At 36.5% G+C, this 54,234-nt stretch overlaps 2 protein-coding genes across 3 annotated transcripts; both read left to right on the forward strand.

The window, feature by feature from the left end:
• The first annotated feature begins 24,285 nt into the window (after positions 1-24,285).
• Positions 24,286-38,673, forward strand: mapk13 (mitogen-activated protein kinase 13). The gene is made up of 12 exons (XM_081349045.1): positions 24,286-24,737; positions 25,899-26,028; positions 26,523-26,581; positions 26,893-26,998; positions 28,210-28,239; positions 30,310-30,357; positions 30,433-30,547; positions 34,395-34,466; positions 35,001-35,080; positions 35,334-35,412; positions 37,503-37,676; positions 37,772-38,673. The coding sequence occupies exons 1-12, from the start codon at positions 24,625-24,627 to the stop codon at positions 37,861-37,863; spliced, it is 1,098 nt and encodes a 365-aa protein (XP_081205171.1). The 5' UTR covers positions 24,286-24,624; the 3' UTR covers positions 37,864-38,673.
• A 1,227-nt stretch (positions 38,674-39,900) lies between these two features.
• Positions 39,901-53,569, forward strand: brpf3b (bromodomain and PHD finger containing, 3b). Of its 2 annotated transcripts, none has more exons than XM_081349046.1 (13): positions 39,901-40,228; positions 41,725-43,255; positions 43,413-43,569; positions 43,800-43,931; positions 45,031-45,159; positions 45,769-46,081; positions 46,347-46,622; positions 47,173-47,748; positions 48,370-48,448; positions 48,534-48,628; positions 48,710-48,798; positions 51,773-51,927; positions 52,079-53,569. In XM_081349046.1, exons 2-13 carry the CDS (start codon positions 41,760-41,762, stop codon positions 52,260-52,262), a joined length of 3,681 nt encoding a protein of 1,226 aa, XP_081205172.1. In that variant the 5' UTR covers positions 39,901-40,228; positions 41,725-41,759; the 3' UTR covers positions 52,263-53,569. The 2 variants fall into 2 exon arrangements, with proteins under 2 accessions (XP_081205172.1, XP_081205173.1); XM_081349047.1 differs by lacking the exon at positions 39,901-40,228 and adding an exon at positions 40,693-40,758.
• The last annotated feature ends 665 nt before the right edge of the window (positions 53,570-54,234 follow it).

The raw sequence follows: 54,234 nt of genomic DNA on the forward strand, positions 1-54,234 counted from the left end.
CAACAACTTTCTGGCTCACCAACTGCAGAACAAGCTCAAGGCAATGCAAGCAGTTCCCTATAGTCTCCTACAACATACAGGACTGTGAAGAAAGTGGTTAGTTAATGGGTCTGTCTGTCCAACATTATTTCACTTGTATAGGTATTCGAATGTAAAGACATACATTTGTGTACCATTTGAACATCCTGAAGGCAATGAATGCGTAAACCTTTGTACTTACTTCAGAAATGTACAAATCTGAATATTCAGATAAATTTCGATATAGTGGGGCATTCATTTATCAGTAAATGATGGAGAAACCTTTTTAGTTGTTGAATGCAAGACAGTCTGGATAAATACAAGCAAGTGATTACAAGTGATTTACTCTCTTTGTCTGGTTGAATTTAATTATCATCAAAGCTCAACAAACATGAAAAATCAGAGAAACGTTGTCACCGAAACACGTTACAGTGAAATGTTAGCGTGTTTCAGCTACATACTGATATTTGTGGGTGCCTGCAGTGTTTATACATAATAAAACCATTATGCTGTCAAATTAAGTAATTCTCAAACAATCAATCAATCACATTTATTTATATAGCACATTTAAAAACAACACATGTCGGCCAAGGTGCTTTACCAGGTCCTTACACATTCATACAATCTTGGATTATGAAACCAAATAAGACAAATACAAAATTACACAAAATTAAGTACAGTCGAATGCATGTGAGAAAAGTTGAGTCTTTAAATAAGATTAAAACACATCAAGAGTGGCCCAGGATCTAATATGGAGAGCTAAGCTGTTCCAGCATGTAATTTTCATGCTTTAACGTTTTCTATGGCAGGTCAATGAGTCTTTTAAAGAACACATGGTGTCACAATCACAAATGTCAAAAATTCTTTCCATCTATTAGAGAGAGTGAGTCTGAGTAATTCGCTATGAAATATCAAGGTTCTGCTTGGGTTGCTACATCTGCTAATGTGATTCATTTGCTTTATCTTCCCTGCTGTGAGGATCAAAATCATTTGCAGAACAACCAAATCTATCAGTCTTTAAAAAAAGCGCCATTGGTAGTTTTAATCCAGCATTTTATTGATTTGATTGTTTCCATTTTCATTTTCTCTTTCCTTCCTAGAGCTCTGAATAAAATCTAAAATACAAATCTGTTGTTCTTTGTAACTTCTTTAACAATTTCCCTAAAAAATATTTTTCATTGAAATTCAGTCTGCAAGAAAATAACAACCTGTGGCCTGGCCCAATTTATAGGAATCTAGAAACTGTGCCACATTTGGACAGGGTATAGTAAAATAAGGTATAATTTTCAGCAGGAGCACATCTTGGGTTTCTTTGAGGATTGACTGTCAAAGTGATTATCATAGCCTACAGCCATTGTCAAACTGATATTTGAAATCCTATATGAAATTGAAATATATATTTCAGTAACTTGACTTAAAAAGCTTTGTGAGAGAGATAGATGACTCATGTTGTCTCTGGGCAATTTTACATTATTAGAACATTTCCAGAGACGCTAACTGTTCGATATTTTTTTTACTGTAATTTACTGTTATTAATTGCATGATTACACATTTGTTATTAAGAACATGCTTTTGCGATATGTATTGTAAAGATACAATCTCTTGTGTCAGTGTAATATGCAGATACAACTATAAGTAGCATTGTTTGTTTTATCTCGACCAGCCTGGAACCGCAGCTCAACCAATGGCATGAGTTTGGAGGTGGGACTTTGTGTTCGTTCGTCCAATGTCAGATAGATGGGGAGTGTTCAGGTAACCTGTTTGAAAACAGGCTTTTTCTTTTTCTTTTTTTAATTCTTTTTGGTCTCACTAGTGGCGCAGAAATTACTCCACCAGATTAGTAGACACACGTGTGTATATATATATATATATATATATAGAGAGAGAGAGAGAGAGAGAGAGAGAGAGAGAGAGAGAGAGAGAGAGAGAGAGAGAGAGAGAGAGAGAGAGAGAGAGAGAGAGAGAGAGAGAGAGAGAGAGAGAGAGAGAGAGAGAGAGATAGATAGATAGATAGATAGATAGATAGATAGATAGATAGATAGATAGATAGATAGATAGATAGATAGATAGATAGCACCATTTCTTAGCTCTGTGTCACTGCAGAGAGTGGCCTGGGTAATTGGAGCAGAAGGTGAGATGGTGTTTGAACTGATGAGAGGGTGGATGAGAGAGACGGAGAGGGGCGTGTGGCAGTGAAAGACTAGAGTTGTGAGCTTTCTCTATAATTAAAGCCACAGGGAGCTGCTTCCCACCAGGGGAAGTGACAAAGCCAGAAACCATTCAGTTCTCACATCAGTACCTGTGATTGGTCATTTGATGATCTAAACCTCACCAAATTGGTCATGCACACTCGCACACACTCAGCGCAATAGATTATGGCTGAGTGTGGGACAACGTTTCATTTATATATATATGTGTGTGTGTGTGTGTGTGTGTGTTTGAAGGGTATTATAATTCATCATTTATTTTTTGGTCATTATAAGTTGTGTCATAAACCATAATTTATATACTGTATGGAGAAGTGTTGAGTGGAAAATAATGTGGTCCGAATCAGAATTCTCTTTGCTTGGGGTTTAACCATGCAGTGGTTCTCAATATTTGATAGCAAGAAGTTTAGTTCTTTTTTTCTTGTATTTTGTACGTATACATTGTGACTTCTATACTGTACTATTATAAACGAACAAAAAAGAAACTCAGGAAGTAGTTAATTATACATGCGTCATCATGTTTAATGAGCTTATATGACAAGGTTTGGTACACCATTAACTTGGAACAATACAGATGGTGCTAATGGAACGATAATGCCATGCTGCATCAAGGTATATTCTGTAATGAAATATATATACTTTTTTTTTTTTGGTGTAAAAAAGTTGGTGTATTGTTGTCTCAAAGTGATGGTTACTGCAATTTTTTTACTTTCGTTTCATTGGCTATCAGGACTGTTGTGATATCACTCCATCAACGGTTTTGTTCTTGGAGAAAAAAAGTCTTGTAAACAAGAACCACCCATATTTTGATACTCTTTTACTTGGTGTCGTTGCAATCAGTGGAAGAGCAGGTAGAATGCAATCATGCTCTTGGTTTGGGCGACACTGATTGTGTTCCATCGATTTTCAGAGGGTGTATCAGACTGTTTGATACTGATTACAAGATGTATCTTATTGTGAGATATGAATGGTTCACTGAATTCCCTAGACATGTTGTGAAAGAGATTTTGATAAGAGAGAAGGAGATCAAAGAAGACAAAAAAAACCCACTTGGTCCTAATAAAGTAATATCGTAAATAGCTGTTTGTTCCTTTGCCAGCCGTTCTGGCAAGAAAAGGACAAGGTCCTGAATTAATAGATGAACCACTGAGGTGGCAGTAATGAACTCTTAACTTAGGTTGTAAACGAGAGAAAATAGGGAGTTTTTTAAAGATCTACTTTTATTAGCCTTAGAGAATCAAATAGAGGTTTTAATCTAATACAGAGAGGCACGCTTGAGCACAAAGAGAAGGCAGACACTTCTTTCTCTTTATATTAATTGCACAAAGGATTCGCATGCGGCCCTTCTGTTTTATATTCTAAAGCTTGGGGCTTGTTTTCCTAATTTTTCTCCTGTGTGCATTAAAAAAATCAACCTTGAAACCAAATATGTTGGTTCGCAATTAAAGAGAAACAATGTGGTGATCTTCTTTCTATAATTTTCAACGAACATTCAAACTAATTGCTCTAGAGGTTTAAAAGCGTTGCTGCTCACAGTAAAGGGAGACTTTCCAAGAGCTCTTGTTAAGACTCGGAGAGAGGTTTGGTTTTGTGACGGCATATACGTTCATTGAAAATTTAGCCATGCATTCTTGGCTCAGACTCACATGCCTGAAACCTCCACAGATTTGGCACAAACTTTGAGAGACAGACATTAACAGTCTTTCTAATGCCGTGAGCCTGAGAAATTATTTGCACGCAAAGAAACCGCTCTATACATTACACCAGAAGTGAATCAACTTAAAGTCAAGAATCTGATCACCTCAGAGAGTTAAGACTATAGCCTGTGTTGGGGAATGTTACATTTAACATTTTTACATTTAAAAGTAGCATTTTCAGTTTTATGTAAATTAACATGTAAAACCCTATTCAACAATCAAAATAAAAGTAGCTAATTATGTTACGTCTCTTTACATGAAAAAATAATAATGTAAAAATGGGACAAAGTGACACTGCAAAAATGACTAAAGCAATATTCTAGCATAAATTTGTTGCTTTATCTTTTGAGTGACGTTTTATTAAATCACATCTTTACATTTTACAGAATATTTGTATTCTTTCAAATGTAAAGGGTATATTTAAGTAGTTTAATAAGCATAAAACTTGCAGCCAATCAGCATAAAACTGTTTTATAAGTTTAGAATACTTGGAATATAGCACACATCCGCTGTTATGGTATTTCTATGGTGCTTTTGAGTCATTTATAAGATATATCTCTTCCCCATTCAGTGTATTTTATGTAAAAGAGCGACCAAGTGCATTATTGAAATTTCTTCTTTTGTCTTCCACAGAAGAAGACAGTCAAATGGAGTTGAAACAGCATAAAAGTGAGTAAATAATGACAGAAATTTCATTTTGGGGTGAACTATTCGTTTAAAACTTTATATGCCTGCACCCCCCTGAGGAGTGGAAAAGATGGAGCCGTTCTCTCATTGAAATGCATTTAGTTCGGCTCAGTAACGCAGAGGCAGCAGGCGGAAGAGCAGAGGAATAATTTACGCTCTGAAACAGACAGGCGGGCTCACAGAGCCCAGATGAGTGGGGCGAATGTGAAGTCATTACATAGACTGCATCCCAACACACTTCACAAACAATACCAAGCCCAGGATTGCTGGACAGCCCAAAAACCAATCAAATATGTCACAGAGTTCCTATTACGCATCTTCAGATTCTCACATCTCAGATCCTTTCCTTTTAAGGATTATAATGTAAGCAGCAGCTACGCACACAACCATCATTAAAAGATGCAATTTATTATTTACAAAGTGACATAATGAAGCAGACTGCATTTTAGCTGAGGCAGGGCAGGTTTTAAAAAGGTTGCTTGGATATATAAATGCATGCGGTGTCATGCTGCTTTTACTTCATGCAAGCCTATTACCCATAATTACCGTATTTCTGCTGACACATTATTCCACCTGTAAATCCAATATGTTGCAATCACAATGTGGTTGCATTAAAAAAAAAATGAAGAGTTCAGATGCAAAAGCCTCTAAGTGCCATCTGAAATTTTCTTAGAATGATCATTTTTATCAAGCTTGTATATTTAAGTTCAGTAATTTCACTTAAATGACAATTCATAGGTAATTTTCATTGCCATTTAAGTGAAATTACTGAAATTACATATACAAGCTTGATAAAAATGATCATTCTAGAAGAAAATTTCAGATGGCACTCAGAGGCTTTTGCATCTGAACTCTTCAAATACACTATACATGTATGTCGACAGCACTGTTCACCAGGCAAAGGGAAAAGATTGTATTGAGTTTGCAGTTGATTGATTGTGATGCAATAAAAAGACAGTGTTACTAATTCTTTATACAGGCATGACTCAGCTGGTTGTTTTTTAATCAAAAACATAGTGTTGCACAATTCAATAATATATGACTCTTAAGTCTGTTCTTTTTAGTAAATCTAAATACAGCCTAACCCATTTAGTAGGCTACTGTTCCCTCAAAGGGTAACTCTCGCCAAAATGCAATCTAGGGTCTTTTTGTTAATCTACTTGAGGCAAACTTTCGTTTAAAAGCATAATTAGAATGGAAACGCCACTTTTAAGTTTGACCATATTTTCGTTATAGGTTAAAATGCCTTGTTAATGGGAGTGAATGGGGCACTTTTATGATAGCATCAAAAATCGCTATTTTTAAAACACTAAGAAGGTTCGACACAACATGAAACTTTGCTCGAAGTATCACCAGGGGCTCTACACACTATTTTTGACTGTCAAAATGCCGGCGGACACAGCTACAGAGAGTTGTTCAAAATCTTTCTTTTTAGTAAACTCTGTGTACACAAACAATGTTCTCAATGCTCAAGTTCATGTGTAGAGCCCCTGGTGATACTTTGAGCAAATGTTAATGTTGTATCGAGCCTCCTTATAGTGTTTTAAAAAAAGTGATTTTTGATGCTATCATAAAAGTGCCCCATTCACTCCCATTAACAAGGCATTTTAACCTATAACGAAAATACGGTCAAACTTAAAAGTGGCGTTTCCATTGTAATTTTGCTTTTAAACGAAAGTTTGCCTCGGGTAGATTAACAAAAAGAGCCTACGTTGCATTTTGGCGAGAGTTACCCTTTAAAGGTGCTCTAAGCAATGTCACACGTTTTTTAGGCCAAAACATTTTTTGTCACATACAGCAAACATCTCCTCACTATCCGCTAGCTGCCTGTCCCCTGAACACACTGTAAAAAAAACACGATCTCTGTAGACAGCCCAGGCTCCACAAATGGCAAGAAAAACAAACTGGCCCAGCCTGGACCACGAAACATAACAAACAGTGTTCCAGCCAATAACTGACAAGAATGATTTGGGGGTGGGGGTTGGGGTGTTAGTGCGTGTCCACATGAAGGGGGTGTGGGGAGTGGAGGAGAGAGAAGCATGAAGAGGGAAGTTAGCTAGAGGAGAGATGTTATACATTTAAATCATACTTTTACTGAAATGGGCTGTGTTTCCTAAAAGCTTTGTAAGCCTAAGTTGGTCCACCAATGGTCTCTACGATCAACTTTCAGGAAACGCAGCGCAGATTTGTTCAGAGAAGTTACTAAATCAACATCTGACTCACTTACTGAACTGCAAGTTATCATCATTTTTTAGTAATGTCTGTATCAAAATGAAGTTTCATGACTGATTGACCATTTCTGTCAGGACCATTATCGTCAAATATGATTGACAATTAGCATACAGTTTAGATTGGTGGTATGACTCTGTTCTGAGCAAGAACTCTATGAATGCTGTGATGGGCGTCGTATTCCTATAAGTAGACGTGGATCAGCTGAGAGTCAGCTGCGAGCTTGACTAACGTGACCTGCCAGAACTGATGCTACGCTTGATAAAAAAAACATATCATTTATTTATAATCCACATTTACAACAGAGTTTTTGTAATAAATGAAGTCAGTTTCCTACAGTATGCTTATGAAGTGAGGACAGAGACTCCCCCGCTGCTAAAACACACTTTAGTTAGATTTGGCTGTTCCAGTAATTCCAGTGAAAAAACAAATCTAAATGCTCTTCCACAATGACAATCTGAGAATTCTGTGCTTCCAACTTTGTTGCAACATTTGGGGAGGGTACACATAAGTTAAACATGCCTCTTTTGAATTGCAGAAGATTGGCTGTTGATTACTCAAAAAAAAAAAAACTTTCAGATCTAATTTGTATGAAAACAAAAACCAACCCATGGCAACTGCATAAAAGTAGCCCACTTTTGCTGGAAAACTGAAAAAAAAAAGAATTGTGGGGATAAATACTTGGAAGTTTTCCACTAAAACACCTAAAATGAATTATATGACCAGTCACTAATGAAAAAGCCATGTTTGCTGGAATAAAAAGTTCTGATCTGTGTAGAGAGAAAGGGTGTAATTCTATTAGACTGTATAGCTGAGCACTCCTTATTTATTGGTAAACACTCCCGGCCTCTAATTGACAGTTTAATGATGGACTGGCATTGCCTGCCTCACATTAAGCAAGTGTTAATTATTGCACACTTAAGCTGTCAGCACAAATGCCCTGAAGGTCTGTTCCTCACACAAAGCCATTTTATGACTTCAGAAGACTTATATAATGCAAGGGTAGGGAATACAGTTGGAATATGAAATATTATTTTGCTCCTTTAATGGTGTTTTTTAATATACATATATTTTTTAGAGGTTGACGGCTCCTGGTCACTGCAGCCTAGTCATTCTCTAAAAGCCATACGTGTTTGTAACGAATGATATGAGGGTGAGTAAATGATGTAAGATGAAGTAGATGATGAAACAACCTGTAGCTTTTAGTTTTTTTTCAACCATCTGCTCATTTATGGCCTGATTGTCTGAAGGACTGAACATACTGAACTGTGTGGCAGAACAAAAATTATAAAACAAGCCTATGACTGATTTAGATGTTCAGAATGTTCCACGTTTGGATCATATCATATCACTGATATTGAGCCAAATCTTTTACATCTGAGCAGCGATAAATGTAGCCAATATCTATGTCTTTGGTCTTTTGTGTTGTTTATTAAATGCATTGCAGGAACGTGTTCTCTAAGCAACGGAGGCAGTGTCTCTTCAAAAAGATTTGGATGAGAAAATAATCCACAGTACAGAAATAAAACAAAACAAAAATCATTAAATAGGAGATCAAATAATGTATAAATCACTATTTTTTAAAAGGCAACTGTATCCAGCAGGAATGAATATTCAGCAGCATCTCTTTTGTCTCCTTTGAGCTCACTATATTTCATTAAGATGGCAGCGGCATCAATGTGAGAGCTGAACCCTAATTAAAAAGTAAACAGTTCTCCTATCTGGAGCATTAAGTTCAGGTCACATTTCACCCCCAGGAATAAATAAGCATTTTGTATGAAGAAAATAATCTTGTAAAGTTGTTTATTGCATTGTTTTTCAGACAATTAGGTGCATTTGACCCCCAGTTCTCATTAGTGTAATGTGTCTGTTATAGTCTTTGTCATTATTTTTAATGAGGATTATAATATTATAATAGTCTTTTTTTTTTTTTTTGCTATGTTTTATAATTCAATATTTTTTATTAAAGGTAGTACAAATACTACAATGATATTAATACTTAATTAATACTTAAATTATATTATTAATATCATTTCATATAATGTTATATATACACTAAGATATATAATTATATAAAGAAAATTATATTAATAATATAATATGATTATATTAAGAAAATAGTGTACATTTATTAAATGTTTTATCATTTTCTTTCTGACATGAATCGTCGACACATTTTATTAATGAAGCACATTTACCCCTCAATCTACATTAAAAAAAAGTTAATAAAAAATATACATTTAAAAAAGTATTCATATATAAATTCAATGTAGTATTTGTGCTGCCTTTAATAAAAAATACTGAATTATAAAACTGATAGCAAAACAGACACATTACACTAATGAGAACTGAGGGTCAAATGTGTCTAATTGTCAGAAGAATAATGCAACAAACAAATTTACAAGATCATTTTCTTTATGCAAAATGCTTATTTATTCCCTAAGTGGTCCTGGGGTGAAATGTGACCCGAACATTGTTGTCCATTCTTAATATAATAATCAAAATATAATTTATCTATTTTTTTCTGCTGATTTTGGGGATAAATGTGACCACCTCTTGATGAGATTCACCCAATGATCTGAAAAGAAAGTGACATAAATCATAATAGCTGATCAACAGTGTGTAATAATGACTTGAAGATATACAAACTATTCTTGTAGCAATAGTAATTGTTTTTAAAACCATGTGAAATTTTTAATTACACCATTAAGCTGTTTCTCTTGCTACCTTATACAACAAAGAATATAAAAAAACATGTAAAAAACATGGGCTACACTTTATTAAATGATATGCTTCTTTACGTCAAACTGTGAGTTCGATGGTACATAAATGCTACTGTAACTGTTATTGGACATCAGTGTATTAACTGGCAGCTGCCATAATAAAGCAGTTTGGATTGAAGTGTTTGCTTGGAAATATATTTTATGAACCTATTCCACAGGACAAGGGAGCGATACATTTTGGCACAAGGACTCAATATCTGTGGTCTGAAGTCAAAGAAACGGTTTCCTCTGAGTCTGAAGTTCCATTTTCTGTGTAGCGCCAGTGCCAGGTGATACACATGGTTGGCCGAGATCACACATTGCGACCTCTACATCATTAGCATACACTAATTAGCGAGGAAAATAAACACGGCATCCTAATTATTCGGAGGAATGAGACACAAACAAAGGAAAGAACACTAATTACAGACCGTCGTTATCAAATCTGTCTATTGGTTAGGGTCAAAGATGCCGCTATTTACAGAGAGCACAGCTTTTCTTTGTAGGTTATGCAATGATATTTTCCTGTCAACGAGGCTGTTTATCTATCAAGCAAACGTGTCTCTAAATTAGGCCATGACAGCTAAAATTTAGTTCAACTGTCAGCTTCTATTACTGAGACTTGTCCTTTGTATGTGATGTAAACAAGAGACAACCAGAGACATTCACAAAGAAACTTTTGACAGGCAGTGCCATTGCTTTTATAGCTGACTGACTTCACCAGGGACCACACTATATAGGAACATGAATCCAGTGCAATTCCCAGAGGAATATGAACATTCATAAAGTCATATGAACATTCTCCATTTATTTATGGTCGTCTGCACTGCAGTCCCTGGCAACAAGCACACAAATCCCACACGTGATTCCCTGACAGGTCCCAAGGGTCCGACACACTGCGCTGTGCTATAAGGCCAGACACGATAGAAGCCGTGACAATCACTGAGAGGTTTTTTTTTTTCTCGATGTTGTGTTTTCTAATTACTACTGTTTTCCTCCAGACCCTGTGTTTAGGGTGGTGCGAAGTGTGTAGATCATTAGTTTCCTGCCAGCCGCCCGTCAACATGTCCTTCACGAACCACTGCGCCACTAAGAAGTCATTTACACCGGTTCTCCCCATATGGTTTCATCACTATTCCGGCAGTCTCCGCTGCCGCTCATAAAAACCCCAGGACTGTCAGCCTTTTTAAAAATGGCATTATCCAGCTTAATGATGCAGCACTTTAATAGCAGTGAAAAAAAGAAAGAAAAAAAGTAATAAAGAGGCTGTGACTAGAATGCCTTCAATTCCACATAATAAAAATACTGTTTGTCATTCATGGGCATGTGCAACGCAGATCAGCAGAAAATCTGGATGGGATGCTTTGCACATGTTAGTGCACTGATAGAGATATAAGTACAGGCCTGGGCAAAGGTGCGGTTTTATTAGATGACTACTGAGACTGATGGATGTGGAGGAGTCATGTGAGGAGGAGGAAACAATGCCAATCATACATCGCTATGATTGGCTGATTACTCTGTCAGTGCGATAATGCCAATCGTGTCCATAAACGCTCGTAAAATAAGGGCAAACGGGTCGCACTGAACGCACTTTAAGTCCACTAATCGGACACCAGTACTTGCCCATGCCCAAATGTACCTGAATTTCATGAAATTTAATAATGCATGAAACTCCCATCAGCTTTTTTGGAATTGCACTCTCACGCTGTTTGGTAAATCTGGCCCTTGGTGTAAAAGGGCCTTTACAGTTGCCAAAAATAAAACTTTTTTTGTTATTAAAAAACAAGCAAACCCAGCCCTGATGAGAAAAAGTATTGCAAAAGTAATGTAACGTATTACTCTTCAAAAAAAGTAACTATAACACAATTAGTTACTTTTTAAGGAGTAACGCAATATTGTAATGCATTACTTTTAAAAGCAAATTTCTCCAACACTGAATATAAAAAGGTGACTATTAGTAATAATGAGTAAAAGTCAAGAAGTCACAATTAAAAGACATGATATATTATTACTGCATTTTGATATATATATTTTTAATTTTACTTTTACTTTTTTATATTTTCTGTAAGACTGCTTTGGAACAATTTGTATTGTTAAAAGCGCTATCCACCTTCATTTTGTTTTAATGCAGAAGTATTTGTATTTCTAGAAGAAGTGTGTTTATGATTATGATCATAAATTAAAATAATATGAAAACAAGTACCAGTTTACAGCATCAAGCAGTATAACAGATAGAAAAGGCTAAAAGATCTGGAAACGTATGACACTGTTTAAAAATGGCAGCGGCAATGCACTCCTTTGTTAAAAATACAAAATAAGTTGTAATTAAAACTTGTTTTTATAAAGTTTGCGTTGATACAAGCACGCAAAGCTACAGTAGGCTGTTGATAGTTTAATGTAAATAATTAAATCCCGTTAACCGTTAAATAAATTGTGAAAGTACTTTGGATTAAAGAACTCAAATCCAGAGACTTTGCCTTCTTATTTCAGAAGCCTGTACTAACTCTCTAAGACAAGCAAGGTGAATTATTAGTATGTGCCGTTGATAGTTTTGGCTTTCAGATGTTTCAGACTGCTGTATTGAAGTATGACTCCCTTTGGATATAAGTGAGGCCAAACTGAAATTTGGCAACTTTATCATGCACAAGCCATATTTGCTATGCTTTGGCATGCCTATGATCCCAAAATAATGTGTCCTTAAAGTCCTTAGGTGAAACTAAAATTTTGGAACTTGTATAATTAATACAGAATAGTGATGGACTGGATCATTCTTAACAAGTTTTGAGTCATGCTGGCACACATAGAGGAATTAGTCTAATGATTCAGACTGTTCTGTACACTTTGTACCCCGAGGGAAATGCCATCGACTCAACATGTAGACAAAGTGCAAGAAACAATGGGGAAAAAATTGTCATCATCCTGCAGGCGTGCCCTGATTCTATAATAATCATTTTCTGTTTCGAGTCCGGGCCTGAGCTGTTCAGAACTAACCAACAGAGAGAGAACTAAAGAAAACTAGTCCCCTAAGGACATTTCAAATCAGGATGGTAGAATTACAACCCCAATACAGTTTTATTCATTCAACATGATGGTTGACACATAGAGGTGTTACATGGCAAAGTCTGAATTAACTCATTTTGATTTTGAGTGCTTAAAGGGGCTAAATGGAGAATTCAGAAACCTTTGTTATTAGCAACACAGGTGGCCATAAAGTACACTGCAGCCAACAACTCACTGCTCGCGCTCACGCTCATGCAGACGTGCACAAGTAGCGTACAGAAGACTGAACGTCATTCAATGCACCGATATTCTCTCGGCTAAGTTTTTTTTAGTTCTTTGCTTATACTGTTAACAAACATCCAGATGCCATCCACATTGCTGAGAGCGACGTTTAGATGAATATGTAAATATGTGCTGCGTACTTTCCTCTCAATAACAAAATATAGTACACACAACAAAAGTTACAGTGGTAAGAAAGCATCTGATCATAGCAATGTGGATATGTTTGCACAAGCTCTGCAATTCACCGGCATCATGTCGACAGATGAGGAAATAAAAAATTACACTGTTATGATATTATAAAATATTTGTTTTTCTCTATTCAAAGGAAATTACAAATGAATGTGCATATAATGTGTATATATGTGTATACACATATATATACACATTATATATACTGTATATATACATATATGTATATATATATATATATATGTATATATATATATATATATATATATATATCATCTGTGTAAAAATGGAAGAAAAAAGTCTTGATTTGAATAAAAATCATGTTAATATAAAGGAACAAAAAATGCCCACGGTTGGCTATAGTGTAAATGCAGGGACAATAGTGATATGGTAACATTTGTCACTATGTTTTTGAGCAAGATATTTCAAATTAGTTATTTAAAATAACCATGACAGCAAATGGTCAACAAGTTTTCAGTATTTAATCACTTTGGCATTTCCTTAGGGTGATTGTGCCTTTAAGTGACATTTATTCGTCTGAGATATATAAACCCATATCTTTACATTTCAATACTCATTTCTTTACTCTGGTCTACTCTGTATATGTCAAATGATGTCAGTATAGTTGTGCTGGTATTAAAGCAAAAACAAGCCCTTTTTTCTTAGAATTCTTAGTTCTTAGAATAGGTTCTATATAATGCTAGCAGTATTAGGAAATGCTTTTAAGAGTCTGCCTTGACAACGTAATATGTCACATTAAACATATTGCAGAAGCCAGTAACTCAAGAGTAATGTGCAAGAACCACATTATTGTAATTCTCTCTTCCTCCATTGTGTGTGTGTGTGTGTGTGTGTGTGTGTGTGTGTGTGTGTGTGTGTGTGTGTGTGTGTGTGTGTGTGTGTGTGTGTGTGTGTGTGTGTACATAATGCAGGCACTTTGTTATAGGTGTGACATTAAACAGGGTTGTGAGTGCTAATTTGCACCCCAAACGTGACAAACAGAAAAAAACTGTGAACTATAAAACACAAGCAAAGTCTTTGTTTTTCACTTCTTTTTTAACACATAGCAATCAGCGTTTCTCTCATTAAGGAAAACATCACCTTCCCTCCCACGTCACAGTTTTAAAGTTCCAACATTCACCGGTAATCTTTTATTCATATGAATATTCAAATTTCTGTTACTGCCAGTTGCTTTTAAAAAAAAACATGTTGCAAAAACAGCATATGCTTGTAATATGCTTGCCTAATGTCATATGCCTAAGTCAGGAGTCATATGAAACACCAAGTCCAAGTGAACCCTTTTATATATCTATGTATTTAATTTAAATATTATATTGTGACTTCTAGGTCAGCATACTGTTACATAGCAATTATTTCCATAAACTCATAAACATCTTTATATAGAAAAAATACAGAGGTATTGACTAAATACATTTTAGCATGCATCATTATATATTTATATATTATATATGTGTTTTATATACTGTACATAAAACATGCAGTGCCAGTTTATAGTTTATATGGAGTGATAAGCAGCACAATTGTTTCCAACATTTTAGCAACAGATTTCTGAAGGTTCATGTGAGTAATGATGCTAAAAATTCAGCTTTGCATCACAGAAATGAATGATATTTTAAAGTATATTAAAATAGAAAACCTTTATTTTAAGTTGTATTAATCTTTAATAATAATACTGTTTTTTTCTGTATTTTTTTATCAAATAAATGCAGGGTTGATGAGCATGAGAGACTTCTCTCAAAAACATTAAAAATGGTAATGTTTCCAGACTTTTGACCTGTATGTGTGTGTGTATATATATATATATAAGAACTGAGTGAGTCAGACGGGAAGTAGCTGAGAAGAAAGTAGAAGTAATCAATAGTGCTATTTAGAAGAATCACAGAACCATTAGGTTTTGTATTTGCACTGGCAGTTAAAAGCACTTTGAGCACAATCAGAAAGCATGGCTCGACATTAAACTTGTCCAGGTTGGTTACTTATTTGATTACTGATCATTTACTTGCATGAAAACTCGCTGAAAGTGACCTGTCCCGAAGCATTTTAGCAATACTGATTCAGTGAATTAATTTTTTAGCAAAATGGGATAAGGCACTGAGAATATCAAGTCTGCATCAAAGTCAACTTGAATTTTAGTGATACAACCCTACTTGTAGGTCAAATGTACCTTCTCCCAGGTCAGATATGAGGCATGAAGTCAAGGACCTGACGATTGGGATGGACGACAGGAAGGGTCTCTTTCCATCTCTGTCCCTGTCTCTCTCTTACAGGTGCTGGCCTCCTGGGCCCCAGTTTTAGGCATGGAACATCACTGTCACTTAAGGGTCCGTAGCCGGCTGGGGGATGACAGGCGTGAGTAACACATTTTTTTTTTTTACTGACTTTAATATATAGTGACATGCGGCGCCCACATTCACTCAATCAGAAACATAGACATCTGAATGCCCATCCGAAAATAAAAACGCACATATACATTCTATTAGGTACAGACAGATATTTGCAAACGTCTGATGGACACACGTATGTCATATCTGACTGGTCTTCTCACATCTGCATAATGTCAGAGTGTGTGTTTTATAGGCGTTTTATTAAATTATCCGATTAGAGGAGAAGAATGGCAATTAAAAATATATATATATATTACTATCCCAGCCAATAGAAATTCTGTCGTTATTTACTCACCCTCATGTTTTTCAAACACATATAACTTACTTTCTACTGCTTATCGTTTTTTCCCCATGCATGAAGTTCATTCAAATTTCAAGCTGCAAAATGGATGCAAACACAGGCAATTTTACTTCCCAAGTCTTCTCAAATAAGTGCCCGTGACCAGATCCTTGAGTGAGTCAAAGAGTTCGAACTTGAGATCTGAATCAGAGTGATTGCTGAATGAATCATTCAGACTGATTTCAAAAACTGGATCAGCTGATTTATTAAAAAGATTTATAGTTAACTATAAATTTGTTGGCTGATTCCCCTAAAAAATGTAAAAACCGCACTGCAAACTCTGCTCTTAAATTTTCAGAGCCACTTCAGGTCGAACACACCTTTTCACATATCCTCTCCTGTGGCCTCATGGGATCTGTCATATGCACACTTAAGAATCTCACTGTAGTAGATCTTCTGGGTACTTTTTGCCTACTCTTTTATGAGTATACTGTGAATTTGGATATACTTGTTTTGTCACATACTGTTTTTTGCCTACTGTATATATTTCGGATGCAGCCAAACTGTTTCGAACCTTGGTTTCAAAACGTTCGAATTCTGATGGTCCGCAGCTAGAGGCCATAGATCTGGTGAATTCGTGAATCTGTGTTTAACATATGGTTTTGACTGATATCGGGTCAGTTTTATAATGTAGGTACAGTTTTAATGAATTTGATAATAAACATGCCTGTTAAGGGGACAGTGAACTAAATAGCCATGTCCTAAAAACACATAAAATAAGTTAAAGAATTAAAAGATCACAAATTATACATACACTTCAAATGTAATTATATGTAGATTACATTTAATAGATTACACTTTCATGAAGAACCATTTGGTTTGTAAAAGGTGTCTATACGTATGCTTGGGTAGAGTTCTTGTTGCATTTACACCACTTTGACCAGCAGGTACCATCAGCGTGTTTGGTATCAGTGAATCATTTTGCAAAGCAATTGGTTATATTGCTTCAGCGTTTCGAAGAGCTTCAGGTTTTCCATCGCTAATCTGAGCATCTGCACTAGCCTGTCATTGGCTTAACCAATGGTGTGAGTTAATTTGACCAATGGAGAACTCAGGGAAACTTCTTTGAAACCATTAATTTGAAACCAGTCTGATACAAGTTTATAAGCTTGGCTGAGCAAAACAGATCATTTCATATATGATCTTGGATGAAATTCAGCCCTCTGCATTTATCAGTTTTGGCTCATTATAGCTCTGTTTGTTTTGTAGAGTGTTTCATATTCTTTGTCAGAGAAAGGGGTAAGTGCTGTAGTCGAATAATGGAGGACCAGAAATGTCTCATGTGTTTAATTTCCCAATGAATGCAAATTAATGAGCAAATAAACTCATGCATAAATAATTGAGATACATAAATGACCAGCGCAGCAGCCTCTGCGGCACAACAGTGTCTCATTAAGAGTTTATAACAATGATACAATGAGAAAGAGAGAGAGAGAGAGAGAGACCCTGGCAACGGTGTGGTAAAAAGGACTCGTCAGGCCCATCTCTTAATGTAATGGATGGTAATGACAGTGCTTACTGTTGCCCGAATGTACATTGACCGGTAACACAGAGCAGGGCCGCCGGCACTGTCAAGCATAATTAAAAATGTGTGTGTATGTTTGCAAAGAGAAAAGAAAGAGTGATTGTGTGGATGTGTGCACTGTCCATGTGTCTGTGGGGGAATAGAAAGAAAGCTTATTACCCATCTGCCATCCAATTTCAATCTCTTTAAAACAAATGAAACATTCACAAGACCAGGGACTTTTCATTATCTCTATCCTCGGCCCTAAAAGGAGCCTTTTTACTGCCACTGACTAAACACCAGCAGAGGAGGAAGTGGAGGTGAAATGAGAGGAAATGAAGAGCGAGAGGCAAGAGAAATCTGAACTTGGCAAATGGCATTTACATAGCCTTTACCATGCAGGTCACACCACCGAAGCAGAGCAAATCAGCTCGTAAATGAGGCGAATTAAACAAGAAACCTGTTGCTAAGCGGAACGGTTTGGATCACAGAACGTTCCACGTGATCTTTGAATCATGAAGATGCAGTAACTCGTTCTCATGTTTGAAACATCATTCCCAAGGTGCCTTGTCATCTTAAAAAGGACATGTTGAGATCATACAGCACTGAGCAGCGCAGTTAGTGAGCCATGACGTGCTGTTGCTCGATCTCTTGTGGATTGTTAGCATTAGCATGCTGTGGGCTCCTTACAAAATTCCTGTCCTGAGGTCACATCTAAATGGAAGAGATTTGAGAAGAGGAGTCTGGGTCACGGAGAAGGTCGTCGCCATTAATCATGCCACAGTCTTTTTACCGCCAGTCCCAGATAGCATCATTGATTGAGGCCAGTGATTAATTCCTCGGTAAAGCAGGTGGAACTTGTGAAATCACATCTTTAATTTGTTTCTAATCACTGCCTGGATGGTCACATGGCAACCAGGACTCATGAGAAAGGATGAATGTCTTCCTTGTGATAAGCTGTGTTCTGCTTCATAGGGTCCCTGAGCAGTGTTCAAGGTTTCCCACAAGCCAATCAGGAGATGTCTAGTTTCACTTGATTTGTGTGTTATTTAGGCTGCAACTGAAATCGCATACTTATACTGTGTAGTAGGCGAAAAACGACGAGACAAGAGTGGCATGTGCGAATTCACAGTCCTCATAAAAGAGAAGCCAAATGACCTACTTCTTCCGGTGGGATTCTGAAGTGTGCATGCGATGGACACCTTACTATCCCACGAGGCCACAGGAGAGGATTTGTGAACGGCAGTGAAGCGACACAACTGATGCTGGTAGGACACATGATGATGACAACATGGCGAATGCAGTACATCTTGTTTGCATTCATACCATATAGAACATACCTTTTTAGCTCTCGCAAAGTACTAATTTAAAATAAGTACCTATTCAAGAAGAAAATTCGATTTTGGATGCAGCCACTGTCTTTATGAGCCAGTCATTGACTCTGTTATGCAAACAATTTGTTCAACAGCACTGATTCATTCAGGAACAATACAAGCGAATTGCCTTTATGAGTGAGATATTAGCTGTGTCCCAATTCAGAGGCTGCATCCTTCGAAGGCCATGAAGGTCGGACTGAGCGCTGTTAAATGGGACGGTCTTGCCTACAGAGGGCTGTTCTTGTCGCCTATCAATTCTGACAGCTGCTGTTGATAAGTGTGTGACAGTAACGTTTGTACTCGACTTTTTTGAAAGTTATAATAAACTGTGTGAAAACAGTTTAAATATGTTCACCATGGTCCATTTCTGTATATAATAAAGAGTATAAACTATGTAATTGCATCTTAGTAAGATATAAGTCAACATTTGAACTGCTTTAAAGTTTTTATTTATATCATTAGATATTTGAGTAAGGTGAACACCTATTTACTTTAAAGTGTAATTTGGCAATTTCTCTCAAACAAAATCCTATTGTCACTGACAATGAAGGGTAGACAAGGCTGTGAAGGTCCACCTTTTTTAATCCTTCATTGCCCAGGAAACGAGGGACCCATTTGGAGGCCGCATTTGAAGTATTTGTTTTTCGCCTACTATATAGTAGGGAAGTATGCGATTTTGGATGCAGCCTCTGATTCATTCAGGACATTCACGTGCAAGTAATCAATTTCAAAATTTGCGAGCCTTCCGATTCATTAGCCGTATTTGGTTAACAACTAGAATAACAACATGCAGTAATTGGTGAAACAATTTGCACTACAAACCAGTTTTATTATGATTACTATGATAAATCAAAATAAAATGATAACAGACTACATCAAGCAGCATACCGGACTGTTTTTGACACCGGAAGCCTTGCATATTCAAGTTGCAATGTTTAATTTTATGTATGCGTCTTAACTGTTATGTAACCAGTTGTCATTTAGGGGTTTAGCCACATTTCATGTAGTAGCCTAATGAGCGCACTGACTGATGGGTACATTTCCCTCTTTCATATCCTGTTACTTTCAATACACTTGTTCCATATGCCGTTTGCTGTGTCTTTCAGACTGAGCATAAAAACTCCCTTGGATTTGGAATCTCACTAGACCGAATAGCATGAAGTCCACTTCGCAGGGCATTCTCAGGTGATTGAAACGCACTCCAACATAACCTCTACTTGTTTCCTGCATCTCTCAGCTTTTCCTTTGAATGAACTCTCTCTCACATCACATCTAAATACGCAAGACCTGAAAAAAGGATCAGAAATGCCAGTCAAGCGGTGTAATTTTTTAGACGCAGAACGAACTGTTGATCTGATTACAAGTGGGATTTTAACAAGTGAAAATAATGAATGATTTGTTTGTTTGTTCTAAGCCCTCTATATGACTGCAGTTCCCCATAGACAAGCGGCCAGTCATCTTCAATGTCCTTCTTTTACGACAGAACACGGAAAATGTCTAAATATGCACTAATATGAAATCTCATGCTATTTAAATTATTCATGAGTTGAGAGGCAAACTAACCTGACACACTTCTTCCATTCTCCGAACTCTCTTTGAGAGAAAGTGGAGTAAATTGGGTTGTTTGAAGAAAAGACAAAGATTTGATACAGTATAAAAATTTAATATATGGTGAATACACTGCAGTTTAATTTCAGAACATTAAATTGTCCCTTACTGGTTCGTGACACAAAAATGTGTTGCATATCTGTTCTGATAGGGCACAAATTAAATGCAATATAATACATAGTTAGGATTGCAGAATAAATAAAAAGGATTTTAAAAGGGAAGCAAAAACACTACTCATATCTTTTGTTGTAACAAAAGATAACCTAAGCCTAACCTCCAGACCTTTAAATCTCAACTTAAAACTCATATATTCACCATGCTCAGTAAATAATTATTTTCCTCTCTATTTCCCTGTCTTCCACTTTTAAATTTTTTATGTTACATGCTTACTTTATCAAAATTGATGTTTTCTTTGATTATATGACTTCTCATGTTAATTATTTGTAGTTATTGGTTGTCTCCATCTGCTTTCCTGCTTGTTTGATTGTTATAAAAGCAGATTGCTTGTCTCTTTGTCTGTCAACTGTTTGTATTATTTTTGTGAAGCGACCTTGGGTTCTTGAAAGGCGCTATAAAAAATAAACATATTATTATTATTATTATTATTGTGGATGTCAGAACACTGTAAACAAAGTTTCTGCCTTAAACATCCAAATTTATTGTACTTAAAAATTTAAGTCATTTCAACTTAAACGGTTTGTTCACCCAAAAATGAAAATTATCCCATACTCACCCTCAAGCCATAGGTGTATGACTTTCTTCTTTCAGTCAATTGGCAATTGGAGTTATATTAATAAAAATAATCCATACAGCTCCAGGGGGTTAATAAAGCGAAGCAAAGCATTTTTGCAAGAAAAATATCCATATTTACAACTTTATTAAATCACTGGCTTTAAATTTAAAGTCGCGCGGATGGACGTTACCGGAAGCTAGTTTGGCTGAAAGAAGAAAGTCATATACACCCATGGCTTGAGGGTGAGTAAATTATAGAATAATTTTCATTTGTGGGTGAACTATCCCTTTAAATTATTAAAATGACTTCAAAATGAGTTGAATCTTGTGTAACTTCTAAACAAGTTGCTTAACTTATTTTGATGAGTTAAAGCAAAGTAAAAACACATGTTGTCATAACTTATTGATCATATGATTTTTTACAGTGAAGGTATTCAATTCATTCTAGGTGTAATTCATTCTAATGTGAAGCTATGACAACATTAGCCAGTTGTTGTCTATATGTAAAATCTTCAAAACAGTCTGCAAGATTTAATTATTAAGGCTTTCCAAGAAACAAGATAGAAAATGCCTAAATGTATTCATTTGAAATGATTTGCAGATGTGTCAATCCAGGTTTAAATGTGTATTTTAGCTAGGGGTTTACATCACCACCCAGATCTTTTAATAAATAAAACCCCCCGTGTTATGAATACATATTAGAGTGACACTACTGACATTTAGATCCAGTGTGATTATTCAGAACGGGGATAAAGAGCCAAAGCCCCCCACCCCCTCACCCCCACAACCGTTAGTTCAGGAAGGAAGAGCCCACCACAACGCAGTCTGCTGCTAATGAGCCAATTATCTCTGCACTGCAACACAGGAAGTCGTGGCCGTAAAAGAGTGACTTCTTTTTTTATTCATCATTTTTACAAGAGCATGTCAGCCGGCTCTCTGACACTGAAAATGTTAGACGGGTATAAGGGCTTATTAGACAAGCCTAGTTTTTAATGCTTTTATATTACTTCTATACCAACGCATATTAATATTAATTTATTAAACTTCGTGACCTTATAAGTTTTCATGGGTTTCACAACCTAAAAGATGGGAAATGCGGTAAAGTTGGGTCATTATTCACTTATATATTTGTGATGATGGTGTTATGACTAATGTTACACTGCTGTGATGCTGCTCACACTATGACTGTCTGACAGTGCCATCTGGTGGATAGCAAATGTTTAAATAAATAAGCTTTCATTTATGGGCCAGTGGAGAGCCTGTAAGAATTTATTTTTGTCTTTCACAGTTATAGCCTTCCAATAATTGAGTGGTTCAGTGCCTGTAAAACTGGTCGAGAGATGTATATGCCCCAGAGGGAACATCCAAGAGATACTACTTCCAGATTCTCTACTGCATTTAATTTTGTGATGGCTCACTATAACCTTTACTGTACTATCAATCACATTGGTATAACTGTCCTGATACACCAAAAGGACATGTCAGTTTCCATTACAGCCAGGCCGAATATCTGCTGATGTCCCACTAGTGAATTTGAGCCTCACTGATTTCCTTTTGAATGAATAATATGCATTTCTTCTTAGAAAAAATATCAAAATATAATTTGAACCATTTCGCTTTTAACTATGTACACTTGTCACTTGTGTTTTTCCAGAGTGTTGTGTTCTAAATTGTGTACTTTAAAACATAACCAGGTCTAGTATCTCCCAGAGATACTAATCTGGGAGTAGTATCTCTTTTTGTGAAGTGTGAATATATTTTTTAGATATATTTATGGGCCTAGCACATATTTTTAACTGTTCATTTTTTTTTTCTTTTTTGCTGAATTTCTCAAATATGACTTTTTAGTTTCCCCTCAAATGCATTTATAAAACTGTAAAGGAAAGCATGCTTTGCTCTTTTTTTAAGAGCCTAAAAATCAAGTCAAGTCACCTTTATTTATATATAGTGCTTCTTACAAGATTTAGCTTTACAGTGACAACAGGAAAATAATGTTTTGGCTGTACAGCAGCTATAGAAGAAAATAGTGTCATTGTCCAGCTTAAAGATGCTGCATAAAAATACCATAATATGTTTGCAGATATTTAGGAAACATGCTGAGATCACATACTCATTTCTCTGAAAAGTACTTCTACAGCCAGTTATTTTACTTTGAAACGCGAGTTCCGTGTTGGAGTGTCTGTTTTTGTTTTTGTTTGTGTGATCTCGCCCACTGCCAGTTCACCCAATAGTATTTCGACACCAGGATGCGAGTTGGCAGGAAACACAGCGTATTGCAGCTATTGCAGCAAACCAACTGGGTCAGAGATGGCAGATTCTACCCAACCTAAAAAGCCTAAAAATCTCTATGAACGAGAGCATATTAAAATGCGGATAAATCAACTCATTAACTTACAGTCTGTAAGTCTCCTCGGCTTTCGTTGTCAATTTCGCTCGCTAGCCCATGATTTACTCACCCTAGGTTTATATGACATTCATATTAAAAACTTTATAAAGTAAAATAACTAGCTTCGGCCAAACGAACATACGGATTCCACTTACGACTAAACCGCAACTTAAGCAACTTGTAACGTCGGAAGTAGCGTAGTGCGTCATGGCGTAGCGTAAATGTCAGAAGTATGTCGCATTACTCGCAGGTGTAAGTGGAGTAATGCGACGTATTATCCTTATCTTCGTTTGGTCGGAAGTGAGTTATTTTACTTTATAAAGTGTTAAATATGGATATTTTTCTTACACAAACGCATCGCTTCAGAAGGCCTTTATTAACCCCCCAGAGCCGTGGGGATTACTTTTATCATGGATAGATGCACTTTTGGACTTCAAAACAGAAACGGCCATTCACTGCCATTATAAAGCTTGGAAGAGCAAGGATATATTTTTTTATATAACTCTGATTGTATTCGTCTAAAAGAAGAATGTCATATACACTTAGGATTACTTGAGGGTGAGTAAATCATGGGCTAATTTTCATTTTTGGGTGAACTATCCCTTTAAGTAAGTTCAGTGTTGATTCATTTCTGTTGTAAAAAAAAAAATCATATTTATTAATTTTTCTTTAACTCATACTTTTAATTCAGTTTTATGTTAATATTTTATTACAAAGAATCATTTCAGAGAACACGGGAGATTCTTCAAAAGAGTTATATGATTATATGATCAATCATCAATGTCAATCATACATTCAAAGTTAATTAGCTAACACGTGCTGCTAACCCTATGGTGTTAAGCAACTGAACAACTCAGATATGTGTTTACGTGAAGGTGAGCTGCAGCAATCAAAGCTGCAGTTGCTTGAATTCGAAAGTGGGCGTGTGCGGGGATCATGACGTCAACGTCAGACAGATCTCAGCGCGTTCGATTACAGCGAGCTTTTCAAAGTTTCGATGGATCGTGCTTCGTCGATCGTGGAACGTCGATTCCGCGGCCGCTCCGCACTACATAGAACCAGATAAACGGCCGTTTTATTTTGGCGTGAAACAGAATCGTTCCTACGCAGTGACCTTTTGGAGCTCGAATGCAGAATATCGCGTAGGAGTCGCTGCGTGCGCGGTGAACGTTTGATTTCTGCCTGTTTTCCTTCACAGCTAAATGGAGTCACGGGTGGAATTCAATCGAGAGGAGATCAACAGTACGGTATGGGAAGTTCCGGAAAAGTACATTTGCTTGAAGCAGATCGGAACTGGAGCTTATGGCAGCGTGTGGTGAGTAAGTTCCTGGTAGACAGGTAGTCGCACATGAACTGCATCTCAACAGGTTATCACATGCATGAAGACTGGCAAGCCGCATTAGCATTCGTTGCTTTCAACGAACTGCTATTTTGTTAGCATTCATAGTGACTATTATTAATTCTATTAGTCATTAGTACTTGCTACTAGTCACTATATCCTAATACTGACAAGTATTCCATGCGCAATCTTTAGTTAACCTACTCATTACTAAATAGTTAATTATAAGTTCTACTATAGTATCTAGTGAATGTTTACTAGCAAAAGCATAGGTTTGGGGTAACACAACAATGTCCCATTACTTAATGAAAGGATTAACTTCTAGTATCTTGTGAATAATAACTTGGGGAATTTAAAAAGATACTAATCCTGGTACTGTAATTTTGTGCAGAACTTCCTTCCTATAACCTGAGTTACACATACACATAAGTTATGTCGGGGCAGTCTGAAATCAAACATTGGCCTGATACAATAGCCAATTATAATTTTGTTATGAATGATAACTGATATGGTAGAACTTTATATTTTTAGACTGTTTAAGTGAAATCACAGGTTTCAAGTGGAAGCCAGGTGTCAAATGCACTGTGCAGTTGAAAAGATGAATTAAAGTGGATGTTTTGAAGTTTTCAAAACTCTTTTTTATTATATTTTTTACTCTAGTTGGAAATTTTCAATATCCGGTAATGGTCAAATGGGCTGACATTGTTACTGATGTCACCAATATATCATGCATTCCTAATTTTGCAGGCCTTTTGCTATGGACATTTATGTTCGTCTGTGCTACTGTATTGTGCATTTACTATGGCATTCACATTATTGCTAAAATTAGTCATGATATGATCTATCCCAGCAGCATTGACATTTCCTGTTGAGGGTTTGATGCCACAAAACCTTCACAACTGCTGTTAAGTCAAACTCTGGTGAAAGTGGGCGACTCTGAAACCCACATGCTCTGACAACTTAGTCTTTGCAGCAAAGCAGTGTGTGTGGATTGTATCAGAAAACGTGCTTGTGTAGTTTCTTATTTGAATATTGCACTTTTTGTATCGGTTCCTGAATCTGTTTCTGTTGCTTCTTGAAACGTTAACCTCAGTTCATAATGTTTGGGCATGATAGTGATTGTTCTCTCTATCTTAGCTCGGCCATCAACAATAAAACCAAAGAGAAGGTGGCCATCAAGAAGCTGCACCGACCCTTTCAGTCGGAGATCTTCGCAAAGAGAGCCTATCGTGAACTGAGGCTACTCAAGCATATGAAACATGAAAATGTAAGTGTCGTCTATGCCTGACATGCCTTGAGGTCAGATCTTGTTGCTTTCATTGTTAGTGCTAGATTTCAGCACAACCAGAAAGACGTTTCAATGGCTTGAGTGGCTTTTACAAGGCACAAAAAACTTGTATCACACCATACTCATTGTTTTCATTGAGAATGGTGCGAGTATCAAATGTTTAGCTTGGGGTGTGTGTGTGTGTGTGTGTGTGTGTGTGTGTGTGTGTGTGTGTGTGTGTGTGTGTGTGTGTGTGTGTGTGTGTGTGTGTGTGTGTGTGTGTGTGTGTGTGTGTGTGTACAGTACAGGATACTTGTGGCGCCTGGAGACAATGATGATTGATTGCAAGTGTCATAAACTGTGTATTATATTAATATCTAAAAGATACACAGAACACTGAAGCCCAGACAGCCTTATTCAGTCCATCTAACACCATTATAATATCTTGAAAAGATGGTGACTCACTTCTTGCCTTTTTTGCTGTCCAACCCAAGGTAATAGGCTTGCTAGACGTCTTCACTCCTGCCTCCAGAATGGACAACTTCCAAGACTTGTAAGTCTTTAATGAGGCCTGTGTATGTGAAATCCATATGTCCTGAGGCAGATTTAAAGAAATATTTCAGCCATAAATAAAAATTCTGTCTTTATTTACTCAACCTTTATCTCTTTTTTAATAAAACGACAGTTCATAGTTTAATTTCAGTCTGATGTAAAAGAGCTGCATGAAGATCCTTTTCTAATGGAGAGAATAACTGCTTATGGGTTTGAGACAACATGGCGGTCATTATATAATGACAGGATTTATTTTTTGGGTGAACTGTTCCTTAAATAAAAAGAGAAATAAGCAATTCCTTTCTGTTTTAGCTACCTGGTGATGCCGTACATGTACACAGATCTCTCTAAAGTCAAGGGCGTCCTTACAGAAGACCGGATCCAGTTCCTGGTCTATCAGATGCTGTGCGGACTAAAGGTTAAAACGAAATAACATCTCACATAGAGAGGCCAAATTTTCCTAACCAGGCATGATGCAACAAGTTTCCAATAGTTTCTCCTCGCATGGAAAATGAAAAAATGCTGTGTTAAGGTTTGGGGTCAGTAAGATTTTAACAGAAATCTATACTTTTATTCAGCAAGAATCCATTAAATTGATCAAAAGAGACAGTAAAGAGATTTGTAATGTTACAAAATGAGTTCTATTTCAAATAAATGATTTTCTTTTGAACTTTCTATTCATTAAAAAAAAGTATCATGTTTCCACAGATATTAAGCAAGCAGCACAACTGTTTTAGTGTTGACAATACTATGAAATGTTTATTAAGCACCAAATCATCATATTAGAATGATTTCTGATAGATCATGTGGCTGCCGATTCAACTTTTTCATCATGAATTACATTTTAAAATATATTGTAATAATATTTCACAATATTGCTGATTTTACTGTATTTTGATCAAATAAATTCAGCCTTGGTGAGAATAAGAGACTTCTAAAATCATTTAAAAAAAATCTTACCAACCCCAAACGTGTTTGTGGATTTACTGTGCATAATTTATCAGTGAACTTTACTTTAAAAAAGAAAAATAGCTCCCCCTCCAAAACAACCACAATCCTTTAAATTCCTGATGATTAAAACAGTTTTGCTTCTCTCATTTTCCTTTTTGCAAGAATCACATTATGGAAGTAAATTATGGAAGTGTTGCGAATGCAGTTTCCTGTTGACTAAACGTCTCACAATAGTAAAGTAACTGAATGTTTGAGAAGAAAGACCAAATACTTGGCACTTGTAAATCACATCAGGCATTCACTAGGTCAGAAAAGAAACGTATCCACCTGCAAACAAGCAGTAATACTGCAAAAAACCAGACATGCACTTAACATGCACCATAGTAAACGTCAGTTTTGATGCCTTTCAAAGTATACTTGATATGATAGTGTGTGTGAACAAAGTGTACATTGCATGCTTGGTTAGGAAAAAATGTTCTGCATGCGCTCAGTGAATTGTATGTATGTGTAAAAACAGAAGTATACTTTGGGTTTAGGATCATTGCCAGAGGGAATGTTAATACAGTCTTTCTGATCAATCCTCTTAGTGTAATCAAATACTAAAACATAACACTGAATTATTTCGTAATACTGATTTCTTTTTTTCTCTCTGTCCCTCTGTTTTTCTCCACTCCACAGTACATTCATGGTGCTGGCATCATTCACAGAGTAAGTGAGACTGGCAGTGAATAAACAGCATCTGCTCATAATTATCATTTCCACACATTGCTGAATTAAAGGCACATGGCATCTCTTGGGATCGTTGTAGCTCTTCGCTCCATGGGGGAGTTTTCATCTCCATGAATTAAATTTACTTGCAGCTAATTCGCTAATATGTATTGATCAGTGGACTACCAACAGCCATTATCTACACCTCCTCTAATCTGAGAAGATCCCTCTCATTTGAAGAGTAATAAATATAATTTATATTTGTTAATAACTATTTTACAACAGCTTCAGTCATGTCTCATCCAATTAGTTTTAATATAATGTATTGCTGTTTTGAGTCATGGTTTTAACTCTATGTAACGTGAAGCTGTGTTTTTGTTCATTGAATATGAATAATCTTTTTTCGGGGGGTCAAAATTCCAAATAAAGAAAAGTAAATTAATGTACAAAACTTTTTTTGTAAAACATTAAATTAACTGGATTCTTAAAATAGGCATATAACCCTACTGTTCAGACTTTTTTTTAATTTTGTTTTTGAAGACAACAAGGAATTTGGTTACAGAAATATATACAGTACAGTAAATACAGTAAAAAAATTAAAAACAGTAATATTGTGACCAGCGCTGGGTAGCAACTACTTATATGTAATCATATTCCTTGTAATTAGACTACATTACGTTTTAAAATACACATAATCAGACTACTGTTATATTTTTATTGATTACATGATTGCTTGATATTCACAAAATGGCAGTAATTTATTCATAATTTATTGATTCTCATTAATTCTTCTTTTATATCTTTTAAATTGTCCTTTTAAAAACAGCCTATTGCTCATGCAATTCCCCAATACTACAAGACTTTCTGAATATACATAAGTCAGAGGCCATACAGCATAACAAATAAAATATTTAATCTTTTTTGTGTTGTATTTAGATTGTTTTAAAATGTTACATTTTTATGAATTAATTAATTAAGATCTTTTCTTCAACTTACAAACCCCCTGCAGTTCCTTCGCAAACTCCAGTTTGGGAAACCCTGACATAATGTAATGTTTAATGCACTTCAATTTGTTGATGACAAATTTTCAACATAATCCTCTATAAAAGATTATCTTATTCAAATCTATGTAATAAACAAGTTACGACTAAACGTAATGTTGAAGTAATCTAACTGTATTCAAAAAGTAATCTGATTATATTACCTAAACATGCGAGTTCTGAAATGTACTACCCTGGAAATCCAGAGTTCTCGCGAGAGCACAAGATGAATTTGCTCAGCGAGTTTACTCTGGCGTCGAGTAATGATGCTCATTAAATATGCCCTTGTATCCGAGCTGCACCAATCACATCGGGTTATCTGATATAGGCGGGCCAGAGGCGAGCCAAACAGATGAAGACAGCGCTGTGACGTCGAAGTCATTAGTAAACATTGCAAGATGTCTATGGATGAACACCAGTTGTTTGAAACGGCTTTGGTCACTACAATGAACGGGTTAGACTTGGCTTTTTATCTAAAACAGGAACAGAAGACGGCGCTCGAATTGTTCCTTTGCAAGAAGGGCGTTTTTGCTGTTTTGCCGACCGGATACGGCAAGAGACTAATCTACCAGTTAGCTCTGCTGGTAGCTAAGCGAATGGGGCTTGTTGTGATTGGTCGTAGTGTTAACCAATTTTCAAATGCATGCTTGAAGCCGCCCCTCGAGCTGGCCGATTTTCGTTAGTCGATGCCAGACCATTAATCTTTCAAATTTAGGTCTGGATTTCCAGGCTAGAAATGTACTTTATTGTGTCTCTAATTCTATTCATATCAGTGAATTCAAGGCTTTTTGCTTTGGGTGAGCTTTCCTATTGTGCATTGTCCTACGAGTTAATCACGGTGGTTTCCTGTTAAGTGAGGCAATGCCTGTACATGCTTAGAACTGTTTGAAGCCGCCCAGCTCACTTTGAATGTGAAAAATACAGCTTGTGGTATTCAGATTAAAGATTTGTTAAGAAACTCACTATGATCCTTTGTGATTGTCTAAGAACAATGTCTTTGTAGGAAGATTAACACCTTTCTGCATTGCAGGACCTCAAACCAGGAAACCTGGCTGTGAACCAAGACTGTGAGCTGAAGGTCTGTGCCACCATTCTTTTACCATAAAAGAGAAAAGACATTTGATAGTAACACGTTCCTTTGCTCTGGCTGCAGATATTGGATTTTGGCCTGGCGCGTCATGCGGAAGCGGAGATGACAGGTTATGTCGTGACGCGGTGGTACCGGGCCCCTGAGGTCATTCTAAACTGGATGCACTACACTCAGACAGGCAAGATGTTTGTCATTCTTTAAGATGTATATTGCTACTCAAATTATTAACAAGAGTTACTCAGGTGTTTTAGATTAGGAAAAACATTTTTTCATAAAATATGAGGTAAATAATTAATTATTGATTCAGTCATCTGTTATAGTCCAGTTAGTTTCTTGAAAGCTGTCCAATAGCACCTCTATTGGTCTATATGAGCATTTATAGCATTCTCTCATTAGGATCTCCACAGGTATACAATAGTGGCCAGAAGTGATCTCCAGCCTAGGCAAATTGACATTTACATCCTTTATTCCAAGCATTTGTAAGCATATTGCATAGTTGTGCTGGGAGTCAGTGTTTGTTCTGTTGTTGTGATAACGCAATGAAACATGCCAAATTGTGTGGACAATTTTTGGCAAGGCTATCATACAAAGAAATTATGAACACATGCTTAAACGAGAGGTAACCATCCAAATGTTAATAAGTGATTATATTTGTAGTCAATATATGCTTTTCCTGTGAGCTTTTTGTTTTTCTATGCATTTTTCTCCCAAAATAAAATAAAACCTCTATCTTTAGTTTGCCTTTTTTGCCAAATAATTTTCAGATAAATACCTTAACCAAGTTTAGTGTTTTGTTATTTCCTTATGTTTCAAATATTTTAAAAATATCAAATATTTCCCCATATTTTAATGGTTTAATCAAACTTTTGGTCACTACTGTAGTTCTAACACAGAATTGTTTGGATAGACATGCGATATCAACATATGGACACCTTCCAGTTAAATGCATTAAGATTCATAGAATATTGAATTGATTGACTGGCTTTTTTCTTGTATTTACTTTTTACAAAAAAATTGATGAATTAGAATGCCATTAAATGTATTTAACATATGCAGGGATTAAAGTTCTCCGTCGCTACGACGGATTTCCGTTAATTGCAGCAAGTCTATGACGGATTTCCGTCATTGCGGGTTCCAGTCTGTCCTTAAAGTCTTAAATTCACTTTTCATAATTTTAAGGCCGTAAATAGGCTTTCATTTCTCAAATAGTGTAATAAATATCTTAATTTTAGTTTGAATAGGTCTTAAATTAAGGAAAGACGAGGTGTATTCACCCTGCTGAGGGGGATGTGATCAAAGCCTGGAGTGGAGCAAAAGCACGTTCCTCTCTCCACTCTAAGCACTCTGTAATCACTCCGCTCATGATCCACTCCGGATTTTCAATTACCGCTCACGGAAAGTGCATGTCAGGCTACAGCTGAGCGCTGAGGTAGAACTATATTTCAGTGACATACTTCTAATGCAGGTAGGGCTGGGCGATATCGATATAAAAAATATATCGATATATTTTTTAAATGCGATATGGAATTAGACCATATCACATCGATATAGTTCAAATTTGCGCTGTGATCCTTGCTCCCCGCGCCTCCGCTCCTCCTTTTCCACACTGCGTGCGTGTTTAGAGCATGTTATGTTATGAGAGGCGAATCATGACTACTTCAGAAAACCCAGCACAATAGGAACTACCAGGCAGGCAGTGACATAAGTGTACGCTGAAATAAAGTTTTTCACCTCAGAAAAACGGACTTTCTTGTCCTGTCAGTCGTTATCCTGTTCTCGTAGCGCACACTCAATTGCACGCGCAAATTCAGCGGCGCCCGCTGTATCGCCTCACTGATCAAGTGCAAAAGAAACTACGAGCATGCAACGCCGTTACGTTGTAAATTACATGAAATAAAAGTAATGCAGGTATGATTCTCATTCTATTCACCAGTTTCCATGTTTCATTAACAGTTATTGTTAATATTGTTTATTCACCATGGTAACTGTCGTTTCCATATAACCCCAAAATGCCACTATTTTTCTTTGTTATTTTTTATATTTTTAAATGACTGTAGTGGCTCATACCAACATTGTATTAACAAAAACTAGCTTGGGACTGCTATTTAATAGCTTTAGCCTAGGCCTAATGTTTACAGTGCTATGCATAAGTTTAGACACCCATACTAAAGTTGACTAAAAAGAGGAATAAAAAATCATCTTTTGGAAATTGAACTTAATGCCTTAATTTGAAAAAATTAGGAAAAAATCCAACCTTAAAGGACACCAATTTTCTTTGTGAATGAATAATGTATCGTAAATAAATAAATGTTCTTCCTTAAAATACAGGGTGCATAAGTTTGGACACCCCTATGTTAAATTCCCATAGAGGCAGGCAGATTTTTATTTTTAAAGGCCAGTTACTTCATGGATCCAGGATACTATGCATCCTGATAAAGTTCCCTTGGCCTCTGGGATTAAAATAGCTCCACATCATCACATAGCCTTCACCATACCTAGAGATTGGCATGGTTGTATTTCAGTTAGCCTAATAGCTGGTTTGATTTGCATTGAGAGATGATCTTATGGAAAGTATCTCTAGGTATGGTGAAGGCTATGTGATGATGTGGGGCTATTTTAATTCCAAAGGCCAAGGGAATTTTATCAGGATTCATAGTATCCTAAAAAATAAATAAAAAAATACTTAAAAATAAAAACTTAAAAATAAAAATCTGCCTGCCTCTATGGGAATTTAACATAGGGGTGTCCAAACTTATGCACCCTGTATTTTAAGGAAGAACATTTATTTACGATACATTATTCATTCACAAAGAAAATTGGTGTCCTTAAAGGTTGGATTTTTCCTAATTTTTTAAATTAAGGCATTAAAGGTATAGCGGAGGATCTTTTTACTTCCGGGTGGATACCCTATACTATTGGTCCTCCTAATTGTCAATCATTCTGGTGAATCAATCAAACTTTTCAAAAAGTGGAGAGGGCGGGACTTATCTAAAATTCGGAAAGATCCTCCGCTATACCTTTAAGTTCAATTTCCAAAACATGATTTTTTATTCCTCTTTTTAGTCAACTTTAGCATGGGTGTCTAAACTTATGCATAGCACTGTATTTATTAGTACTAGTCTTTACTATTAGTCATATTCTTACAATTTATGTTAAGTAAAGGGGAAAAGTAACTTACTTGTGTGTTAACAAATTTTGTGTAAACGTGTTATAATTTGCATATATATATATATATATATATATATATATATATATATATATATATATATATATATATATATATATATATATATATATATATATATATATATATATATATATATATATATATATGCAAATTATTAATTATATTAGTATGTTCCATGCCTGGTTTTCATAGATTAAAATATAGCTTTTAAAATACGCCTACTGGCAATATTAAAGCGGTTTAAAACGTCTCCCCTTAAAACGCTATTGGTCTCGACTATTTAAAAAGTTAAAGAAATATGACTTGGCCTAAAAAAAAAATTTCAGTCAGAAGAATTTTTTTCACTTTAATCCCTGCATATGGTAATGAATTGTAATTAATAAAAAGTCAAATGTTTCTGCATTTGCTGGCTGTGGGATTGTTGTTTAAGTACTAAACTCAGTCACCTGTGATATTACTGCAGTTATATGTGTTCTTATGTTAGGACTGACAGAACTCGATAAACAAGCTCCTCCTAACCGTTAGTTTAGAACTCCGTGTATATCTCTTTTTCACATGAATATTAATGGGATAACATTCATATTTACTGTGCTAAAATATGTATAGTTATGTTTGCTAAATAAGGATAACACTTAATGTAGATATCAGTCTTTAATTGCCAGTTAGTCTGAATGTGCTCTGATTGGTTTATTACTAAGATCAATACTATATTGCTGAGTTCAGTATTGCTGCGTGAATGTATAGTATGTCAAATGATTTGCATTCTTTTAAGGACTGGTGTTTGTAATCATTATCATAGTTCAATATTTGTGATTGTTTCCTTTTTCCTCCTTTCTAGTGGACATCTGGTCTGTTGGGTGCATCATGGGTGAAATGTTCAATGGAAAAACACTCTTTAAAGGAAAAGACTGTATCCTTCAGCATTCACTTTGCCAATTTTTTTACTAAATTACCATATTCTGAGGGCTAGATTAAAGATATTGTAAAGGAATAGTTCATCCATAAATTAAGTTCTGACATTATTTACTCATGTCCTTCCAAACCTATGTGTTGTTACATTTTTTTTTTTTATATATATATATATATATATATATATATATATATATATATATATATATATATATATATATATATATATATATATATATATATATATATATATATAAAACAATCATTGTGTAGCTCTTCAAATATTCTACTTTATAGAGTATTTTAAATATAACAGCATACAGGTTTGAAATCATTTTCATTTTTGGATGAACTATCCTTTTAACATTCTGTTTCTTAAATTTCACTGACAAACAGGCACTGTCGTTTAGTTAATTGTGATTGCATTTAGAAATGCTGTGCTCACCTATTCCCTTTTGTCTTGCTTGTCAAGAACAGAAATAACTTGGAGTTGGAAATGACATGCTGTGCATTGCCTTTAACTTTTGACATTCAGACATGGATCAGTTGACTCAGATAATGAAAGTAACAGGAACACCAGGTCCAGAATTTATTGAGAAACTGGAAAGCCCGGAGGTAAGACATTTTCAATGCAACCAAAGATAGTATATTTAATACGTGGTGTGTCTGGATCTTGATTAAATGTGTGACTGATCTCTGATGCAACTCGGAATGAATTGCTAATGCGATGCGAAATAAGATGGTCTTGAATATTTTGGAGGAAATTTTCAATTTGAATCATATTGTGTGACAGTTGCTGTAGCTACTGTGCTCAGCTGTCATCCCCGATCTTGATAAATGTCAATATCTCTTCACTGCTGTTAAATAGGCTAAGAGCTATATCAGATCCCTTCCCCACTACCCACGCAAAGATTTCTCTACATTGTTTCCCAGAGCCAGTAAAAAAGGTAAGTAATACCCCAATAAAATTACTCCTTTGTCATGTTGTCACATTTCATGCTTAGCAAGATACTTTATTCAGTGTAAAACTTATGATTTAGTTTGACTGCATAGTTACTACCTGTCAATGTGGTGCATCATTATTTCTGACAAAAATGACAGGATGCTGGAGCAATTGCAACAGGGCAATTTAAGCAAGTTTTTACATTTTTACACCAAACTTCAGGTACAATGTCACCAGAATATATGGCCACACATATTCTGCACTATTTCACAGCAGCGGAAACTTCAAGATAAGATTAGCAACTTGGAATTTAATAGGCATCCCAAACAAAATATGAAATGTCAGCCAAACAATTTAATGACATTATTCAATGTTACGTTTTCTGTAACAAGCTTTGTTAGCTCTGCAGATATTTATAGATTTTGTAACGCCGTACAATTAGTTAACATTAGTTAATAATGCATTGGGTATTATGAACTAATAATGACCATGTGTTTTAAAACTTGACTCTAATGTTATACTGGCATATTCTAGTACCTTAAACCAAGCTTAATTAGACCCGAGTAGCCCTAATAAAGGATAAAAAAAAAAGACAAAATAACTATAGAGTGCAACTGTCGAGTTTCAGAAGTAAAAACTCCATTCAGTTACTCCATAGGGAAATTGATTTTTATTGATAACTTATTAACCTGTAAAGGACAGACTTACTGTGAACTATGAGGTACTTAATCTACATTAATACATTACCCATAATACAGAAAATTCCACCAATCAGTGAGCCGAAACAATCACTATTTGCTAAAGCCATTAAAGGATTAGTTCACTTCAGAATTCATATTCCCTGATAATTTACTCACCCCCACATCATCCAAGATATTCATGTCTTTTTTTCTTCAGTCGAAAAGAAATTAAGGTTTTTGAGAAAAAAAAATCCAGGATTTTTCTCCATATAATTGACTTCAAGGTGGTACAATGGTTTGAAGGTCCAAATTGCAGTTTCAATGCAGCTTCGAAGGGCTCTACACGATCCTAGCCGAGGAATAAGGGTCTTATCTTTCAAAACAATGTAATTTCTATTAAAAATAAGCATTTATATACTTTTTAACCACAAATGCTCGTCTTGCACTAGCTCTGCGATGCGCCATGCATTACGTAATAACATTGAAAGGTCAATCGTGACGTAGGAGGAAGTACCGACCTAGTGTTTACAAAGTGAACGTGCAAAGACTAAGTCAGACGCCATTTATAAAAAAAAAGGTATAAATAAAAGGTAAAACAACGATGTCGGACGATTTGAAGTTGGAGGAGTAAATGAGAGAGTTTTTCGCCCTACCCTAACTTTTTGAACCGGAACATTTGTGACTTTTCAACGTGATTATGTAATGTGTGGCGCATTGCAGAGCAAGTGCAAGAGGAGTATTTGTGGATAAAAAGTGTATATATATATATTTTATATAATTTTATTTATTTATTTATTATTTTTTGAAAATGGCCGATCGTTTCGCTAGATAAGACCCTTATTCCTAGGCTGGGATTGTGTAGAGCCCTTTGAAAATGCATTGAAACTGCAATTTGGACCTTCAAGCCGTTGTACCCCATTGAAATCCACTATATGGAGAAAAATCGTGAATTTTTTTCCTCAAAAACCTTAATTTCTTTTCGACTGAAGAAAGAAAGACATGAACATCATTAAAATGTTTATTCTGAAGTTAACTAATCCTTTACATACTGAGTCTTGTACCTTTTGTATTTTTGTCTGATTTTCAAATACCTTTATGCTTCAAAGCAAAGCTTGTAATGTTATAATTCACCTCGTAGCTGTTTGGCTTGGTTCATGGCTTATAACGCTTTAACAAAGACTTTTTTGAAATCCCTATGGAAGAAATGAATAGGCAAAATACTTCCGGAACACCGAACGCCGTTGAAAAAGTGGACGGGCACTAATGCACTTTATTGTCAAACAATAGCTCAGCCTGCCCTGTACTAATACAATAATGCTCACATAATAATACATGTATCAGCTCTTGCTATTCTAACGCTGTCACTTTGTTTCTGACACATTGTGTCCCACATTGCCACTGTAACTAACCCCAGCGGTAGAGATGCTTGAGAAGATGCTGGTGCTAGATGCTGACGCTCGTTTCACTGCTGATGGTGCCTTGGCTCACAGTTATTTTGATGGCCTGAGGGACCCAGAGGACTGGCCAGAGCCCACGTCGTACGATGACAGCTACGACAATGCCACAATGCCCTTAGAAGAGTGGAAACGTGAGCAACAGATATTACACGGATTGTTATGGTCGCTGTATTTTATAGTGACATAAATTGTGGATGCAAATGTAACGTGACTATTTTTTTCACAGGTTTATCATTTAAAGAAGTGAGGAGCTTTGTTCCTTTCCCAAGAAGAGATTCAAAGAGAAGAAACACACTCACAATGTCCTCACAGTGTTAGTGGGTCTGACATTTATGCTGTACTGTATTGCAATTATGCGATTTAGTCTCCGCCTTGAAACAATTTAGAATGTTTATTCACTCCTTAAAAATATATATGAATAGCAGTATTTTGTACAATAAGCAACTCCTTTTGGACAGTGGGATCTGGGCTTCTGGTGAATGAGCTTTTTATTTTTAGTGACAACTGTGGTAATGTAAAGTTGTATGATAGCTTTGTGTGGGGAGAAAAACAAAACTAAAATCTTCATTCTGCTAAATGTTCTTCTTATTCTTTCCACAAAAAATAATTTTATTTTTTACTTTTAATTAAACTGTCTCCTATGTGCTATTAGGTTAAAATGCTCTATAAAAGGACAGCCATATACTAATAATAATTTCATGTATTTTTGTGTTACGGGGCTTATTATTAAAGTATTTCACAATCTGTACACCATTCAAATTTTGGGGTTAGTAAGATATTTTTTTTTTTTTTAAAGAAATTAATACTTTTATTCATCAATGATGCTAAATAACATTGATAATAATAATAATAATAATAAGAAGAAGAAATGATTCTTGAGCAGCAAATCATCATATTAGAATGATTTCTGAAGGATCATGTGACACTGAAAACGGAAGTAATGATGCTGAAAATTCAGTTTTGCATCACAGGAATAAATTGCATTTTAAAATATATTAAATTGTAATATTTCACAATATTACAGTTTTTTTGGTCAGATAAATGCAGCCTTGGTGAGCATGAGACTTATGTCAAACCTTTTTTAAAAATCTTACCAACTCTAAACTTTTGAATGATAGTGTATATATTAAAAAATAAAGAAAATGTTTTATATATATATATATATATATATATATATATATATATATATATAGATGCCGTGTCTGAAGATTTCAGACACTGTAACCACTGTTACTGACTTCAATTAAACACTTAAAGAAAACTAGTATTTTACCTACTTAAAGTCAACATGAAATGGCAATTACGACCCATTTACTTTGATAATCTGGTATATTTCTGATTGAAACGGGATATGCTGCTAGTAAATTGTTTTCTGGCATTGCCTGTTTTTCTAGCGAGATTTTTATCCAATGGGAATTAAGAATAGTGAAATAGTGGGTGTTAAAGTTACATTCCATAATGAAGACAGATGGTTAAAGGGGAGAGATTTAGAAATAAGAGTGACTGTTAAGTACAGTCATTGCATTTTATTGAAAGATTACAGAGACATTTTTATTTGGATTAACATTTAAAGACAAATTATTCACATTAAGACCAAGAATGTGTATTAAGACAGTACACAAGGGTGAGTTCTAATCTCATGTTGACTTTATGGCTTGTTTTTGCTATCTTCAAATCCTTTGAAAGGTGCGACAGGATGTTTAGCTTCTGGAAGTGATTGATTGGCCATGACAAATGGCACCATCAAGGTATTGAGTAGCACATTGGTGTTAGAGATAGAGATTTTGTTATAAAATGTGGGATCTGACAAAGACTTGTTGACTTATTTTTCTCTTTTTTTGTGTGTCGTAATTGTTTGTTGAATGTGACAATGCATGCATTAATCAACTGTACTTGAAATATACCTATGTCTTAAGCACAGTCTCTGGTCTTAAGTAGCCTCCTGATATATTTTTTCCCTTCTCCTGAAAATGTGATTTTCTCTCTCTCTCTCTCATGCAAACTGTGTTTGTAGTCGCCTGGGTTCTTGATCATATTTGTTGACATATACTCTTGTGTCGTTAATCTAATAATATATAGCTCCTCTTTGCTCACTGCCCTAATATCTGCATCTCTCCAACCAATCGAGCTGTATGCTTTACAGATGACAGGTCGTGATGAACTCTGACCATAGCATGAACTGTGTGGGAAGCACACTTGCACCTTAGCACACTCAAGTGTCACAAACTTCCAGCCCTTATTATGAGTTTAACAAACACTAAACGTTATGATTTAATAAATTAGTCGTATAGCTGACATAGTAGATGGCCTGCTTTTCCGAAGGGGCGTGTTCTTACTATCTCGACTGAAAGCTCCGCTCCGTTGTGCCTGTGTGTATCTGGCGAGCTACTAACTATCTACCCAGGCAGCGAGCGACGGTTGTAGTAGTCGAAGCTGAAAATAGCCAGCTAGTTTTGCTGCTCCCGTCTAATCCAACTCAGAGTCGATCAGAAGTTAAAATGCTGGAAATTAATCCAAATTCATGAGTGCGCAGAAGACATCTGCAGGAGGAAATTATGGAAGACTGAGAGACGGGGGACATTTTATCGGTGAATTTTTACCGGCTTTTCGGCCAAGCCCCCAGCTTAAACAGCCTTCGCAAAAAGCTTCTGCTTCTCTGCGGAAGTTGTGGTCGGAAAATACGGTAATTTGTCTTTTTTTATGGTGTATTTTGTGTGTGTTTCCAATTCAACTTGTGAAGTCAATGTCAACGGTCGCTTAGGTGAGCCGGCTGGTTGGTTACCGCACGCGGGGTTACTGTGCTGATTACCCGGGCTAGAACGGCTAACTAGCCCGCCAGCTTTAGCCACCTCGGCGTTTCGGTCGTCTCGGAGTTAATCATAAAGCATATTCGTATATAGGTCGTCTCAGAGTAACAGTTTTATGATTTGAAGTGGTAACGATGTTGTCATTGTTTATTTTTGTGTAAGGGGTTCTCGTGAAACTTAGCTGAATCTGAAGTTCTGTTTAGACTGTAAATATGGCTGACGTTTCGTTCTAGAATCAAGAACGCTCAACCTAACTCTTAGCTTGTGTTATACTTTTTCTCGCCGCTGATTGGCTAGATGGAGAGGGTGGACGGCTGTGATTGGTTGTCTAAGTATGTAGGGTTGATAAACTTCGCAGCCTCTGGTGGTCGTCTCACTTCAGTGACAAATTCCCCAAAACTCCACTGTAAGTTTTGTAATATCCCTCTTAAAGTGTTTGCGGCAGCTGTTATACGGGTGTATAACGGCGACGTGACCTTGTATTGCAATTTTAAAGCGGTTTTAGCGTTTACAGAAAGACTGCGAACTGCTAGAGGCCTTGAGATCAAAAGTCCCGCCCATTGGACAGCAAAAATAAAAACACACTAAATTGGCGACCAGCCTGAACTTAATCCTCGCAATGAGTTTGTGTAATCGAATGTCGTATGCTTAATTTAACTAGCAATAGATACATTTGCATACCTATATATTCATTTCATTTTGAAATGTATGGATTTATAAGTTTGAATAGCACGATAGTTGACAGAACTTTGTATAAAAGTATACAAAGTTCTGTACATGTTGTATAAAAAATACTGTTTTAAAGAATTGATTATTTTTTTTTTTTGCTATGCTGAATACTTGGTCACAATGAGTTTTTCGTTTAATTATGTAGTATTGTTATTTGCTGTATGTAACAAAATTATTACATAATATAATGCAAAAATGCATATTAGCATAATACAATTAGAAATGTTCTCTCACAATATATAATAAAACAAATGTGTACAAAACATGTTTGTACAGAATGTTTATGTTTTTAAATTGTGCAATTAATGTAATAAAATGTAAAAATAAAAAGATTTTATTATAAAACCACAAAAAGAGTCTACTCATCTATCAAAATTATATTTAACAATTACAGTTTTGTTTGAAGTCATGTAGAAAATGAGAAATCATTAGCGTGTTATGATGCGGGTTGTGACCACTTCCAGGAAATGAGAGCATGCCGTATTTACAGACTCACAACTCATTCGCCCAAGGGTGATTTTTTTTTTTTTTTACTGTTGACTCTTTGGCATGGCAAGACATGGAGTGAAAGTTGCACATTGGTATTGTCATGCTTTGTAAATAAGAAATCTTATGTTTGTTGTTTTTCTTTTTTTTTTTACAGGTCAAGGTACAAGGGGCTGTGTGGTGTGAGTGCCCATGAGAAAACCACGACGGAGGGGAGGCCTGTCCGGGGGCCAAACTGATGCCGCGGACACAGGTACGTCAGGCATGGGGGCATCACAGCCACGCTCACCCTCTCCCAACCGGCTGAAAGTTTCACCCACCAGAGAAACCCTAACGTACGCCCAGGCACAAAAAATTGTGGAAGTGGACCTGGATGGAAGACTGCATCGGATCAGCATCTTTGACCCCTTGATTGTGATCACCGAAGATGAGATGACTGCTCAAGACATTGCGGAGTGTAACAGCAACAAAGAAAACAGTGAGCAGACATCAGTGACCGCCATCGTCAGCTCTCCGCGCCGTACGGCGGCACACAGGGGTAAAAAGAAGGATGTGAAGCAGTTATCGTCGTCTTCATCACAAAACCACTGCTCCAACTCTCACGGACAATCTCAGACGCAGTCAAATGTGAACAGCCACCATAGTGCTTTACCCAAGCCTACTTTCAGAGAACAGGAGTCTTATGAACCGGTGGAGGCGCCTCCTCGCCCTTCGGCATATTACCGCTACATTGAGAAGTCCGTTGAAGAGCCGGACACAGATGCGGAGTATGACATGGACGAGGAAGACGTGGCCTGGCTGGAGCTGGTGAATGATAGACGAGCATCAGAAGCCCAGCCACAAGTATCACCCGACACTTTCGAACTCTTGATAGACCGTCTGGAAAAAGAGTCGTTCTTGGAGTCACGGAGCCAAGCGCCCTCGCAGAGCGTCATTGACGAAGACGCCTTCTGTTGCGTCTGTCTCGACGACGAGTGTCTCAACAGTAACGTCATCCTGTTCTGTGACATCTGCAACCTGGCTGTGCACCAGGAGTGTTACGGAGTTCCCTACATCCCAGAGGGCCAATGGCTCTGCCGCTGTTGCTTGCAGTCGCCCTCTCGGCCCGTGGACTGCGTGCTTTGCCCGAACCGGGGCGGGGCTTTTAAACAGACCAGTGACGGACGATGGGCACACGTGGTCTGCGCTATTTGGATCCCAGAGGTGTGTTTTGCCAACACGGTCTTCCTTGAGCCCATTGAGGGCGTGGACAACATTCCACCGGCTAGGTGGAAGCTAACGTGCTACCTGTGCAAGCAGAAAGGTTGTGGAGCATCCATCCAGTGCCACAAGGCCAACTGCTACACGGCCTTCCATGTGACCTGTGCGCAGAGGGCGGGACTCTTTATGAAAATAGAGCCAATCCGAGAGACTACTGTGAATGGGACTACGTTTTCGGTGAAAAAGACTGCGTTTTGTGAGGCGCACTCACCGGCCGCGAAGGACGGGTCGGATGATGAAGAAACCGGGGGGAGGGTTTTGGGGTGTAGGGCTAATAGGGGTCGCAGTGCCTATACGCAGACGCCACAGCTGAAGAAGCAGCGACGAAGCAATAAAATGGATTCTAAGCAGAAGAAAGGAAAGAAGGAAGACGTGTCCAAAAAAGTCGCAACACCACTGGTCACTGTCCCAGAAATACCGACTCACAGGTATGTGTTTGTGTATATATCATTTTATTTAGCAATACATACATAAATATATTTTTTATTTAGCTGACATTAAAAAAATATTATAAGTATGCATATTTTAAAAAACATTTTTAAAAATAAGCTTTACATATTTAACACTTGTTGGTGTTTTTCACAGATTGAACAAAATTTCTAAAGATGTCATCATACAGAGGAAGAATCAGTTCATGCAGAGACTTCACAATTATTGGTTACTTAAGCGTCAGTCCCGCAACGGAGTGCCTCTCATTCGTCGTTTACATTCGCATCTGCAGGGCCAGAGGACTGCAGAACAGGTCAGTGTTTAAGCACATTTAAATGTTGTGCATTTTTATTCTTGATTTTTAAAATGCCATAGTTTCTTTATTTATTTATATTAAAGCTCCATTATTACTTATATTAACTCTATTATTAATACCTCTGATTGATTGTGCAGCCCTAGTTGTATCCATAAGCCACATCTCTTAAACACAACTTCAATATTTAGTGTTTTTGCTTATCTTTGGATCTTATAAACTGCATATAGGCGGAGCCAGATGAAAAGCTGAATGCTGTGAGAGAAGAGCTGAAATACTGGCAGAAGCTTCGTCATGATTTGGAGAGAGCGCGACTTCTGATTGAGCTCATCCGCAAGAGAGAGAAACTAAAGAGAGAGCAGGTAACATACTGACATTTTCTGTATGATTATTAGATCGTATTCTTGCATTACAAAGTCTGTTTATCTTGAATAAATCATGACAACTAGATATGTAAACTGTTAATTTGAAGTCACTTAATATGAACCTGAGTCATGTTTTTATGGCCTGTGTAGTTATTTCTGCACTCATATTTACATTTTCCAGAACTGAAAATGCATTGCTGGAATTGCAGCACTGAGTCTATTTTTGCCCCATGAGGCAAGCCGAATTGATTGAAAACACACCATTCAACTCTCAGTGAATGATCATTTGCAAAATAGGCTTTTATGAAGCAACATAAAATGCTGAAGTCAATTATTGAATGAAAAAAGCTTCAAAGTGTTTAGCTTTGTGCATGTGGCACAAACACTTTCTTTTCAGTAAATCTTACAGAATCCAGACGATTAAGCAGTAAAAGGGTTACGGGTTAGTTCACTCATCCCAAAATTTACTCACCCTCATGCCATCCTTTAATATCGACAATTTGTTTAATGTAAATTACTGAATTTCATGAAAATTAGAATTCATGAGGTTCAATCTTGTACTAGGATTGGTTTTGTGAAATGATTCTCAGTTGCTCACTCCCAATAACCATTTCAGAATATATAATATGTTTTCAAAGAGAATACTCAATGTGGCAACACAGAATGTTTTGTGAAACCATCACCATTACGCTGCAGTGTAAAACGTCCCTAAGACTCAGGCTGTTGATTTAGCTTTGACTTGGCTGCTTTTTCAGCCCAGCAAAACCACATGTGACATCTTGTACAATAGATGATTAAGACATTTTTAAAGTGAATACATTTCAGCCACATCCTTTGCATTAATTGTTGGTTGGAAAAGGAAATAATCTACAAGCATTATTACAACTGAACACACATTGACAACTCCATGATTTGCTACTATAATATTATTATAATTTAGGGGAAGGGGGATGTACACTTTGGAAAGAACATTTTATTGGACAGACATGAAGTAATCTGACCGGTTACTGATTGTCTCTCTGACATGTTTCTATGTCACCATAACCATATAAAAATTAGCCAGGTGTCTCACTATAAGCATGTGTTGCTTCTGTAGGTGAAGATTCACCAGGCTGTGACTGAGCATCAGTTAACTCCGGTCCTGGTACTGCTGCGGTCCACTTTAGACCAGCTTCAGGAGAAAGATAATGCAAACATATTTGCACAGCCTGTCAACTTGAAAGAGGTCTGTCTATATTTATATACATTTATACCCACTACCATTCGATGTTTGGGGGTTTTAATGAGTGCTCACAGTTTACAGTATAAACTGCAATATTGTAAAATATTATTACAATTTAAAAAAGTTTTTTCTGTTTTAGTATATTTTAAAATTTGATTTATCCCTGTGATGCAAAGCTGAATTTTCAGCATTATTACTCCAGTCTTCGGTGTCACATGATCCTTCAGAAATCATTCTAAAATGCTGATTTGCTGCTCAATAAACATTTCTTAGTATTAACAATGTTGAAAACCATTGTGCTGCTGAATTTTATATTTGGAATCCGAGATAATAATAAAAATCTGGATTCTTTGAAGAATAGAAAGTATAAAAGAATAGCATTTATTTGAAATGGAAATGTTTTGTTTCATAAATGTTGTTATGAGTTAAATTGATGTAATATAACAGCTTCAAACTGATGGATCCATTCACATTTTTAAAATAACAATCTACTCTTATATTAAAATCTTGACATCTTAATTTTCTTCTCTCATACCATATTTCTCTCATACTCATATTTATGTTAACGGAAGCTTCAAGCCTTAAACAGAAACTGTGCTCTTGGCTTCTCAGGTCCCAGATTACCTGGAGTTTATCACGCACCCCATGGACTTCTCCACAATAAAATCCAAATTGGAAGCTCACAAATATCGCTCTGTCACTGACCTGGAGGCTGATTTCAACCTCATGATCTCCAACTGCCTGCTTTACAATGCTAAAGAGACTGTGTTTTACCAAGCTGCAATACGTTTGAGGGACCTAGGGGGCGCTATCCTGAGGCACGCTCAGAGACAAGCCCAGAGCACAGGCTTCGACCTGGACTCGGGCATGCACCTGGCAGAATCGCCACACAAAAATGACTACTACCGCTGCACTTTGGAAGATGGTGAGTACATCACAAGAAATCATATGAAATAAAGTTACTTGATGACAGTGGTAAAATGCATACATTTGGGTGTGATTTCTTGAAGCAACACCTTAGTTGCTGCATAGCATCGACATGGCACTTTTTCTTCTAGTTTTGTCAAAAAACATTTTCTGTAAATAATTTTTTCATAGTGACATTATTTAGCTTCTACCTTTAAAGCAAATAGCATGAAGTTTACCTTTTGTTACTAATGGTTTTGTTTTGTTTGTGTACGTGTGTGTAGTCGACACGCTGCTAGACCCTGATAATCGATTGCACATGACGACGGAAAATCAGTTGAGGGAGCTGCTAGATAAATTAGACGTGGTGACGTCCATGCGCTCGAGCGGCGCACGCACACGGCGTATCCGCCTGCTGCGGCGAGAAATCAACAACGTCCGCTATAGGCGGAACTCGCACATGCTCAATGGAGACCTCAAAGAGGAAGACGACGAGGAGGAGGATGAAGACAAAGAGATGGATGGTGAACATAACCTGTCTTCGTCGTCGTCAGATAAAGGTGAAACTTGACAAGGTTTGGAAGTTGAGAAATGGGTATTCAGAATTCGTTTTCTTTCTGGTTATGATTCCAGAATTCAGTTTTTTTTCTCTGTAACATTCAGTTTATAAAGTTCATGAAACTTAAAGTTTTCTGAATGCTCGTTATTGATCTTATTGTAAATAATTCATCCATGCACACATTTCATTTAAGCAAAACTGACCTTGTAATTTTTAATAGAAATGTCATAACTGGATATGCCGGTGAATTGACAGACTACTCTTTGGTGAAGTTTGTTCCATCATTTGGTCTGCTTATACCCCGCCCCTTTCTTTCAATCGACTGAAAATAATAATAATGATTATTACTACAAAATATGTTAAGCAAAATAATAAATATTACTATTGTACGAGTATTTAGGAAAAATGTTTTACAGTCCAGCTGTAAAATTGCAATACTTATGTCTTAATTTCTTCATTTTCAAACGTTTAACCATTGATCTTTTTCCCCCCTGCAATGCCAGTCTAATTCCAGATTTTCTTGACGTCTGGCTGTCCTTCTTTTTATCTAGATGACTGTAAATCAACCCCGCCACCCATGCTGGAGCCCACAGGCCTGGCTTTGTCCCCTCCACCAGGAGACACCCCCCGAGAACCACCGACTCTCCGACCCATGACATCTGACCCCAGGACCTTCCCATGCCAACCCAAGCGCCTGAAACTCAACAGCGAGAGCCAAGAAGCCGATTCAGATGCTGCACCTGTGAACAGCTGCACCAAATCCGAGGTCTGCCCGCCTGAGCACAAACTGATCAATGGCCTGTCCTCCACCGAGTCACTGGCCCGGCCCGCTACGGGCGGGGTCGGGCGGCGAACGTCCGTCCTCTTCAAAAAAGCAAAGAATGGAGCAAAGCTCCAGCGTGAGAGAGACAATCAGATGCAGAATGGAAACAGGGAGGAGGTCGCCAACACTGACCTAGACCCTGCACGCACACTAAATTGCACCACCACCATCAAGACTGAAACTTCAGCCCAGCCAAAACCTCCAACACCTCCGCCCATATCAACCCTCGCCAAACAGAAAGCAAGAAGTCGCAGTTGTAGTCCAGAGCGTGAGAGAACGCCGCCTCGACTCACTCTAGAGCCTGGTAAAGAAAACAACTGCTTTTCATGCGGTATTACAACTGATCTTATGACGTTTACTTGCATGGCTGTACGATTTGGGGGGAAATGTTATTGGTATTTTTCTGATAAAAAATTGCTTCTGTGATTTAAAATGGAATTGCAATTTCTTTAAGTTCTTTGTGTGTTCCGTGTACAATATTAATATTGTATGACTAGTACATTGTATGAATACATAAAACTCAGTCTCAATTACTTTTTCAAATGTTTAACCATCAAGCTTTCAAATGTGCAGCTTTATTTACTTGTGCCAGTTACAGTGGGGGATATAAGTTATTTTACATGGCTATCTTAGTGTAGGTTTTTATCTTATTGTCTATAAAATTGTCTTTTTTTCCTTAAAGTCCACTTAGTCAAGGTTTCTTGCACCTTTATGACTGTTATATGTAAATGACCTTCCACAATATGTAAATATGCTCATCCATAACCATGACAAACTCATTTTGTATCTCAGTTTCCGTAAATGATGTGGGATTATTTTTATTATTATTTTTGAAAGCATGGAAAATCCTGTTTTTCATGACAACTGAAATTGTGGCATGGGTATAATTAATTTTTATTAATGTAACCTTTCCTTTCCTTTTTAGCTCTCACAAATGGATTCAGAAAGCACAAAGATGGCGGCTCTGACTCAGAATGCAGCTCTTCTCCGACTATCAGAGAACTGTAAGAGGAAAAAAAGGACTAAAATCATATAGCTCAGTTAGCTCCATTTGTGCAGTTATCTCACATTTTTTTCTGTTGGTTTTAGTGTCTCACCCCCTAAAAAGAGCAGAGGGAAACCTGCTTTGTCCAAAGTACCATTCTTAGAAACTGTTAATGGAGACTCTGACTACACTGGGACTGGTAAGAAATGAATCCCAAGGAAATGTCAATATATTTGTTTTTGAGTGCACAAGTGGATATTACATTTCATTTTCTTTGTAGATGTACTGTCGAACGGGGACGCGCCTGAACCTGAACCTCTGGATTTGGTGTGGGCCAAAAGCAGAGGATATCCATCCTATCCTGCTCTGGTGAGAGAGGGCGCTCTACACTCACATTACATTCATACTGCATGTTGGTTCGTTATTTGGAGTCAAGCATATCTGTCAATATCTTTTAATCTGGGACCTATTATGCAAAATTAATTTTCACATTGTTTTTGAACATAATTATGTGTAACATAATAACCTTTCATGATGACAAAGAACTGCAATGTAACGTAAGCGTGACCGCAATAGAGATGATTGCCAAAAGCTAACAAAACTTCTGTTTGGTTTTGACTGAGTGTCCTATTTGGCAATAGTGTCTGCCCCCTTTTTCAGCGGCGCTGGTTCCTGAAGTATTTTTTTCATTCATTTTTCCCATAGGGATTTAAAAAAATGTCTTTGTTAAAGTGTTATAAGCCATGAACCAAGACAATCAGCTACAAGGTGAATCACAACATTACAAACTTTGATTTGAAGTAAAAAAGTATTTGAAAAGTACAAGAATGGCTTTAGTGAGGGAAACAACTACAATCCCATGTAGCATTGCAAACAGCATAATCAAATTAAAAATGGAGAAACATAAAACTAACTCTTTTACAAATGTAGATCATATATAAAAACTTAAATATTTGTGTGTGTGTATATATATATATATATATATATATATATATATATATATATATATATATATATATATATATATATATATATATATATTAACAACCTCCTAGATCACAGTAGGTCTGTCTTTAAAGGTTTATAAGTTATTGTTCAAAATCTATAAAATGAATGGAGTTTTTACTTCCTGAACCCACTGTTGCACACTCTTCTGGATAAGGGGGATGGGGAGCAGCAGCTCTTTTGCATTTAAAGATACATGCAAGAAAACATGTTTTTGCTTCCACTCAAAAAATGGCCATTTACAACATGGTATAATAAATGATCTGTGGGGTATTTTGAGCTGAAACTTCAGACACATTCTGGGGACACCAGAGACAGAATTTTATCAGTCTTTCACCATAAGGATTAGGGCTGCACGTTTTCAAGTTTTTCATTAACCGTTAATCGAGGCCCTTAGCGGTTAATACTCGGTTAACCATAGTGTGCGCGCCGCAACCCCGAGATAGGCAAAATTTGCGGGTGGGACATGTCCCCACCACTATTTTCTAAGGTCGATATTGTCCCCACCACTTTTGAAACATCTCGCGGCACGAATACCAATACAAATAAACAAAACATCTCCAGTTAACTAGCAGAGCATTCATTTCGGTCGTTTTTTTTTTAGGCGATCTAGCGCTGAAATGTTTTGTTTTTTAAATCAAGTGATCAAAGTGCTCGTTGCCGCTGCGATCGAGAAGGGTCTTGTAAAACGTGCTGAGGTATTATTAATTCGTGGCCACGAAACAATTCACCTGATACTGATAAATATTCACCAATTCACAAAAAAAAAAAAAAAGGAATAAAAAGCTGTACGAGAATAGTCGGCCTTCACTGAAGAGCTATCTTCACAGGTAAGAAAAACAGTTTAATAATTATTATTAATTCGTGGCCACGAAATAATTCACCTGAATATTCACCAATTCACAAAATATAGGTCTTTAGCATTCACTAATTAATAGTATCAAACTGTTTTTGGCCACGTTTGTAATTCGTTAAATCAAAATGAGGGAGGGAAATAGTTCAACGTTCCACGATTTATTAAAACGAGGGAACAAATAAGTCGTGGTAACAACTAATTATTTAGATCAGTGGACAGGGCGCATAAGAACAAACAGTGAGAGAGAGCCCCGGCCGCGCGCGCGCGCACTCTCACCGCCTTCAAACAACACGAGCGCTGTATGCTCTCTCTCCCTCGCGCATATCAACACAGTAAAAGGTCGGAAGACCGATTGTGTTTTATAGATTAGTAGTTTGTTCATATAAAGTGTTTGATTAGCAAGTACATGTTTAGGAAATGCATAATACAAATTGTATGGGTTAATGTAACGGTAAACGGACTCTGCGGGTAAAACTGTTGTGATGAAACTGCGCATGCGCGGGGTAAAACTGCTGGTGTAAAGCTGTGGCTCTGCAGACAGACAGATATTATTGTGCTGCGATCAGTGGCGCGGATACTGACTGACTATATTTGTTTCTGGCTCGCGCACAGCCTTCATTCTCGAACGCGCGCTTTCTTTGCCCGCTTCATATTAGAAAACTGGTCTAGCGGTCTCTGGCGGTGCAAAAATGTATTACAACTAAATTCAATGCACGCCATTGACGCCACTTAACCGAGCAAAATGTTTCACTCGGTTACGCAATTTTTAACGGTTAATCGGTTAACCATGGACACCCCTAATAAGGATGAGAGGAGCCTGACATCAAAAATGACCTGTTTAGCTCATTAATACACATTCCCAGTTTCATTATAAATTATTTATAAAAAGGATTTTATAAATGATTCCTGAACATTTTTGCCAGCCAAACCTGTTTGACCTAAAACACCCCTGATCATTATATATTTCAGTAATTTAATAATGCTATCATTTAACAACACATTTACATGTTCACGGTTCTCTATTCAGTGATCACATGACAATGCTGGTAAACAAATAAAAAACAAGTGTTCTATTTTGATTGCTATTATTTATTATATTTTAATGTTTTTATTTTATTAAAGTTATTTTGATTTTACATTATTATTGAACTTATTAGCTTTTTTTAACAACTCACAAACCTCTTGCAGTTCTGTAGATGAACAAATAAAATTTCTATAAAATTCTATAAAATTTCAAATAAAAAAAAAATTCTGAAGTGTTCTATTTTGATTGCTTTAATTATTTATTATACATTTATTGTTTTTATTTTATTCGTTTTTTACATGATAACATTGCTAATCCCTATTTTCAACTTTTTGATCTGTTGTTTGAAAAAGTTCCTTTTTTTTTTTAGCAAAATGTGAAGTGTTTAACGCAGTGTTATAGCAAACCACTGACATTTAAAAGTTAAATGAGATGTTGAAATTGCTCTTATTTCGTAGATCATAGATCCAGACATGCCTCAGGAGGGTCTGCTGCATAACGGCGTGCCCATCCCTGTGCCTCCGCTCGACGTACTGCGCCTGGGGGACCAGAGACAGGAGGACGCCGGCGAGAAACTCTTCCTGGTTCTCTTCTTCGACAACAAACGCACCTGGTGAGCACAGCACTGGAGATTTACTTAGTTTTCCTTTAGCTTTATCCACCAGACTTTGCTTTTCCAAATATCCATTTTAAGTATCCACTGGATTTGAGGATTTTAGAGAGAACTGTCAGGGAGTTATCTCTTCTTATGTCTGTGTCTGCAGGCAGTGGCTGCCACGAGATAAGGTGATCCCTCTCGGCGTTGACGACACGGCTGATAAACTGCGCATGATGGAGGGAAAGAAGACCAGTATCCGGAAGTCTGTGCAGGTGGCCTACGACCGAGCTATGATGCACCTGAGCCGAGTTCGAGGAGATCATGGTTTTGTCGGCTCCAACTTCATGTAGAACAGAAACGCCAACCACATCTGTCCTCACGTACCACTCACATGGGCGTTCTAAGGCAGGTTCAGAGCCATTTGGCTAGTGCAACAGGTACTAGACTCCTGATCAGTCAGTTTAGTTTAGTTTATCCATGTGTTCCGAACACAACCCTCTGCAATGGTTTAGTAGTGGAGTCATTTCAGATTCTGTCCAGTTGTTTTTATTTCTCCAGGTTTAGGATGTTTCCTAAGACAGGGGTTACGAAAGGACGACGGTTTCTATTGATGATTGGTGTTTTTATGAGGTGTCACTTTATGGTGATGACGAGTCTAAACCACCCAGACCCATAGTTTTAGCATTTGGGTACATTCAGAGCAATTCATTTCTGAATAATTTAATATTTTAAATGATTCAATCAATGAACTTAAAGAATATAAACATTTGAATGAATCACTGCCATTTTCTTAAGATTGCTTTTTACTTTTTAAAGTTTTACAAACCACTTCTTGTATATTGTAAAGACACTTGTGTATATAAGTATGTTTTTTATCATATAGTATCTAATTTAATGTTTTTTTTCTTTTGTTTATTGTGAAATAAATTGCCTGGAGGAATGAAGAAATGAAGGTTGTGTATATACGTGTAAAAAGATTTTCAGATGAACCGACTTTCTACATAGTGTATCCTGCTTGTCTTTGATATCGGATAGTGTGAGTGTGTTCATATATATGTACATTACCGGCATACAATCATGTATGTATGTGTATATGTACCAACTCACAGTTGTCTATGGTTAAATATATATTCTCATTTTTTGATACAAAAAAGTAATTTATTTATGGACCGTAAAGAGAGAAAGGAATTAAATTATATTGGTTCAAGATGGAAATCAGATCTCTTATTTAAGATAATAAACTATTGCATAGGCTTTTAAGATCTTACTTCACATGTGCTTTAAGATTCTGGTTTAGTTCTTTTTAAGATTTCAAAGTGAAATGCTCGAAGGTTAATGATTATATATTGTACACTTGCTGTTAGACAGTAAATGTCCCTTTTCACCATCAAGCACAGAAACTTGTATTTATTGTAGAAAGTTGTGTAGCTTTTGTTCACTGTTTATAAGATGGAACCTCTAAGAAATTTTAAGCTTGTATAAACTGCAGATTTTACCTACCCACCAAATAACCTGTCTCAAACAGTATTTTCTCTTGTGGGAAAATAAATGTTCTATTGGAAGTCTACTATGCCTGTTGCCATTGTAATTTGATTTTAACATGATTTTAAGACCATAAGGATTGTAATTAGGTCAACAAAATAAATGTTTTGCTTTACATATTTGAGTATATAACAAGCAGCTTTATATAGTATATCTGTATCAACATACTTAATGTAAATATTCTGATATATTCCTTGTTACATATGTACATAGGGAAATACTATATGCCTATAAGTGCTATATATATATATATACATTTTATAAATACCACATAAAATATTCCTACTACCGTACATATATCACTGAAAGGTGTCATAGAGAAGAGCGCCCCACGCTTGTTTAACTGATTATAAAAATAGCCAATCAGAAAGTGCTCTCTGCCTGTCAATCATATTGTGCGCGCACAGATTGGCATCGGGTTGGCTACATACTATTTTCAACCCTTGTGTGTACTTATGGACAAATACAAGTATGTAGTTTTATTGGAATATTACTATTTCACCCCCATTTCCTTTAATAAAGCTACCAGTATTTTACACTAGGTAGTTGGTACAAAAAAATAGTACACTAAGGCCCTTAAGGACAAAAATGTCCCCATTAAAACTGCAATTTTTTTAAAAGTAATGTCTAAAATTATGCAGTCTTTGTTAATAGGCGTTCATTCTGTTGGCAAGGTTTAAATTTTATTTATTTGTAAAAAATTGACCAGACCGTGCTATTTTCTCAGGTTTGGCCTATAAAGCAAATACTCGCTTATTCCTGTTTTCTGCTTCAGCATAT

Source organism: Scardinius erythrophthalmus, assembly GCF_964197995.2.
Source record: "Scardinius erythrophthalmus genome assembly, chromosome: 20".
NCBI lineage: Eukaryota > Metazoa > Chordata > Actinopteri > Cypriniformes > Leuciscidae > Scardinius > Scardinius erythrophthalmus.

Bases quoted from the DNA above. Each gene is read 5' to 3' on its own strand.
- mapk13 (XM_081349045.1), top strand. From the start codon at position 24,625: ATGGAGTCACGGGTGGAATTCAATCGAGAGGAGATCAACAGTACGGTA. The intron at 34,467-35,000 runs GTATCCTTCAGC...TTTGACATTCAG, and splicing joins ACTCTTTAAAGGAAAAGACT to ACATGGATCAGTTGACTCAG. The intron at 35,413-37,502 runs GTAAGTAATACC...AACTAACCCCAG, and splicing joins TCCCAGAGCCAGTAAAAAAG to CGGTAGAGATGCTTGAGAAG.
- brpf3b (XM_081349046.1), top strand. From the start codon at position 41,760: ATGAGAAAACCACGACGGAGGGGAGGCCTGTCCGGGGGCCAAACTGAT. The intron at 43,570-43,799 runs GTCAGTGTTTAA...AACTGCATATAG, and splicing joins GCCAGAGGACTGCAGAACAG to GCGGAGCCAGATGAAAAGCT. The intron at 47,749-48,369 runs GTAAAGAAAACA...TTTCCTTTTTAG, and splicing joins TCGACTCACTCTAGAGCCTG to CTCTCACAAATGGATTCAGA.